We start from the raw sequence: 72,089 nt of genomic DNA on the forward strand, positions 1-72,089 counted from the left end.
AACTTTTGGAGAGCCAAAAATCTAAAATTGTCATGCACCAAGAAATAAATCTGATTTACAAAATGACTTAAACACATACGTAGAGGTATGAGTGGCAGCTACATTACATTTTTTGTTGAAAAAAAATGTGACTCACTGTCGCAAAATGAAACGTGAAGCCAAATAACTGGAGATGGAATAAATAAATAAACTATCAAACTACAACAAATAATATCGATATAGAAACAAACACTCATTTATTTTAGTAAATACATTGCATTTATTTAAATATGTAGCTACAAATATAAATTGAAGTGCTGTTACTTGAATGGACTACAAAAACTTAATGTTATTCAGTTTATTTTTGCCTTTGTGTATTTCACAGAGGAATATATTTGCAAACATGTACAGTGTGCATCTAATTTTACAGCATTTCAAGATACTTTTTGTTAAAAATGTATATTTCTTGTTCTCATATAATCACTTCACATATCTATTTATTTATTGCTATTATTAAATAAATTAGATTAAAATGCATTTCACTTTAAACTGTGTATAAAAAAAAAATATTTATACTAAAATAAGTGTAAAAACTTCAAGTGCTACTGACAACAATTCCTGGCATTCTGAAATTAGAACACACAACTAATTAATAATACAATCATCATCATCATGACATCATTAAAAAAAAAATCCATAGTCTACACCAGTGATGGGTAGCTTTTATTAGAAAAATTAGATTTTGCAATCCGAAGGCTACGTTATCAACATTCATCTAAGTATTTAAAGTAATATGAATAAAGTCACTTTATAATGGTTTTGCTACAGTGATATACATTCCTTTATCTTCATTCAGAGGGACAAAGTTGAAAAAGTTCTGTTATTCCACATTTAGTAAAAAGTCAGCTTTAAACGGGCCAGTCACCTAGCGGAAACTCCTCCTCCTGACAATCATGGCTCCTCCTACTCTATAAGAATGTGAGCTCATCCCTCTCAAACTACCTCACAGGTAAAACAAACAATGTGGTTTAATATAGAATATATATTATACTTTATTGTCATAAATGTAAAGGTACATACACTAAATGTGTTCTCTGCATTTAACCCCTACCTGAGGAGCAGTGGGCAGCCATGGTGTAGCACCCAGGGAGGGGCTAGGGTTAATATAAGGGACTGATCAACATCCCACAGTGATGGACCAGGGAGATTAGAACCAGTGAACCAAGATTACGTGCCTGCTCCCTTAACCACTAGTCCCTTTATCCACAGATTATATTTTTACATTCACTATATAGATTATCAAGTATATAGATAATCCAGTATATAGATAATTCAGTATATAGATAATACAGTATATAGATAATCTGAAGCGCAGGATGATTGTTCACAATCAGTTCCATTTTTAGTAGCCGTTATACCACTTCATATTGCCTTTGACATGATTTGACATGTTTGTGACCCAGTGCAACGCAACCATAGACAGTAGATCACTTTGAATTGACTATTCCTGTGGTCTGAATATGTGAGGATGACAAGAAAGCGACTTAGCATCTCTGGTGAGTGTTTGAAACAGCTGATTTTGCTGCTGATGTGATAAACACACACCGTGGAGCAGCGTTGTTCTCGGACTCACAATCACAATAGCCTATTAAATATGCATGTGTTTTACTGTAAGGTGCAGTTTTTTGGCTGAAAACAATAACAAGTGTGTGTGGATAGCAAAAGAAAATTGCGATGGCGATCACACTCTTTACAAGAGCGAGGCATGAACTCTGCGTCTACAGACACGCCCACTCATGCATATGCATGAAGGCTCAAAAACAGCCTGTTCATGAAAGTGACTTTTCAGAGGCTAAAACTCCAGAAAACAGGTGAGATTGGGAAAATAAACCTCAAATACTATTTTGTTGGGGTTCTTAGAACAAATAGAGAAGGGTGGAAAAATAGCATAATACTGGACCTTTAAGATAAAGACCACTGTGAGCATTAATATAGAAAGGAACAAAGGGTTTGTGTGTTTCTGTCCTAATTTTGTATATTTTTCTGTCATTCTGTGTATTCTTATTGTTGTTGTCAGAATCAGCATGTGAGAATCAGACCTTTTACAGTAAAATTGCAATGACCTATTAATAATCTACCAAATAACGGAGAAGACCTGAATAATATAGTTTTGTCTTAATAGATCAGAGAGCATTATAATGACTCCGCCCCTGTGTGCCCTTGTTTGAAAGGTTCATATTTTACTAGTTTGAAGTTTTTCTAACAATGTGAAGGATTCTCTTCCTTGTTGTGTTTACCATCAGCCTGTTCACAGAAACATGAAGGCTGTGTTTGTTTGAAATCCTGTCTGGCACCGGTGGGCGTTAGGCATCCAAGTGAGAGATACCAGATTTATCTCAGGTGTAAGGAGAAGCAAATATAGTGTTGTTGAGGAATGGCTAAGCATTCAGTGTGGTGTCCAATGTGCACACACTGAACACCGAAAAACTAAATAGTGAGCTGATTAATTTAAAAGCAGTCACTCAGTAAATGATAAATAAATGTCTAACCTCTCATCTATTACATGGGAGAGATTACTTTCCTGTAAGTAATAATCAATTAAGGCAGACTTTTATTTTATTTTTATTTTATGTGGCCCCCAAAATAAATGTACAACATACACAAACCAAGAGCAAGAGCAAGAATACATTAAAAAATACAAAGAATTACAACATTGTAGGAAAATACAGTAAAACACGAGAAAGAAAACATAGAAAATACTGAAAAAACACAAAAATGAACAAAACAACGGTAATACACAACATTTCTGAACAGAAAATGAGAACAAAATTACAACAAAAGACAAGAAAAACATGAAAAATTACCTGGCAAACCCACAACAAACAAGCAAAATACACAAAAATTACTCCAAAAAATGCAAAATGACAGCAAGATACACAATTTGAGTCTAAAAACATATATTTTAAAGGAAAAATAGACAAAAGGAAGACAGAAATATACTGAATGCCTCACAATGAGCAAGACAACAACAAACATACACAAAATGAGAGAAAAAACACACAAAATTACTATAAAAACTCTGTTCTTTCCTGTTTTAATGCTCAGATCGTTCATTATTCTAAATGCTGACATGAATCAAGTGGTCCTCCGATCGAGCAAACACATTTTTGTGGCCCCGCTGTGATAAAAGTGGTCTACCTCTGAATTTCTATCCTAAGCTTTTTATCCAACAGAATGAGTGGATCTCGTTCTCTTTGGCTTTGTGCTTCTCTTTGTATTCACTACAACTCACGCCGTTACACATGAATTAGTCAGTACTGCAATAGATACGCAGCACAGACGGAGGAGGTGGGGATGGACGGACTTCAGATTACGCATCACAAATGCAGCGTAGCAGTTCTCAAGGTGCAACTTCTTATTCTAAGGGTCAGTATTATGAAAAAATCACTTCATTATGGCTTTGCTACAGTGCTATACATCCCTTTAGCCTCATTCAGAGGGCCAAAGTTTAAAAAGTTCTGTTCCCTCCCTCCCTTGTTATTCTACATTTTGTAAAATGTCAACTTCAAATGGGCGAGTTGGATTTTTCTAATGTTGTGATGTCACAACATGGCAAACTCCTCCTCCTGACAATCCTGTCTCCTCCTACCCTATAAGAATGTGAGAATGTGAGCTCCTCCCTCTCAAACTAACTCACAGGTAAAACAAACACTGCAGTTTAATATAGAATATACGTTATACTTTATTGTCATATATGAGTAGCCACGGTGTAGCACCCAGGGAGGGGTTAGGGTTCATATAAGGTACTGATCAACATCCCACAGTGATGGACCGGGGAGATTAGAACCTGTGTCTACGATTACAAGCCTGCTCCCTTAACCACTAGTCCCTTTATCCACAGATTATATATTTATGTTAAGGATATAGCTAATCCAGGCTGCTTGACGTTTAATATTAATATTAACCTAACCATTAGTTTTTTTCTTCCCACTGTCGCTAAATGCTTGTTCATGTGGATCTTGTTGGGTTCTTTCTTTCTTTCTAAGTGCGCTGAGATTAGTTTGTTGTAATTTGCGCTATATAAATAAAATTGAGTTGAGTATATAGATAATCCGAATCACAGTGTAATTGCTTACAATCTGTTCCATTTTTAGTAGCTGTTATACTGCCTCGTATCACCTTTGACATGATCTGATGTATTTATTACCCATTGCAACTCAGCGGTTGAACAAAACAGTGGACAATTGTCTTAAATGCACTATTCCTGTGGTTAGAAGAGGTGAGGATGACAAGAAAGTGACGTAGCAGCTCTGCTGAGTGTTTGAAACAGCTGACTGACTCCGCTGCTGATGTGATAAACACACACTGTTGAGCAGCATTTTTGTCAGACTCACAATAGCCGCTTAAATAACCATGTGTTTTGACTGAAATGTGCAGTTTTTTGCCTGAAAACAATAACAAGAGTGTGTGACTAGCAAAAGACAATTGTTTTGGTGATAACCCTCTCTAAGAGTGAGGTATGAAGTCTGCATCTACAGACACGCCCACTCACGCATGAAGGCCTAAAAACAGCCTGTTTTTAGAAAGTCATTAAAGTGACTTTTCAGAGGCTAAAACTCTAGAAAACAGGTGAGATTGAGAAAATAAACCTCCAATACTATGTTGTTGGGGTTCTTAGAACAAATAGAGATGGGTGTAAATTAGCATAATACTGGACCTTTAAGACAAAATATTAGCACGTTTACACCTTAGTACTAAAACACTTTATTGTCTTAGTGTTGTGTTCAAGACCGCACCATCCGAGACCAAGACCGGTCTTGACCACCACAACACTATATTGTCTGCCTGATACACTTCAGCTGCAGTGGTCACTTTATTTTTGGTCTGTCAGCTAAATGTTGTTATATTTCAGTCTTTATATCAGTTTGTACTGTCCATACTGTCTGATTTTTTTTATTTTTTTTGTTTCAAAATTAAATAAGAAAACATTCTAAATGTACTTTCTGCTGTACACAACATCAACCTGCCGGGGACTACAGATTTGAAAAGTAGCCTGTGGCTACAATCTGACTCTCCTAGGACTGGACTAGGATGAACCCCAGAATGATGGTTGCTGACTTTTAATGCAGCCATTAGACTTTAGTCTCTGTTCTTCTCTCTGCAGTTGGTTTTACAAACTTAGTGAAATCACGTGCAGCATTTTGCGGATTACGTTTTTTCAGGATTTAACAGTGAGTTTCTTTATCATGGTTGACAGAGTTTGAGTCACTGGCCTAACACTACTGTACGATGCTGGGCGATGCTACCAACCAGTGGCTAACTTCAGAGCTACATATTCACCCTTTCACAGGCTCTATTACAAAGGCTGTAGTTTGGGTCATTGTCTGTTTGAAACTTGCTGCTAAGGTAAAGATGTATCTGTTTTACGTTTTTATAAACTGTGAATGTATATTCAGCTGCTTCTTCAATCATGTTTCCTCTTTGAAAAATAAGACTTTTCTCTTTATTTTCCATCTACAAATATGACGCCTCGTCGATCATGTCTCATTATTCCATAATTATTATTCAAACCTCACCCCTAACCCTTAAAATCTGAAAACTTTGCCAATCGATGAACTTGCTTGCTCTTTAATTTATTCATTTTATTTCAACCTATTTCAGACTTCATTCAAGATTTTAAAAACATTTTTTTTTGTTTTTTTTTTTGCCAGGATTTAAAAACAATAGTTCCTGGGCAGGAGATGTAATCCCAAAAACAAACACAGCTATTTACTGATAATACAGCTTATTTAATTTTATTTATTCATACCAACATAGGGTTGTTGGGGTTTTTTTTATCTATCAAACACGTACACACTGACCAATGGAGAGATGAGGTGCCTTCACTTAATAAAGCTTTTAAATTAAATTTAAATCTATGCTGGACTGCGATTCATATCATTTAGCTTGGTGTGTTATTTGTATTAATTTAAAATATCTTTATTAGCAGATCCTGATCAGATCTGCTGGATTTAAATATGCAGACACTACAAAGTGCTGCAGGCAGTGGTCAGTGTGTTTACATGCCCACGGCTATCCAGCTATGCTCACTAGTGGATTAGAGACTTCTAGTAAATATGCAGGAGCAAAACCCAATGCTGGGGTCTCAGACAGGGGGCTCTCTGGGCCCCCTCCCTTCAGGGGGTTGGGTGCGGGGATGTGGGTGGGGCTGGGGGGGTGAATGTTGGCGGGGGGCCTTGGGGTTTGGGGTTGGGGTCGGGTGTGTATTTGGGGGGCGGTGGCTGCCTCTTGGGTGTTCACTCTTTCTGCTAGCCTGGCTGCATCTTCGGTTCCGGGGTTTACAGTAGTGGTTCTTCCACATACACTGGTCTACGATGCAGTGGCATGTCTTGGACTGTGGGATAAAACTCATAGTGGGTTTAACTTTAAACACGTTGATCCCAAATACCTGTTTTAGGTATTACCACTCACTCCTTCCCTCTGTCCACAGCCACCACCATTATAGTTAAGCTTCACACTTATCACCAGACTGGCTTGATTACACAACACAATACTGTATGTACAACTAAAACTTCAGATCTCACTCTCACCTTAAAATATTCAACTCTTACCCACCTTTTCCATTTCCCACCTTGAGTCTCTTATCCCTGTTCCCTTCCCCCCTCCCTTTAATAAAGTTTTTTCTCACCTTTCCTTAGGGAGGGCTGGTGATGTCACAATTATGCAATAAAAAAAACCAACATAAACATACTCTGACTATAATAGCATTATCTGGGTTTGTTAACGGAGCTACAGATTGTCTAAATCCAGCCAAGTTAAACTGTTTACATACATTAAAAAATCCAGTTTCTTTCAGACCAACGCCTGTAAACGCAATGACTGATGAAGTTATATACTGTATACACGCTGTAAAGAGACATGGTTTCTAGGAATGTTCAGACACTAACTGGCACAGACATAAACAGATTATTATGACATTGTGTTAGAGTGAGAGATGTTGCTTGCCTCGACGCACGTGTGACAAGGAAAGATGGCTTTCTGAAAACTAAAATGGTCTCTATTGCAATCAGCCACACAACCAATCACTGTACCCAGCAAGGCTTTAAATTCACTTTTTAGATCACCAGCCAGCATGGCCAGGAGATTCTTAAAGTTACCAGCCAACCAGATTTTCCATTGAAAATAAAGTATACATTATGAGTGCCACAGAATAGATTTAAGCAATGATGTTTCTTTAAATAGTTTTTATTTTAGTTGATTGCAGAAATACATTAAAATGGTAAAAATATGAACATTTAATTTAAAAACAATGTTGTAACAATGCCTAAAAGGCGCAATATGGAACTTTGTGTGTGTTGGAGAAGTGAACATTTCATAAACTACAGTATATTCTCATAACAAAACAAACTTAACTCCAAACTTGGATCCCTGTAACACTGTTTGAAGTTAGAAAGAATAAAAGTAATCAGTACTAAGAATTACATGTACTGTAGAGAAACCATGTTTTACTAACGTGCATGCTCTTCAAATGTAAACAAATCCCACTTCCCACAAACTGTATATAGTGTACATTTTAAAGGTGAACAAATGGTTGAATACCAGCCACTCACGAACCAACATCCATTAAGTAATGAAACTCTTTCATCCTCATTTTCCACTGTGTCGGTTTTTCAACGCCCGAGAAACTAATCCACACACGTGGTTGTTTTTTCTGCAGCCGGTTCAAACAGACAAAATGGCTAGTGACACTATAATGTCATCCGCCAAAGTTACTTTTTACCAACAATTGGCGTGTTGGCGGGTGTTAATTTAAAGCCCTGGTACCCAGGTAGGTCATTTTGGTCTTTCCAATGTAACCAGTACCAGCTCTAGGGGTAGCTGGACCGCTCCATATGATGCACAGAATGCACTCTGTAAATCAAGAAGAGAGATGACACAAAATTAAACATTTCTCTGTCAATCCTTCTTCTCAATTTTAGTCAAAAAAAAAAAAAAAAAATTTTATATATACATACATACAGTATAATATAACGCATACATATAATATAATGCATGAAAATAAATATTTCAATGAAAGACAATTAAACACAAATGTACAAAAAAATTCACAATAATCATAAAAGTGAATCATTGCACATTAAGATTTACAAAAAAATATAAACTGTAATTCACATAGATTAACACAAAAACACATCAAATGTTCAAATATTACTTTATCCAATCTGTTTTCAGTTTTATCTGTTACTGACAAAATGCAACAGCTGGTTAACTCACTTCAGAACACTGGTTAAGTAGTTAAAACCATGTTTGGGAACAGAAACTAACATTCAGTGGAATAAATCATTACTGTGGAATGCATGAACATATATCTATGATATTACATTCCTGCATGGAGCAGACTATTATATGGATCACGTTTGTGACTACATACTGTTTACATACAAACATGAAAAACAGAAAATAAAAAATACAGGGGTCACTGTTTTATGTTAAAACAACAATATATTAAAACTGATTTTCTTATATGCATTGTCCGTTCTATAAATCTATGTATACTATAAAATGTTTATATATAACCGTGTCTTCTCAGTCCCTTACATACTTAGGAAGATCAATTTGGCCTTTCCAAAATCTCACTTGGAGAGATTGAGGGTGAGATCAGCCCTGTTTAAACTTTTAAAAACATCTTTTGGTTGGGCAATATGTTCAGTCTAATCAATACTGTAAATCACCATTCCACTGAGGGTCACTACTCTAACTCCTAAGAACTTAATGAGACATTGAAAGATGGTGGTACATTCCTCAAACCAAACGCCAGAACCTTGTGCTGACAAAATAGATCAGATGTGCCAGAAACTCTTTAGAAAGTTTAAGTTTGTAACACACAGAGAGCTGGTTCTACACAGTCATCAACACGAGGGAGAGGAAAGGAGGTTTGACCTGGTAGTGATTCAGTGAAGCTAACAGGAGGCTAGCACGGGAAACAGCAGCTAAACCCCCTACGGGCTTACCCTGTAAGTCTTTTATTAAGGCTGTGGTTACTCAGAGAAAAACAGGTCAACTGTGCTCATGGGACTGACAGTATGGACAGAGAACAGCGCCAATCTTTAGTTGTTACATAACGTCACAGCTAGCGCCCACACAGCATCCTGAATATTTACACACCCGTGCCATGTATGCACACCAGTCTGCAGGACTCACAGAGGCAGGGGAAAGAGCAGGTAATAAAAGGGTGAAAGCACACAGCAGTGCACAGATCGATAGTGACTGTGGGTAATGGCTGATGTGATCTCTGTGGACCTTCAGGGCTGCCTGAGCACATCCTCACTGACTCACTGTGGCCCAGTTTGGTTGATAGACAGCAAAGTGGCTCCTGTAGTATATACAGTACTACTGTTACTTATGCTACAGCACACAGTCTGAGGAGTGAAACAAACCTAACGATGTTACCTCTGATTACACTCCATGGTAGTGGATGAAAAAAAACAATTCTCAATGAATTCCTATTTGGTAAAATGAATTACTTAATTTTTTAAGTACTTAAATAATTACTTACTTACAATCTTTGTTGTATTTCATCCATCAGACTAGCCTGTTCTCTACATGTGATTGGCAGACATGAAAGTAATTGATTACAAGAACTCACGTTACTGTAATTGAGTTGCTTTTGTTGGAACTTGTACTTTTTTGAGTATATTTCTATATTGGTAATTTTACTTGTACTTAAGTATGTTTTAAAAGAAATGAAGTATACAATGTATAGAGGCACATATGTTCTTAGTCATACCATTTCCAATTATGTTATTACCCACATGTACATTTGGCATGGCACTCTGAGAATTTGTGTTTTTTATTTTGAATGGAATTCTTTGTTGTTATTTAATGTTTTTTTTAAAACGTGGATTTTGAAAAGTTCCAGTTGTGGTAGATTTGGTCTCTTCCTTTTTAAGTTTCTACATGAGATGTTTATGTATGCAAGGGAACCGTACCAAGATTTATTACCAAAAAGAAACGTGAGGGGTGAAAATAAATAGTAACTTTTACTTTGAGTACTATTTATGAGTGTTTTATGTATGACTTACTTGTACTTGTACTTGAGTATAATTTCAATCAACTACTACTACTTCTACTTGAGTAGAATATATCAGTACTCTTTACACTTCTGATGCTTGGCGACATGTTGGGCATTGAACTCCCTCATTGATCAATACAACTGTTATTCCATGTACTGTATATACAAAGCAATAACTTTCTGTTGAACTCTCTGTTGAACCTGTGATACTGTCTGGTGTCAACGTGAATATTTGTGTGGCACTAACACTCATTCGGGGGGGTTAAAATTTTTCATCAATGTTTTCCCAATTTTTCATACAATTTCCATAAACACAGTGACTAGGAAATAAAAAAAAATGGTGATATAAAATTCAAAGGTTCACAAAATAAAACCAAGTAAAAAGGTTTTAAATGACAGCCCATGACTTTTGACCCTCCTGCTTCCCGTAGCAGCTCAGAGCTTTGTTTTTGTTTACCGTGGGTGCTCCGTGGACTCATTAGTCTGTTGTTTATAGTGATGAACTGAGAAAACAAGTGACTGGAACAGAGAACAAGCAAACACCACGATCAGTGCACGCTTGTCTGGATATAAATCTGTGGATTGAGCGAATGTTGTTCCCTGGACACCACGGGAGTGAGCATGCATTCAGTGTTCAGCGAAGGCGGAGTTACCTTGTTAGAAACTTTTAATGACATAATCTACATTGTTGGACTTTTAAATGCTTTTAATCCTTATATATCCATTTATTCTCTCCTACTTGTGCATAACTTAGTGATTTATAACTGCCAGCAAGTCTCTCCCTTCATGGTAAAGCGTATCTCCCATATTAAAGCACATGTATCCAGTCTTGTATGACATCATGTAGAACATCATAAATAATAACAACGCTTAATTTGAGCATCTTTACGCTCTCATTATTTAAGTTACGAGAGGGTGCTGAACATTTAAAGCTGCTTATTGAATTGCAGCAGTTCATCTATGGTACTACAGCAAAAATGAAGCAGAAAGCGGCCGCTGGCCTGATATTATCATGAATTTACAACAAAATAAACAATGCATCGATGCAATTTTTTGTAGTCAACATTATCAATCATGTTTCTAATAGTTTATGCCTTATTTTCTATGTCACACATTGTGGTTGGTGCGAATCTTGAGACAGTCTATATATTTAATTGTTTTTTATTTTTCCCCCCCAACAAGAATCTCTAACTCCGCCTATGCTAACACTATCAATACAGCATTCCAATAGCAGACAGGCAGTACTTCCTCATTCAGTGGACGGCTCACTCTAAGTCTAAGTCACTCTTTTCTCCCTCTCAGACGTGACGGATCACTGGGGTAAGTCCTTTGTGTGTTGAAGTGAGTCAAACCCTCCCTAAAGTTAACTGGGACACAATGACACCAACCTCCTCCTCGGCCTGTGCAGCTCCATCACCTCACAGCTGAAACTGGGACTTCCTCTGGGAGTATGACAGAGATTAGATGACAGAGGTTGATAATGATGTGGAGAAAAGTCGTGACCTTGGGCGATTGGGATCATTGGTGGGAATGCCTCACCTCCTGGGGCGATGCTCAGGAAACACACGACTTGTCAGTGGGTACAAGTTTCAGCAGGCGGAGAGGCCAGCACCATTTCAGTCAGCAAGCATAAGAACTCCGTGATGTCTAGGGCAGCCATTTATCACATGTCTCCACACTTGGTGCAGAGAGTCCACAGGCGACAAAAACTGTACAACAGGTCAGGAAAAGAATTGATTGACACAAAGTTTATCAGGAGCTAATCAACCCTGCTGACCCCCAAGCTGAGGATTTGTGGTCAGTGCAATCAGCTACACTTGAAATGAATAACAATTTTTCTTGAATGATGTCTAGTGTAGAGTTTGGTTCCACTCATGCAATCAAAGAAGCATTTTAACATTCCATTTTTTTTTTTTTTTTTAGTTTAATATTTAAATTTTGTAATATGGAACAAAATATGGAACAAAAATGGCACTGGGATTCTACCATAAAGGCACAAGAATGGATAAAAAGATAAAATATATGGAAAAGTTAGATCGCATGCTCCAGTTTTTGATCACATATTTGATAGTTCAGTGTCTTTTTTGTGCCAATCCCATTTTTTAGCTCCTTTATTCTTTTGAAGCCTGAGTGTAAAAGTAATTTTCTCCATGCTGTGGATACTGTTTATGATGTTTGTATTGGGTCTTAAAGTTGGAGGGTCCAGGTTCCTGACACGCCCATTGTGCGTGAAAATGACAAAGCACATTTTTTGTTTGAAATGCCTTCATTGATAAACAATGTAACAGGTTGATTTAATAACATGATTGATCAGATTATTGATCAGATTATTGCAGTGTGAGGATCGGTCGCATTCTTCTGTCTAAATCACAGTTAAAATATGTGCTTTTTTCCCCTCATATTAATGATAGATTCACGTTTATTTGTGTGGAAAGCCTCATTTTTTTCACTTCTTTCTTTCCTGAATTCAGAAATGATTAGATCATCATCATCTGTCATCAATCCAGTACCTGCTCTAAAGCATGACTGTGATGCGCTAAAGGTTTGAGGTAATAATCCCACAGAGCGTTCTGCTTTAATCCAGAGGAGACAGAGATGTTTCCAGTGAAACAGAACCATTGGATTCCATAATACACAGTTTTAAATATAAATAGTTTAAAGCCTTATGGAGCTGATGTGAGCGAGTCTGAACTAAAGCTGAGCCTCATTTAAATATGTGTGAGAACAGTTTCTGGTGTCCATTTTCTGATGCACATTTCACCGTCTGCATATGACGGGCTTGTTTCACTTATTATTTATTCTGTAGTGGATCAAACTGTGGCTTTACGTGGATATATAGTATGAAATAAGTTGGACATCTCTGGGACCAAAGTGGACAGAAGTCTGACGTCTGTCAGAGTTTCATTTATCAGCAGCAGCAGCAGCAGCTGAGGCTTACAGCTGATCAGCTCCACGATGCTGCTCCCACCGTCTCTGCAGGAAAAGGAGTGGACGGTTAAAATATAATTAAATGTAACACATTTTTACCCGTTCAGAACTGGTAAATGTGAACAAATTGAATTGAATATGAACGCCCACATTTCAGGGGTGCTCCAGCCAGAATGCGTAAATGGGATGAAGGCGCGCAGCGACTGACTTAATTACAGGGGAAAAATAGCACACAGCCAGAAACAGCGCCGCTGCTGTTTTGACTTACTTGCGTAAAAGAATAGACCCCATAGTCATAATTCCTTAAAACTAATTAGGTTTCCATTTTCAATTATCCTACAAAAAGTAGTGATTCTGTGCTTAGGCCATTGTTTGTATTTAATGCTGGAAGGAAGTACAGCTGGAACACAGGCCAAATCAAGTCCAATCTCACCACGGAGCTGAAATCTCTTTACCACCACTGACCACGTTTTCAAAGCCAGATTAACAAACTGATTCTGTAGCTGATACACATCGGTCAGTCCACTGGAGCAATCCAGAACAGGTTAATGCTACATCAAAGTTCTTTCATTTGGTCACGTAGGTCATGTAACACCAACATACCAAAGGCCTTTATTTTCCTTGATGCAAAAAGTGACACAAGAAATGTGTAACGTCACAAAGACAATCCTATTGTGATGTTGGCTTGGCAGCTAAATAGACGTACAATACATCCCAGGTTTGCAAATCGAGAGAATTCTTGTTTTTTTCAGGATGCAGTATGAACAAAAAGCACAAAGCAGGGGTGTGTCTTTGACGACTGGTAACCAATAGCTGGAAATGCCTTTTAGCTTTAGCTTTATTTCAGGGCTTATCTCTGTGACAATAGCGACTCCTTCTTGCCATGGTGATTTGGATCCTCTCAGAAGGATGATTGTGAGTGTTCACAGATCTACAGCCTTCTGGACTCACATTCATTTGATGTAATCATTCTCCCTGTGTGAAGCATTATCAGTGTCACATCCACATGGCTCTTTTTACCACTTGTTAGTTTAGAATATAAATCTGTGCACGATGCGGAGCAGATAAGTCGATTGAACTTTTTTCACCTCTGGTTGCAAATGTTCTCAAATGAAGGAAGATTGTGATGCATGGATGCACGTTCACACAGCTTTGCGATCTCAGGTTCCCTCCATACTTGTTTTGGTATTTTGCAGAGTTGGCAAATCTACCTGTGTGTCTTTTTTTTACTCCACAACTTGAGTTTTCACCCACAGTTTGGTCTACTGAGGGATGTGTCAGTAGTGGTCACGTTTACATGGGAGCTTTATATTCTCTTTAATTAGTTAAATCCTCTCTAAACTGACCTTGTAAACACTTAAGGCCGGATTCCCAAAGATCTGAAATAAAGGGAGGGAATTCAGTTGCTTCTCTAAATCCTTTGGTGACACAGTTTCCTCACCTGTTGTGGGGAATTCACTAAGATTGCAGCAATCATTAGTGCACGAGCAGAACTGGTGCAGACCGCCCCTATTTAAGTGAGCATTTTGCTTGTTTAATGTGGAGACATTTGAGGAAGTTAACATTTATTAATATAAAAAACGAAATAAACAAAAATGTTTTTTTTTTTTTTAAAGCAACAACTTTAAAACCTAATGGTAACTTTGGTCTGATCAGTGCATGAAAAACAGGCAGATTTAGACAGAAACCGTACTATTGATCTATCATTGATCTGAGTTAATACAGCGACACAGTCTGTCAATCAGTGATCAATCAAGATGAACTGACCATCATTCCACGGAGTTCTCAGCAGCGCTGTGTCACGCACACTCTCACATGTCACCATTGTGTCATCAGTGATGATGCGTAAATTACGCATCTGATCTGGTGTTTCTGGCCTGACATCAACACAACACAAGACTTGATGATTAAAATATGGTGAGAAAGCAGATCAGTGGAGCAGTGAGTCCGAAGCGATATCGATCAATGGTCATATCCATACATCCATCTCTGCACTCAGCGAACCTGAAACACACACACAACTGGAGCCTTTTGTTAATCTCAGCTGTGTTTTCTGTCCATATTTACTGTAGCGATGACCTCTGTGTGTGTGTTTGCACCTACTTTTCAGTTGTACTATTTTTCCATACTGAAACAATCACCGCAAACACTTCCAGATTTCATGAATCACATTGCTCTCCGATTTAATACCACTTAACCTTTTTTGAATCCACCCCTTAATTCCTAATGCAAATATTATTCTGAATTAAACTTAAATCTCAATTAGGTAGCTTGTTTATTCCGATATTAATTCTGAATTAAATAATTCATCTGTCTTGTAAACATTTAATTCTGCTTTAAATTAATTCCGGTTGTTCTGCACATGCTCGTCCAGTAATGATGCTCTGTGATGACATAGTACAAGATGTCTGCCCGGACTAGAGCCGAGACTATTTATTTAATCAAAGCCTTAGAAGACATGGATATAATGAAAAGAGTTGATGGACGGAAGCATAAACGGGTGGACATTCACATGGACTTATTACACACACGTAAAGATCAGCAAACAGAACAGCTTCATTGGACGGGTGATACTAAAACCCAGAGTCCGATAAAATGTGTCCCCGTAATGCTGCACAGGCTGTAATATCACCAAGTTTATCATTGTACCTGTTGTTAGAGCTACTATCTTTACAAGGGAGCAAATATTTATTCCTGGTGATTGTTTTCTGGAGTTTTTCTTGGTTTTATTTACTGGTTATTAGTTCACATCTCCTTCTCCTGCTCAGCGCAGCAAAGTGAAACTGTGTGTTATTGTCCTGCTGCTGCTTCAAAACTGCAATTAAAATAAAAGTGAAAACAGTTCTCACGTGGTCTTCTGTGTTGTAGCTGACAATAAAAAGTTTTTTTCCTGATAGACATGATACGTCACATTCGCCCCCTGTCCAATCAGAGCCCTTCTCAACCCCCAGACCTAAAGCAGAATTAAATAAAGCCGAATAAACTTGTTTTTCATATAAACTTCAATTCAGAATGACTATTTCCATTTAGGCACAAAGCAAAACACTTTAATTCAGAATAATTTAATTCGGAATAACAAATTCTGAATTAAAAAAAACATAATGTAACCGTGGCCAGTATCTACAGCTGCTGGATGTAAATATATATTTACAGTATATCCATGAAAACTCCACAAGTCTTAATAATACCTCACTGGCAGAATCATGTGGGTTTGAATCCACTACTCAGTCTATCTGTGTGGACTTTGCATTATCTTCTTTCATATGCAATAGATTACTCTGTTCCTCTCTGTGCGAGCCTGGTAATGACTCTGGTAAAGACTTCCATCCTATCAGAGGCATAGCCTGGAAATATGGAGCTTCAGTCCTGGTTTGGGGAGAGACATAAAGTATGTACTGTACACGCTTGAGTAGACATAAATAAGACAACAACAAACACTCACTTAAAAAACTGTGGCACATGACCTTCAAACTTGTCTGAGGTGATGTAACACTGCCCTTATCTACTGCAGGGTAAATTACTTGATTTATTCATGTCCATCAGGATCTATTCAGATTTTGAGCTCAAGTCTTCCACTCAACAGAAGAGGTCAGTACACTGTGGATTCATGACCGAGTGACAGGTGGTTCCTTTACTCTTGGAAATACGCAAAATCTAAATAGTGCACTACAAACTGGTCATGGAAACACCTGAAATAAAAATTTTAAAAAAAACACTCAAATACTGTGAAATGTTTTTACGCATTCATAAGGAGGAATTTCAGACGTTTCAGACGTACGAGTGGACAGAAGAGGATACAAACACTTTTCTTTGCATTATACTTTATTATAATTATTAGTGCCACATTAGGCGTGAAACAACAAAGGAATTCAGAGCGTTGTAAGGAGGCTTGGCGCTTCCGTCTTCCTGCTCAGAAGTCTCACCAGATGAGATTTCACAGGAGTTGTGAGGCTGCTGTCCAAAACAACCTTTAAGGGAAACACATTCTAAGCGCAATTATACTTGATCAAAACTTTAGAAATATCGCTTTTATTTTGTGAGAAAAACAGCTAGTGATGTCTCTGCCATTCAAACTTCAATGTGCCAAAGTGTACACATGGTGATGCAATGTTTCCTCCAAAAACAAAGCTCAGAATGTGTTTAGGTGCAAACACGCATGCACACACACACAAGCACGCACACACACGCGCACACACACACACACACACACACACACACACACACACACACACACACACACACACACACACACACACACACAAGCACGCACACACACACGCACACACACACACACACACACACGCACACACACACACACACACACACACACACACACACACACATACACACACATACACGCCTCCCTTACCAAAAACAAAGCTCGGAATGTGTTTAGGTGCAAACACGCATGCACACACACACAAGCACGCACACACACACACACACGCGCACACACACACACACACACACACACACACACACACACACACACACACACACACACACACACACACACACACACACACACACATACACGCCTCCCTTACCAAAAACTAGTATACCTAAAGTGCATTTTACTAATTATACTTAAGTCTAGTTTAAGTATTATGTAACCCACTTTCATTTAAATTAGCACTTTATGTTGTAATATACATTGTATGTGATTTCCTTTAACTTTATTTCACGTAGACTTTTTACCTTAATTATCCTATAATAGACCCGTGTTTTTTGTTTTTAATAAAAAGGTAAAAATTCACAAAAAAATCAAATAAAAAAAAATCAGTGTGTTGCACTTTATCGCTATAAAGCCATTATGGATGTGGGGAGAAAGGTATTTATTAGATTGCAATCACTAAAATCTGAACATTCATAAGCTGAATATACTTAAAAGTCATTTAGATACTTGTACTAAGTATATCAAAAGTTTGAATGCAAGTATGAAGTAACTATACATGTACTTTAATGAATACATTTCAGTGTACTGGAAGTGAGCCCAACTATTAGCTTGTGTGCTGTGTCTCCTTTAAACCATGACTTGAGTTGTGGACTGTCCGTGTTGTGCATCAGACGAGGGTGGATTAAACATCTGTGTCACTGTGTCTTATGACTGATTCAGAGGAGAAGGTTAGAGGTCATCTGCTGGCTGAATGGAGATATCACACTGTCAGAGTTAAAAGAGAATATCACATCACAGCTTCAGCCTACGTCCTCCACACTGTTTATCTGCCTTCCTGAGCTAATTCAACTCTTTCTTTCTAATATTAAACATATCCTTATTATCATCATCACTGACTCTTTCAGGTTTATCTGTTAAACAATCTGTAAACTCTTGCTTTATTTGGATTTCATGAACAATGATGACGTGGGAGGTTATAATGTACTGATGCTATGCCTTACTGCTGCTGCTACGAGCAAACATCAAACATGAATGAATGAATGAAAAAATATGTATTGGTCAGTCAAAGAGTATAAACTCTAGCCACAATCAAAGGCAAGGGGCAGACCCCTCAGCTTATGTATTTATATTTATAAATGTAAAGGTTTAAAGACAAGTGCACAGATGGAGTGTGGGGTTTCAGCTAGTCTTCTAAAAAATATCAATAATATATACCGTATTTCCAAAACTTCACATCACTCAGGGCCCAACTTCCATGTGAATTTGCATTGTTTTCCATTGTGTTAGAGGCTTATCTATGCAGCTATTATCTGTGCTTGATTGATTGTTTATTATGGCTTGGGTTTAACAGGTTGGTGACTTGCGTGTACACACGTATGGAGGACCAATGCTGCCATAACTCAAAATAAAATGAATTACCTCTCTTTTTTTGGTTCAATGCAAATGGTCAATATATAATACTATTTCTGTAAATTAAGACTTCATTACAAAGACATTTACTAAAAATCTTCTGTATGTACACAGTAGTGCTTTCTATAAAGACATTTATGAGGTGTCTTGAAGACCCACAGCATGCATCATTTTGGGTTTTACATTTAATTTTATTTCATACTGCTTTGCCATTTTTCTCTGAATGATTGTAACCTTTGGAATTCATCTCTTGTTTGGCATGATACATTTCTTTTCTTTTCTACCTGACTTTTAGGTTCTTGGAATACAAGTCTGGACCATACCTGTCAAGTTTTGGATTTGAAAATAAGGGAGCCGTCCCACCGGCTTAACCAAGCTCCAGTATCCCTTATATTTTAAGATAGGTGTATAATAAATGTAAAATACTCACTTGTCACCCACTTACTAAATATAATTATGTGATTAGAATCTGGTAGGTTGACCTTTATTAACATTGAAATGCTGTGAACATTCCTACTAGGGCTGGTGATAGGGACTAAAACTCATATCTCAATATTTTTTCTCAAAATGGTGAAATATGATATAAATCTAGATAATTTTATCAATATATATATATATATATATATATATATATATATATATATATATATATATATATATATTTATACACATATATATATATATACATACAGTATATCTTCTATATCACCAAAATAGAAAACTCGATACATGAATCTCGATATATCGCCCAGCAAACATAAATGTGTGAAGCACACGTGTTTATTTAATATACTAGTTTATATACAAGTCAACACGTTGAATATTTACTGTTAATTTAACATTGCTTGTCTTTAAGTTAGACATTAAAATTTTATTTTCATTATATATTTTATTATAATTTCTCATGATCACTCATGTGGTTCTCTGGTATTCACTAATGACTTATTAGACACATTTATTACAGACTTTACATCATTTAACACTTTTTTTAAAGCAGTGTATATTTGTAGAGCTTGTGATTGGCTGATTTTTCATGGTGACTTACGTGGTTCTTCCACTGTGGTAAACGTTAAAATCTCAGTTATTAATCTAACAGAACGTGTAACTGTGTCACATCCTGATGGTCTTTATGAAGATAAACTCTCTGTCACATTTTACAACGTATTTACACCAGTTCTTTGTTTTTTTTCAACGGAACGTCTTCATTCATCATCTCTGTTCTGAGTTGTTTCTGGGTTTGTTGCCGCTGTCAGCACTAATCTCGTGAGAACTGCTACCCAGACCATTTTAGGTGGCAGTTCTCGTGAGGCTAGTGACGGCGTTCAGTATAGTAAGGCATCTTTTAATTATTATAACAAAAAAATACAGGAAAATACTAATACGAGAAGATGGCGGGAAAGAGGGGTAAAATACGGAATTTTTCGGGCCAAAACGAGATACTTGAAAGGTATGATCTGGACAACAGACAGATACCAGTCAGTCATCTATAGCATTCTTTTCTCAGAAAGTGCAGCTCTAGGCCATCAGTGATGCAGACACGTCAAATGTATTTAAAAGAAACTAAAACTAAAGAGAGAATGTTATTTAACTGTCAAACCTTGTCATGTTTTAATTTATTTTTTTATTTATTTTTTGGTCTTGGTCTCGGTTTCGGCTCCTGAAAGTCTCGGATAGTGTAGTCTTGAAGACAACACTATTAATCACCCAGAGAGTCCCTCCCTGAATCACCTCTTCCTACTAACATGCACCCATCACAATGGCCTTGGCTAAATCTAAAGAAATGCATAAGAATTGAGAGTATACTTTCAGAAAAGTCTCATCGTGTGCTGCATATCTTTTTAAAAACTGCCTCATCTACAGAACAGGTTGGTGTGAAGGCTCCATTTTAGCGAGGTTGGCACCCTAATTTTCACAAATATCCAGTGTGAAGTATTTCTTTAAAAACATTCACCTAGATTAGAGTTGTGAATGGTTCCTCTTCTGGAATACCTGAGAGAAATAACACATTCTGCTGACGGCTGATACAGATGTTCTTGTACTGTTTTACATTCTCTAGAACTCTGTCCAGATGTTAAACACCCCCAATAATTTGTGCCTTTAAATCCACAGTATTGGTAAAAATGTGCCATAATGTTGTTCTTTGTCTGCATCTCAGAGTACAGAACTAATATGAACATATCCCACAAGAGAGCAGCTTTGATTCATGGAGTTTCCATGGCAACAATGTCTTGATTAATGCGAGGCAGCTTTATGGGACGTAAAGTCCTGTATTTGTCCTGTTTTAGCCTGAACATAGACAGGATTTACACTAATCCAGCTACTTGGAACATAATGCATGTGAAGATGAAGTTCTACAGTGTGGGTGTTAGAGAAGTCTGTGTTTTAGGTCTTCATCTCCACTATTTCTCGTTTTCCCGGATCAGAAAATGAATACTGTGCCTTCTCTGATCAACCTTCAGAATATTTATCAGTGGTGGGCAAAACTGATGAATATTTTAAGACCAAGGACAGAATATGGGCGAAGTTTATAGGTTTGCTCAAACTTTATTATCATGATAAACTTGATAGAACAGTAAGAAAACACACATTGGTTTGTGCAAAAATGTGTCATTGTGAGCAAATAAAAACAAAATCTCTTCTTGAGGTGGAGTTGACAAACTACGATAGAAAAATGCACTGCTCTTAGAGAATCAGATACAGTAAGTGATAAGTGTTGAACTTGTATGTAATCATTAACTATTTATTTTAACACAAAATGGTGATTATGTTGAATCAAGTCAGAGCTATATTATATTTAATGAATTTGTTTTAATTTTAGTAACTCTGTTTTATATATATATTTTATATATTTTCTACCTGTTATGTTAACTGTTTTACCAGGGTTGGGGCCAATAATAATTGTAATTGTGTAATTGATAATTAATTACAATTATGGCGTCATTATAATTGGAAATTTAAAAAAATCTGTGCTGTCATAATCATAATTCAATCATAATTGAGTTTAAATAATTGAATTTGTAATTGTAATTGCCATGAAAATTCTATTAAAATGATCATTGATAATTTACCACAAAACTGGGGAACTGTTACATTTCTACACGTACTGTATGTAGTTAAAACTTATTAAAATATGTTTCAGATCAAGCTTTCCCACATTTTATCATTAAAAACAAATAAATAAATAATCTAGGGCTATACTGACAAAAAAAAAAGACTCAACAAAAATATTGAAATCTGTATTTTCATTGATTAGGAAGCCTAACAAGGTAACCAATAAATATTTTCATTAGAATTAGATGATAGATATTTGTTTTTAGTGTATTTTACAGCTGATTTAGGACCCGTTAGCATTAGAGATGCTAACAGAAAGCTAACACAAGAGGAAGATTAACTTTTATTAGGTTATTTATTTCAGGCTCAGTAATTATGATTAATTGTAATTAAACTTTAGTGACTGAGAAAGTAGAGTTAGAGTTAGAGTTGAGTTTATTTGTCATTGCACATGTTACAGAGCAACAAAATTACATTTCACTTTCATTCCGTCCAAGAAAACATGAAAAGACAATCATAACATGGGAGCACAGGAGCGGGAGAACTGCGGTTCGCCACAAGGGCGGCGCCCCTTATTCAGATGAGAAATGGGATAACAACGATGGGGAGGAAGAAGAGATAAAAAAGGCAAAAACCAAACTAGGCCCTTGTAGAGAGGGGCAGAGTTTGGGATCATGAAAAAAAACTCTTCAGCAACATTGCGACAGAAACCCACAAACACAACATTCAATTCAATACACCAGCACGTTAGCACAGAGGATGGGTCTTTATGATGGGTAGTTCGCAGGTCAGCCACAGTGTGGCACTGCCCTTATGGCGCGCCTGCTATTGCCCAACCGCTAGGAGGGAGGAGGGTTGGAGCCAGAGGAGACGATGACAAATATAGGATATGTAGTGATGTAGGGGGAGTGAAAGTGTTCGTTTGAGATAAGCCTGTTTACTCAGACTCTGCTGCTGACTCTCATATAGAGATGACCTCGAGAGTTCGTTGGCAGAGCCGGGACCAGGTGTACATGAAAAGTGAGGGGAAGGTCAGAGCGTCTTATCAACATTCCATCCTTGAAGTTTGGAGAGAAGAAAACAGACCACAGGCTGTTCATTCGGGGGGGGGGGGGGGGGGGGGGGCAAATGAGAATAGAGAAGGTGTTTTGAGACTGGCTAGCCATAACATGGCTGCCAGCCCTACTGTTCCTGTTCAGTTCGATAAGTAATCCAATAGTGTGGCCATATCCTGTGAGACAAACTATCCTCCTCTAAAAGTTCCACGGTGGAATCCATCTGAGAGAGTTCGGAGAGTTTGGCTCCTTTCTTTGTTAACTGCGGCTTCCAATTGTGCTGCCAACGTAATCCAATTTTTGCGATAATTCAGGAAAATGCCAGATCAATCAGCATAAGACCCGATATCATACATTCCAATCTGGTGGTGGACGTCTTCCACATCCTCAGGACTTGTGAACTCTCCCATTGCCCGTACTTCTAGTAGAGAAATTTGACCAAAAGCGAAGAAAGACCAGATAATCAATTCCATGATTAGATTCAGGATTGGGATGCTGATAGAGGCTCCTGTTAGATTTGAACAAGACAAAAGAGCAGCAAGCAGGGAAAATGAGGGAGAGGGAAAAATAGTGTCCGTCTCCTCTGAGAGCAAGCAGGAAAAAAAAAAAAAGTAATGGTAATTGACTTTCTGAGGATAAAGAATAATTGTAATTTCATTGTAATTGAAAAATGGTAGTCACAGTAACCATAATTGAATTGTAATTGAACACGGGTAATGAAATTGTAACTGAATAAATGTAATTGATCCCAACATGTCATACTTGTATGGTTATGCATTTCTTGTTTTGTACAAAATATTTTTCTATTTGCATGCAGCTAGAAAAAAAACAAAATAAAACTAGAGTATTGATCTATTTATACCGGTATTATCCAATGCAACACTGGTGTTGATATTGATATTTTTTAAGCCTCAACATGTATGTGTTGCTTTGCCCTGTGGCTTCATACACCAACATGCTCAATAAACAGAATTATGTGTTGAGCTCATTTTTGCTTATTTTTACCCTTTTCCTGCAACTGAACCAAACTTGCCATATTTTTACCTATTTTCATTACTTTTTCTTGCCATATTTTTGCTCCTTTTAATGCATTTTTGTTACATTATTTCCATTTCTGACACTTCACCATGAAATTTCATTGCTTTTTCTGCAATTTTTTTCCACTTTCAAGACATTTTCAACACTTAGATATAAACACTTTCCACTGCTTTTTCACCTAATGTCACATATGTTGACCCATTATTGTCACTTTTAACCTCTTTTCACCATATTTCATGCTCAATTTAACCACAATCATGATTTTTTATGCCCATTATTTGCCCATTTAAACTAACTGTTCCTACTTTTAAAATTACAGCATGATGGGTAATTTTGAGTCTTGTTTAGGGATGGACAGTCAACATGTGTATCAAATATGAAGCAGTGTAAACTTTGTATATTACAGTTATATGCATTTTTCTATAATGGCGTGCGCCATGATCCCTACCTATGGTTTTACTGGTAGGTCGTACAGCTTCGGTCCAATGAAATTAAATACTCAACTTGACATGAGCTTTTCAGAAATGTAAGCATCAAACTTGTACGATAAACATTTGCATATTACACTCTAAAAAAAAATACAAAGGCTCCACTTAATTAAATTAAGGTAACAATTTGCATCAATCTTTTTAATAAATTTCAACTAAAATTTTTCAGTAAATCCAACAAGACTTTTAATGTTAGAAACTCAGTTAATTAAGCTGAACCAACTTAATTTTAATAAAATGGTTCATGTTAAATTAAGGTGAACCAACTTAATTTTAATAAAATGGTTCATGTTAAATTAAGGTATCATTTTACTTAATTTAAGCTATTCCAGCTCATTTGTTTTGCATTTCTCATCACAAATATCATTTCAAATTGTTTCCTCAATTTCTTATCAATAACATTCATTTTATTAACATTAATACAGTTCAGTCAGTTTAATGGTCAAACGGGTTTATTGTATATAAATGCCAACCATCAAATAAACATGGAGGAGCTCCAAATGAAGACACAAAGGTCAAATATTTGCAGGAGTTTGCTGTTAAACACACACACACACACAAAAAAACTTAAATTCAAATTAATATTTGAATTTTGGAAGATTGATCCCCTAAACTAAATTCAATGTGTCACTCTCTGCATGTTAAATAACAAAAATAAGGAAACACAACACTGTCATGATAAAAGGAATGCATAAAACAATGTTGCTGGTGTTTGGAAAAAAAATACATCAAATGGCTATACGCGTCCTTCCTGAATAATAGTAAAATACAGTTTCTATATATATCGAACACATTAATAGTTCAAAAAATGTGTAAATCAACATATGCAAATGCAAATATACCTAGCTAAAATTGATGCAGTTTTTTTTTTTTGTTTTTTTTTAAGTGTTGTTGATTCAGCTTTATCATTTTTTATGCTGCCTAGATTTTGGTTTGTGCTTGTTTTAAAACTATAATGCATTATAGCTACAGTATATGTTGTTTAGTTTTTTCTATGTATTTCTGTTAAAGTCTAAATATTGATAAAACCTCAAAAGTACAAAAAATTACAATCTACTTTTCAAATGTATAATTAAATGAAGTGACTGTTGTATGTAACTGCATTTATTTTAGCTGGGTGTATCTAATCAATAACCAACTGGGAACAATAGAGGTGCTGTATGTTGCACCAAAAACCAACACAAATATAACAGTGCAACATTTGTGGAATTAGAACGCAGCTTACATTTTAGAACAACAGTTTACTTTTTAAAGACATTACCTTGGGACTAGCTCGCAGAGCATCCAGCTCAACGAAGATCTTTTGAAATGCCTCAAAAGTGCTCTTTAGTTCTTTTGGGTAGCTCAGGTTGAATGCATATATTAGTCCCATGAGCAAGGCACATGCTCTCGGGACAGTCAGGCCATCCAGGACTTCTGCTCCCTCAATCACCACCGTTGCGTTGGCTGGTTCAGATGCCCCTCTGCTCACAACAATCTTCATAACTTCATCACCATCCTGGTATAAGTAGGTCAGAATCAATGTCAGTGTTTTTTTTCATATATAAAAACAACAAAAATGCAGTGTATCTGAACTTAAGGGATAACTTCAGGATTAAACCTGGGTTTAGGGAATGCCATTTAGTAGCAAAACAAACAATATTAATGGCATACTTTAAACACAAACACTGCCCACAAAGCCCAGTTCAAACTTACTTTTGCTTTCAGACAAAAACAAAACTTACTGAATATATCACAAATTGTCCTGATTATAGTTGTTATTATTCAGTTGCACTGTCTACCATCCCTAAATACAGCCCAGGTTAAATCCTGAAGTTATCAGTAGAACTGTTGGATATACCTACCAACTGTTCTTTGAAGAGATCCTCCTCCTGTTCTCTCAGGTACACCATTAGGCTACGGATCGCAGCTTCTCTCCTCCTTTCTACAGACTGTTCCTGTATATAATACAAGAAAATGGAATTTAAAAAACAAATCTTTAACATTTATTTATTATTGTATATTCTTTCGTTTTGGAAGTGTTGAATAATGACAATTTTAAATACAAATCTATTATGTATTCCTTTATGATTTATTTAACTAACTTTTTTATATTTTAAATTAACTGTTACATGTATTTATACCTCCAGCAGCATGTTCTTTATGTGCTGAATCTTCCTTTTTGCAGCTCCTCCTCTTGAGGACACCAAGGCCATTATTTTTGGGGTATACTGGTCCAGTTTTGCCATAAATGTTGTCTCAAGACCAACAGTGGTGATCCTTCTGAATTCTTCATTTATCTGTATAAAACACAAATAAAAGGGCGCGATTTGTTAATGCAGAAAATTGACTGACATTGCACATACCGCAAACAATTTTCTGAAACAATATTAACCTGCGTTGTATCGAAAAGAGCAGGCCATCGGTCTCTTAAGTCACTGATTGGTGGTGCTTCATTGACAACTTCCTGCCTGCGAATGGAGAATGTCTTTGCCATTTTCTCACTGATGACCAGGCTGTTGTTCCTCTTCTTTACTTCATCAAGGAGCTCTAATCTTACATGTTCCAAAGTTCCTTCCGTTTCTCCTTGTGGGTGAGGAGGTAAATAGTTCACCTCTGCTCTTTTTGGCTTTTTGATATTCTTTGCAGGTGCTTTCTCATGTGCTTGCTTCTTTTTAAGAGAGTTCACATCAAGCTCAGGGCATCCAAGCCCTCTCAATTTAGATCTATAGCCAGCCATTTTATATTTCAATCTTTGCTGCCATCCATAGCACCCGTTATATGAACCTGGTTCTTTAAGGCAAGGATGCTTCTGAATCAGTGCCTCAGCAACATCGTTCAACTGCACACTTGTGGGGTAGGCAACATACAGAAAGATGCTTTCAGCCAGCTTCTCAAGGATGTCTGAAAGGATTGTGGCAAAGCTGAGCTGAATTCCATCCTTTTTGAAAGCTTCATTTCCTGAGGCCAGCACAAGCTCTGTGTTATAGGCAAAAGTAGGTACTGGAAATTTAGTGGGCCAACGCTGTGTACGCTGAGTAACACGTTCAGGTGATGAAAGAATCAGTGTGTCCTGCGATCCAGAAGAGCAGCTGCTGCTAGCAGGATGGACAGAGTTCTCTGAATTAGGGAGCGAGGTTACTAATACACTTTCAATAGAACTGTCCACATCAGTAAAGGTCAGAGTAACTGCAGGAGGTTCAACAATGTGAACCACCTTAATGGTGTCTTTGTCTTTGATGTCACTTGTTGATGTAAGAGAAAAATATTCCTCTCCAAAGTCAGCATCCTTATAATGCAAGGTAAACTTTCCATCAAGCCCAAATTTCTCTCTCACAATAGACTCAAGTTCATCCACAGTATCAGGGATTCCATGAGGTAAATCCAGTTTGCGAATTTCGTGGTCCTGAAGAATGATCCGAAGTTTGACTTGAGAAGACATCAGGGTATCTATAAGAGAAAACATTACATCAGTTTGGGTTATAGAATGTGTGCAGACACATCACATACTGTAAGCATTTAGTATGGGAGAAGAATATGACCACTAAAAAGTCCTCTAGATAAATACAAGCTTTGGACTTAGACTTTTCATCACATTTATCATAAAAACTAGTATGCTGAGAGGTTTTTACATTACACTGTGACATTTCCTTATCATCAAACTTCGCAGCAAGTGTTATGTTTGTGTCCATAAGAATACTTCTACAGACTCTACTGCAAAAGATCCTATATGTCTGCTTATACTATGACTACATGTTGAATATATTTATGTCTAAATGACAAGAATAGGAAGAAAGCTTTGTTCACATTAACATTTACCTCTGAAGAATAATGTAATAAAAATAAAGCTACAAAGTTTACCATCTTGATGTAAATATGAGTTCCATAATACTGAGATCGACAACTACAACTCAGATTACGTTTTTACATCTCCATATTAGCAGAGTCATGAAGAGCCAAACATCCTCTTCTCCTCAGCGAGAATCAATGTGGTCTGGGTTTAAAAGTCATACCATGCTTCTGGCAAATCGAGACACTCGTATTGCCCCAATGTTTGATGGTATGCTGACCCCTTTGCCATCTATGGTACATAAATGTAGCACTTCTGGGTCACCATGCGCTTCCCTGCAACACTGTATGCTGCCATAGGGAAGATGTCAAACAATTCACTAGGCTCAATGAGTTTAACACTTCTTGTGTTTTCAAGCTCATAGCTTCGAAGATGCTCAATATACCATGAATTTAAACATTTCACAATGAAGTCAACCTTCCCATTTACAACAACAAGCTGTATCAATTCTACAAAATCTGGCAGACCACCTGTTGAGCCATGTGCCAAGATCATGCCAGTTGTGTAACTGGTGCCATTGTAGCACCCTGTGTTTGCCATGTGGACAAATGATTCACCAGGGAATTTTGATTCCACTGCTTTCTTAATGTCTTCCCTCAGCACAGTCAAATCCACTGTTGACAGTTTTGCTACCTGTAGAGGTTTAACAATTTTACTGCCATGTAGTTGGTATGTGATCATTAACTGATGCTTCACTGCAAGAGACAACAGAATGTTTCGGAAGCTATGCGTATGCCTGACCACACGCTTAAAAAAGCTGTGCTTAGCTTCAAAGCGCATAGTCCACAAAGACACAAGTGGACCAAAAGCCTTTATCAGGTGTGGGTAGTGTTCGAGAAAATGATGCTTCGGAATAAGTCTTTCCTGAGGGAAAACTTCCAGGAATCTTTGCCGATGCTCAGAAATCTTGCTGTCAAGGAAACAAATAGTGAGGTCTGTATGAACAGGAGAAAGGACAAGCTCAACTATGTCCTTAAGGTTCAGAAGGATCAGCCATGCTGGTTCATTCTCCGGGATTCTTTCTCCAACTATCAAAGGAAGGAGGCGAAGCAAAGCCCAGTTTTCATGGGCATTCCCACCAACAGTTTTCCTTGCAGCAAAAGTCAGTGGAACTGGTTGTGGTGCATCCGTTCTATCTACCCATCTGTATGGGAACTCTTTGATTAAGTTATTTAATTCATTGAGTGTGAAATATTTCTCTTTGATTAAGGCATTTAGGCATAGTGCTAACTCTAAAGGCACAATACCTTCAAATAGATCATGTAGCAAATCAGGTGGGTAGCCAGATAAAACATTGAAGTATTTTAGTTTGTCAGTCAGTGGGCACTGTCTCTTTACTCCATAACAATGAGATGCACTTGTATCTCTCTGCGCTGTCTGAACATGCACCTTGTGCTCTTGTGTTGTCCGAGGACAAAATGCTCCTGTTTTAACTTCACTCACCTGGAATTGGGATCTTTCACCAAGACAGAACCTGCAGACGTGTGTACTTGAGAAGCTCTCCACAAACCCTCCGATAGAGTGGGCACCTAGGTTATCTGCAACGACACAATACACAGTACCTTTGACTCGAAGACCTAGTGAAGGAATGTAAAGTCCCTCTTCTTCTAGGCTGGCAAGGTCTTTTAGCAGTGGTTCTAACACAGCACTATAGCCAAATTTTTTAACATCAGCAGCCTTGCAGAGAATGGCAAGGTAGATTGATGTCAGCGAGGATCTGAGCAATGGTGGCACATTAGCTAAAACCCAATACACAGCAGTAATTTTGTGTTTTTTTCTTGATGTGCCAAGTGGATTACACACTTCAAAATCATCCACATACAGAATGAGAGAAATGGCTGGATTGTTTTCTGATAGCAATGTATTGTTTTTAAAATGTATGCCATCATGAAATGATTTGTAGAAGTGAGTATCAGACCTGCTGTCTGCTTCAGAGCTATGTCTGAGCAAATCCTGGATCTCTTTCTTCTTCAAAACCTCATGTAAGGACTTTAAAATAGGTACATATTGGAAACTTCTTTTCTCCCTAGCACTGAGAATGTACTCTATAGGTTCCACCATGGAAAAATGCTCCTTGAAATACTCTCTTCTTTTGTAGGAGGTGGACAGAGGAGCATTATGTCCTAGAGCTAATGTAATTGGGTTAGATTTACATAGGTCTGTCGCCATCTCTGAGATGATAAAATCATCAACCTCACAATTATGCTTCTTTAAGCATGACCATAAAATATCTTTTAAAAGAGGACCTGAAGCTGATGAAGAAATGAAGTGAAGTTCTTCCACTAACTCATCAATACACCTTTGTGGTACATTGAATATGCTCTCCATCTTCAGCAGCAGGTGGGCAACATTTTTTTCAATTAAGTATGGCAGTTCTCTCATTTCTTCATCTTCAGGATCTTCACTCACTGTACCCTCCATATCCTCCTCAATAGGATCGTCTCCTGTATTTGAAGGATTAACATACCTCTGCAAGAGCTCAGGCCTGAAGTCATCCAGGGAATGAGGAGTGTGTTTCCGGCTCCTATGAGAGGCAAATGTTCCATAAATGTTTGTTTTAAAAGAGCAATTTTCAAAAACACAAGACACGGTTTCCTGCTTTTTTAAATGACGGCCAATGTGTTCAAAGTATTCTCTTTCTGTGGAGATTGTGTTTAAAGAACAACATGAACATTTAAAGGACAGAACTTCTGTCCGTGTCCCTGTCTCACGTGTTGAATGGCTTCTTGACAGATGGGTTCTCAGGCTGCCCCATGTTTTAAACGAACAATAACACTCCCAATAGAGGCAAGGGAGAAATTCTCCACCATGACCATGTCTAAGTCTATAATGCTTTAAAAGATCAGTTCTTCTTGACACTTCAAATTTGCAAATTTTACAGGTCCAATTCATTTTTAAAACTAAGCAAAGCTCTGTCTAAACTGCTTGATTTTTTTTATTTATTTTTTTTCCAATTGTTTAGTATTTCAAAGCTATAGTGCTTTAAACCTGTGCAGTATCACATTTAGAAAAACTTGTAGCCTATGATGTGTTTCTAAATTGAATTTGGAAAAACTAGAAATTTGCTAGCAACCAACTGCAAGTGAATTTAACAAGAAAAAAATAATGAAAATGAAACAACAGAAGTTGTGTTGACTACACACACATTTCAATCATTCCTAACTTCAGAAAATGCTACGTGTTTCAATAGCAAAACAGAAAAATACCCAGGCCTCCTGCAGCCTTACCAAAAGGAAACCTTTTCTATGGCGTCTCTACAAGTAATGTCGGTGTTTTAACGCATTGCACATAAACACAGACCAACACATATAGACTTAAAACTTAAATTTATCTCATAAAATAATTTGTTACAGGTTTAGTTGAGACCGTCAAGTGATTAGCTATCACCATGCAGAGTGGAGCTAACCTGTAGGTTAGCTTCTTCAATGTAGTGCAAACTTTAAAAAAAAAAAAAAAAAAAAAAAAAAAAATTTGGACCAAACAAAACACCAATCCCTCGTACCTTTGCAGCGACACAATTAACGTTTAATTAATTAAAATAATTCGGCTGCCTGCCACAGTAAACAACAACATGAACCATGCAACAGAAGACGTCTGTGTTTGGCGGTCACCTCGGCAGGAATAAACGGTTGAGGGGCGGTTGTTTCGCGGAGGGAAGTCACTGCTGAAGCAGCCAAGGGTCTACCATTTACAATCACGAAATTAGCTTAATATCAATTTTGTCTGTGTTTAAAAAAAACGAATTCTTGTACCGTTTGCTGATACAGTTAGTAGCGGTTATGAACAAAATAAATCAAAACAGGTACTTACCTAGTGATAATCCATAGGAACTCTTGTTTTCTTCTGATTTTTTAAATTTTCCAACAGGTGTTAACGGTCGCAGCCTCGCGCCTCTCTTCTTCTTCTTCTGTAGTTTATTGGCGGGTGGCGCTCATCAGAGAAATGTGCATTTTCCGCCACCTACTGTATCGGAGTATGAACCAGAGTTTTGTCCTTTTCCCTAAGTCATAATAATTTTAACTTCATTCAAAACATTACCCACATTAATCTCCATCCCCTGACGGTGTAAATCCTGAAGCATTGGCTCCTCTATGTATGTGATTGCACGATAAAAATCAGCTCAATCTGCCACTAGGAAAGAACATCCTGTTTTTTTTCCTTCAAAATAAAAGCTCATATTACTATGCACATGACCTGTGCTTTTGTTTTGAAATAAAGGATGTTTAATGTGGTCGGTCGGTTGCTCAAAGGTCCTCAAAAGAAACCTCAGAATAGAACCTCACCTCTTTAAGACTTATGAAAGAGAACATCTCTACTTAAAGCATGATTGGAAAGTCTTACATAAATTCAGCCCTTAGACATTTACAAAAACATTTTGTCTTACTTATTTTACGTTTATTTATTTAATTTTTTTTTTTTATTTATTTTTTTTTTTTGTCTGCACATGCTGTCGAAGGTTAACACTACAAGAAGTGCAATCTTTAACAGCAATGCATATTTTCTTATTGCAATTAAATAAATGTATTTATTTCATTGCATAATTGTGACCATCACCAGCCATCCCTAGGGAAGGGTAAGAAATACTTTATTAAAGGGAGGATGTAAAAAAGAGAGGGCAGTGTTACACCAAGGTGAGGGGGTGGAGGGGGGTGGGGAAGTATTTATTTAAATTTATATTTTTCAGTTATTTATCATCTGCCAGTTGTCGGTTGTGATTCAGCTCAGACAATGAAGAAGGTGGAACTGATTTTGGGTTTGCCCTTTGGTCATGCAAACGTTTTGTTGAAAATGTATACATATTTAAGTTGACAGTTTTTCTATATTTTCAGCTGGATCAACTTATTAAAATAAGTCATCAACTTGTTATAATAAGTCCATGTAACACATTTATGTTGAAAAAACTCCTGATTTTAAGCTCAACTAACTAACCCCATATTTTCAGCTGGACCAACTTATTAAAATAAGTTATCAACTTGTTATAATAAGTCCATGTAACAAATGTATTCTTTTATGTTGAAAAATCTCTTGATTTTAAGCTCAACTAACTAACCCCATGAATCATTTCTTAGAGTGTATATATATATAGAACATTTTGGATTTTGACACTTGACGTGACCTTGACTTTGACATTTTGTTGACTACACATCCTTGGCATAGCCCCTATGAGATGACATATGTGTCATTAGTGCTACATTAATAGCCTAGGAGGAGTTCCACGACAAAGAAGTTTTATAAAAATAATCATGGACCTGGCTCGTGAATGGTGGACCTCGTAAATGTACCGTTTCAAAGTAAAAACTCATCAGTGCTTTTTACACTCAGACATCTCGTTTTACCATCAATAATGATACATCTTATTTCGAAGCGCTTTTCAAAAACTCTAAAACACTTTACAGTTGTTAAGTTAAAAGCTTGGGAGAGGAGTGTGGAAGCAGAGGTCTGTCGCTTCAGTTTTACAAAAGTGCTCGGATACATACATCATTCCCGGGTAGAGTCCGAATTCCGCCTGCTGTAGTCTTTTCATTCACCAGGGGTGGAAGCGAGGAGACTGCCTTGCTTCTATACTGCTGCTGAGCTTCTTCCATCGGTTTTTAAAGGTGCTCAGATCGGCCGAAAGTGGCATCAACACAAAAACCCTGGACACCTCCTCAAGTCCAAATATGTGTAATATTAATAATATAAACACTAACAATCTCTGGAATAACATTACAAACGCTGTTGAAAATATCAACAGAGTGGACAAGCTTGTTAGGGCCCGAGCACCAACCAACAATAGTACCCTATTGTAATGCTTTTTTCTTTTTAATATTAGGGGGCCAAGCCCACAGGGCCTAAGGACCGCGTCCCAGGACCATGAGATCCTTGGTTGGTATGTGACTTTTGGGGTATGAGCCAAATTTGAATGATTTAGGCCACTAGGGGGCGCTGCAAATATGGGAAATGTATATCTCTTAAATGACAAGACCCATTTTTACCAAATTTGGTGGGTATGACCTTGGGTCGCTCCTGAGGTCGTATCTTGAAGTTAATCACGATTGGTCAAAGTGGGCGTGGCTTATTACAACATAAACAAGAAACATTTATTTCAGCTCAAGTATTATGTTGAGGGCTGTGACATTTACAGGTTACATATATATGAGCACACTGACTACCCATACCAAAAAGTGTGCCACTAGGTGGCGCTATAATGGGTGGAAATGCATTTTGGCCTGTAACTTTCACATGTTTAATCACATCTTCATAAACTCTATATCCATGCGTTCTCTGCAAATGGCACGTTGGCCTGTGTCCTGACGCTCGCCACAGGCCTGTCATCCTTCGTGACGTACTTCCATGGGCTCTGCAAAACGAGGGGGCCAAGTCGGGAAGGCTTGGTCCCCTTTCATAAATGCTTGCAATTAGGGTCAAAAGATCATAAATGGCCGTAGGAACCAATTGTTCTTGTATTTATTATTATTCCACACCAGTTTAGGATACCCAAAGTCTCACCAAAATTTGCACGCACCTCAGGCCTGCTGAAAAACTAGATAATTTGGCAGAATGAAAAAATTGCTAAGAAAATGTGTGCACAGCGAGCATTATAGACGCCAAAAATGCAATGGAACCGCACGACCGACAGGTTTGCCTGATTCAAATGAAATTTGCCACATGTATTCTTGACCCTACGATGAGCAAAAAGTTCCTGCCCAAAACCACACAGCAAGTCGGCCATCTTGGGTTAATGGCGTTTCACTCTTGCTCAAACTAGTCTGAGTTGCTTCACTCGATTCGCTTCAAACTCGGCCAGAACACTTAGGAACCACTGAAGATTAAAAATCATCGATTTTTCTTTAACGGTTTGGTCGTGGCGCGACTGGCACCATTTTGCATGCCATAATAGGAAAAATGCATGGTATGTCAACGATATATGTTTTAGCTAAGTATGAGGAGCTCCTTCAGTCTTACACCCACCTACCGCAGATCATTCATCCCCACTTATGTACGACCGTACGATAAAACGGTTTAGGGCATTGTGCTGTCTCCTGTCTCCTTGCCCCCAACTGTTAATATGTATGTATCTGTATCTTTTATTCTTTTTGGATTATGTTTTCTATTTATTTTTTCTATTCCTATTTATGTATCGCTTCTATTATTGCATTGTAATTTTTATTTTATCTTCATTGCACTATTTTTTGTGTGTCTTTCTGGTTTTCTGTGTGTTGCCTTCTGCTGCCCTTTTTATTCTGCTTTATATTGAGCTGCCATGTCAGTATATTTCACCACTGCAGGATAAATAAAAAATACTTTACATACAATATACATTACATGCAGTGAAATGTTCCCTTTCTGTTGTTTGGATAGGTGCTCCTGTGGAAAATGTAATACCATACCCATCGAAGCTGAGAACATATGCTGCTGTGAGATACCACAGGTACTAATTTTACTGGTTACACTAACACATTTCTATAAAAATGTCAATTATAATCTTAATAGATAATTAATGAATAATAAATTGTATTCACTGTAGGTTACCAGACGGCTACAGGAGGTTGATGATGTGTCATGTATGGTGGACCACCCTGTGCGCCTCAATGTTTATTCACTGCAGAAAGCATCCATGATATACAGAGCTGACTATGGCCTTGTACAGCTGAGAGGAATACACCAGTAAGTTGTGCTTTATAAAATAGTATAGTCAGAATAAATGTTATTAAATCATAGCAGTACAGTAACATTTGGCAAACCAATTCTCCTTTATAGTCTAGTTTATTAAATGTGGAAAATTTATGAAACTAGATGAGTCATTTCTGTGGACAGACAAGCCTTTATTGTGTGTATAAATTCAGGTAAAAGTGGTCACAAGTTAACATGGAAACAGTGCGACCTCTGGTAAAAAAGGTATGTAGAGATTAGAATCGGGATGTGACAGCTGATTTCTGACCGAGCGGTTAATGCGGCGGACGCAAGGATTAACTTTTTCTCATTGACGCAGGATCGATTCTCAGTGAAAGTGACACAAATCTGTATTTATTTTTATGACACAGATCATATACGTGTCATCACATTATACAGACTGTAGATTTTGTAAAAACACAATAAAAACACATTGGGTTGAAGAAGTGCGAGACACGTACACAGCCGTGGTGAGTCGACTTTGCACCAACAAGTCCAGTGTTATACATGTGACGCGTCCACACACAGAGCTAAACACAATCACATATGAACACTTTACAGTTTTTTTCCAATTGCTAACACATGAAAATGACATCCATAGCACAAATGTTTTAACTGACACACAGAGAGCAAAACCTCCTCTCAAGTCTCCAAAAGTCTAAACACATTTTCATTTTGCAATTTAAAATGGCACTTTTTAAATGAACTCAACACCATTCTCTGCATAAGACACAACAATCTTAAAGTCACATGTTTGCAAAACACTGCCATTCAAAATGACACTACATGAGCTAATTGGCCAATATATGTCCCACCAGGCCAAACACCTGAATGCTTAATTTTTAACACTTCAATCAGGAAACAGGCACTATAAAAAGACCCCAGGTGAACACCTCTTTCTTTTACAACAACAATGGAAGACGTTGCTGAGAGAGGAAGAGGGAGGATGAGAATGAGAGGGGGAGGAAGAGTGAGAGGTAGGGTATAGCTGGTAGAGGAGTTCATGGCCAAAGAAGACAACAACTCTCAAATGAAATCAGAGCAACCTTAGTTGTTCATGTCATCAACCATGTGCTGACTGCCAGAAGCTGGACAGAGATAGCAGCCGTTTTACTGTCGCCTCTGTCATCCGGACATTTAGACTGGAGCACAGGTATGTAACCAAAAGTTCTGTCACTCTTTGTAGTACACATAGTGTTTCAGTTTACTTCATGAATGGCTGATGTCATACACTAACTGTACAAGTTTCCTGTACAATTTACTCTACTGCGGGGGAAATATCTTTAGGCTACATTGTCCAAAACCTATATATATATGTATTTATTTATTTTTTCCTAAAGGACTGAGAGACGCAACCACGGTGGAGGAAGAGGCCAAATGTTCACCAGTACAAATGGTTAAATATTGAAAATGGTAAAATATTGGAATTATTATTCAAATGACTTTAAAAGTATATTATGTATGGTTTAAAAGTAGAATCTTTGTAAATTACAGTTAAAAAGGACATATATTTCATAATTATTATTTTTCTATAATTGCTAAAATATCACTAATGTAGAGTAAATACTATGTGTAATTTGCAATTTATGAGTGTTTGATGGTTTGTCGATCGATTGATTCTGACGTGCATAGAGTTGTGGTTTTTGTGCCTGCGCGAAAAGTGTGTGCGTTCCTTTTGTATAAAGCAACAAGGAAGCTGGATGTCGACTGCTTCTCTGTCCCTTTATTTGTCCAAAAGCATCCACTGTACCTCTCCACACTGTTGGAGCGGAGGGCGCAACAACTGCAGTACACTACACGCAACATGTTTTCCAGTGTACTGGATAACACCATACTGACTTTGTGTTCTTTGTTTTCAGGGAGTACTGGGAATGGAAGCTCATGCAATCCCACATGAGTTCATCTTCATAGATGAGGCTGATTTCAACCTAGCAAAGACCAGAAGAAAGGGAAGAAACATCATTGGCCACAGAGCTATTATAGATGTTCCTGGCCAACGTGGTGGGAACATCACAATGTGAGCTGCCATCTCCAATATGCATGGTGTCCTCCACCGTCATGCCAACCTTGGACCATACAACACAGCCCATATTCTCACATTTCTGGACAGACTCCACAACATTCTCATACCACCAGAGTGTATGAATGATGCAGACCATCAAAGAACCTGGTACGTTGTAGTATGGGACAACGTGAGCTTTCATCATGCAGCCCCAGTCTAAAATTGGTTTGCTGACCACCCACTGTCTCTTGTGCAATACCTCTCACCGTTTCTGAACCCTATAGAAGAGTTATTTTCGGCATGGCGGTGGAAGGTATATAACCGGCAGCCTTATGTGTGCATTCCTTTAGTGCAGACTATATGATGAAACTGATGTGGGTGAGATTCAGGGATGGATAAGGAACTCAAGGCGTTTCTTCCCTCAATGTCTGGCTTGGGAAGATATTGCCTGTGATGTGGACGAGGCGTTGTGGCTAGACCCAGCTGTGCAGCAAGATGCTGCCTAATTATTTTTGTTGCCTATATTTTTTTCTGCAATTTTCTTTTTCATTTTACTGTTTTATTTTTTTTTTGAGCATATTTTTGTTCATTCCAATGTCAATATATCTGCTGTGCATATGTTGCACTGTCCTGTTTGGGGAAAAATGTTTCAACAGCATGTGTGTATCTGCAAATATTTCTGTGCATGTGAAATCTTCTACAAGTTGAAGTATTTTTATTTTTATGAGTGTTTTACATTATGCCCAACAGTGTGTAGTTGGTTAGATAAACAGTAATACTGTATGCATGATGTGTGTGCTATATGCAGTTTTGGTTGCAGTGCTTGACTTTGCAGGCTATAGGAGGTAATTTGCAGTTTGGGTGCGTGGTTTTGTGAATTGTGTTAGGTATACTGACAAAACCACACGAATTTGCAAAATTGTGTTTTAGCAATTGTAAAAAACTGCAAAACCTTGTCATCCAGGGTTGTGAACTCTTGTCTACTCTCCAAAACAAACCATGTTATATTGTATTATTAATCACAGACAAATTCTGAAAGTATAAACATTTATTAATCAAACGAGTTAAAAACCTACATTAAAACATAATAAAACTAAAAGAGAGCTACACTCACTAAACTAAGGATACATTTACTGTATATACAACTTAAAGGTAAAAAGCTTAGGAAAGAAGGAAATAAAAGTAGCATGATTTCAGTGTGTGTGTGTGTGTGTGTGTGTGTGTGTAATAGCTATGATAAGATCAGTGTGGAGATGGAACCATGTGGCTGTAGCTACATCAGGTCCAATTAGAATTTGAAATCCAGAGAGTACCTTGGTTCTGAAGTCTGTGGTCCATCTCTTGGGGCAGAGCGGACTGGCAAGAGGAGTGTGAAGCAGCAAAGCGTGGTTCTGGACCGCTGGAGTGTGTCCGAAAGGATCAGTTCCTGGACCTGGTTCTGGGCTTCGCCAGCCTTTAGCCTTTGGTTTTCTCACAGCTTGTTCAGTCAGCAGGTTTCCACTGGTTCTGACTTGTGTTCGGCCTGACTGGCCTGTTCTTTGTTCAGCATGTGCAGGCTTTGTCCTTGTGGTTCAGTGTTCATCTCCTTCAGCCATTAGAACAGGAGGTTTTTCTTCTCTGGACGCACAAGTTTATTTAAAGTCTAATGTGATAAAAACACTTTGAGGTTACAAAGAAAATAAAAAGATACACCACAGTGGGTATCTCAGCGCCAGCACCAAAATCCAATGATTTGAATTTTACGCTTCGGTTTTATCGTTTCTATTGGTTGACGTGTTTGGGTGAGTCATGGGTTGTGGTTTGTCAGTGGGTGTGTTCATATACTGTAAGTTTGAGAGGAAATTTCTTTGACAAGAGAAATATGTAAATAGTTCATAACCCAGTTATATTATAACCTTCAAAACTAGATGAAAGCAGAGATCATATTTTTACAGTTATTCTGACACCAAACGTGATATCCTTTATGCAATATTAATGAGAGATATTCATTGAAACAATTAAAGAGCAAAATGCTGTATTCTAAAGATTTTCCTGGTTTCCTGTGCATAAGACAGTATTGACAGTATAGAAAAACACATTTCAACATTGTATCAATACTTTTGAGTTCACGTTTGAGAGCGTTTTTGTTACTTCTGAATTAAAACAGAACACAAAGGGATTTTCTTTGGGGGGGGGGGGGGGGGGGGGGGGGTCCTTTGTCTCTGTTTGAAAGGAGGAAGGAGGAAACTGGTCCTGACCAAAAGTGGTCAAAAAGTGTGCCGTGGTATCTGTTATAGACAAGGCCTCCTACACCGGCATTCACGCACAGCTTAGTACCCAGGTTCTTTTTGAACACATCTGCTGTTGCTGCGGCAACTAGCCACGCTACCGAAAGTCGGTCACCAGTTAAAATGGTCACCACTTAAACTATATCACCAGCACATGGTGCAGCCTTAGCCCGCTAACACGTGAGACAGCCCAGTTACTTCACAAACACAAACACACACACACACACACACACACACACACACACACACACACACACACACACACACACACACACACACACACACACACACACACACACACGCACACACATTTACAAAGCTAGTACAGTGCCCGTCGGAAGTGGGAGCATAAGTAAAGTTGCCAATTATGGCCAAATGAGAATATGTGGTGTACATACTCTGTACTCTGTTGTGCTATAAAGGGGTTTATTTGCGGGTGCAAAATGTGAGTGTAATTTTCCTGGTTTAATTCTATGGGACATGTGCATGATGAATGTGATTGTTGTTTTTTTAACTCACTTTTATATTTTTTTATTCGGTGTATTCTGTAATGTATGTTTTTTGGAGTCATTATGTGTATTTGTGTATCTTTCTGTTGTGTTTATGTGCGTTTTTTTATATGAATGTGGTTGTTTTTGTGTACTTCCTGTATAAATATTGTTTAATTTTTTGTTTTATGTCATTTGTGCATTTTTTGTATAATTATTGGTTTTTGTTGCATTTGTAGTCTGATTCTGGAGTCATTTTGTATCTTTTTTTAGTGTAGTTTTTTGCATTTCTGTTGTCTTTTGTATAAATATTTAGTTTTGTGTATTTTGAGTAATTTTTATATTTTTCTTGTCGTTTATGCACACCAGTCCATCCACGTGTGCCTGTCTAACTTTCACTAAACTTATCTATTTTCAGTAGTTAGATGTAGTGGCAGGTGTGACATTAGTGAAGCTGTAGTAATCAGGTGACCGTCACTATGTAGCACCGTGTACGTAACATGTAAACACTTAGATCTGACTCAGAGCGTAACACTACAGTCATTACCACCCTATGAACGGGTGTCATGGCACAGACTGTAACCGGACTAAATGGTGGTCCGTTATACACTCAACACTCACATACCCGTTCACGTGTACACGCCTACACGCATGTCACGTAGACGGTGATCAATAGTGAAGCTCACCTGATCGATGTGTGTGTGTGTGTGTGTGTGTGTGACTCTCTACCTAGGACTCTAATCTCCTCTGTTGGTTCTCACACATGCTGCTGAGAAATGTGCAACTTTCAACACAGGAGCAATTGCCGTCAATAATTTCCGGGTGTGGTCTGTCTGGTCGAAATAGCGAACAGTCAAACTAACATGAAATTACCAAATAAGGAACAGTAAAAGTATTATTCCTCAAAAGAGAAAAGAGAAGTCCACAGGAGCTCTGGCACACACCGGAGGTGAGCTGTGTAGTGAAATAAATATAGATGGTGCGCTAGCGCCCCCTCTCACTCTGAGGTCAAAAGTTGAATAGGTTTCACTTCTGTGCCGTCCAGAAGTGAAATAAAATTAAAATAGACATTTGGAAATGACCAAATTACTCCAAAATAACAGATGCACAAACTTGGGGTATTTGGAAGCCGTTGACAAAGTTTCAGGTCGAACAGGCACCACGTCGGGGAGATATTTGCTCCACATACAGGCACCCATGCACGCACGCAAACACACACACACAGACCTTATAGATAGATGACGGACCGGTATTACAGACGGACACGTTTCTGGCGGATGTTTTTAACCCGCCAGAACAGAGAAGAACAAGAAGAAGACATCAAAACACGTATATAAGTAAATGAAAGTTGACTAGGATACTCTTATGTTTTTCATATCAGGCTATCATATCACCGTCGGAAACACTTCCGTTGCGGAAACACTTCCGTTGTGGCCATTTTGTATTCGTGTTGTGACCTTTTTGCATTCGTGTTCGTTTCTGTAAATGCATTTAGCTGACACTTCCCAGCCACCTTAATTATTGGCTCCCGGGCCTTGAGTTTGACAGATGTGGTCTAAATCAACCATGTTCCCTATTAGTGGGTGAACAATCCATCTCTCAGTGTATTTTGCTTCACAATGATAGAAAAAGCCAACATGGAAGGATCAAAAAGATGTGAAACCTCATGTTTAAAACCCAATAAGTCAGAATGATGATGAGGCCCTCCTTACACAGTCCGTATTCAGATGAAAATAAAGATCAAACCAGCTTTTGCCCTTCTGCTTCTCATCAGAAGGGCAAAAGCTCTCAACCTCTCTTGAACCCATGTCCGACAACAGATTTAGGTTAGACAACCTTATCTGCTGTTCAAACACTTCATGACTCACAGCACTTCCTGCAAGCACATAGTAAAAAAGGATGTTACATTTTCAGCTCTCAGTAAATGACAGGCCAAAGTGAGCAAGCGCTTGGATCAATAAAAAGCCTGATCTACAGCTCAATGCTCTGATGACAAGAGTGATGAGTATCACCTTTAAACCAAAGTTGCTGTCTTCATCGACCCACAACATGAAAAGTGATAAGGCCCTCAGGTTTTTCTCCTTAAAAAGATAGTTGATGAAATAGACAACATGCTCTTAAAGGATTTATCCTCAGTCTTCATTTTCACACTGTGTGAAGTAAACCTGGGTTTTCTCCTGTCCTGCACTGCCCCGCGTCTGCATTTAGGACGGACAACAGTCACCGTGAAATAAGAACTAAAGGGAACAACAATTATGGCCCCTTTAAAGGGACACGTTATTGAAAGACTGATCTAATTTAAAGGATGCTCATCAACACTCAGGTGCCTCAAAACTTACATTTTACTGGTCAAATGCAATGGTTCTCATCCTCGCCAGATCCCCTCAAGGAACAAAATATTTTGTTGAGTCCATTTTTGCTTATTTTTACCATTTTCCTGCAACTGCACCAAACATCTTTTTACCTATTTTCATCACTTTTTCTTGCCATGTTTTAGCTAATTGTACTGCATTTTTGCTACATTACTCCCATTTCTGCAACTTCTCCATCAAAATGTAATGCCTTTTCTGCAATTTTTTTTTTCCACTTTCAAGACATTTTGGCACTTATGAACCCTTTCCACCACCTTTCCACCTAATGTCATATACGGCTGTCACTTTAATTAATTAATTAACGCCGTTAATCTTTTTTTTTTATTATTTAATTTTATTTATTTTTTCTATTTTAGCACTCCAAACTGTGAGGAACCTTTCTCATTTCAATAGTTCCTGGTGTACCCATAGTACTAATGCACAGGCTACAATACAAAAAGGGAAACTGTTTCTTAGCTTCGATTGAGTTCATTTTGGAAAACAAAAGCCTAATTGTGTGCAAATTGTGCAAGAAAGAGTTTGTGGATCAGCAGAGCTTTGCAGCCTCCGCTACCACCTCAATGCTAAACATGTAGCAGCCAGCATGGACAGCTAGCGCAGACGCTCAGACAGTGCTACTGCTACATGCTGAGAGTACGCCGTGTTCAACTGGACAATATGACAGAGTTCAGAGCCAAAATGAATGAGTCCATGAGTGACAAATGAACAAAGTCAGTGGATAAATATTATCTGAAGGAGAGAAAAAGCAACAAGTTAGGTGTTCAATAATTGCATTGCTCAGAAAAGTTTTCTTACACGGGATGTAATGATTCACTCAACTCCCGATACAATTCGATTCACGATTCATTTTACAAAATGGGACTGTAGACAATTGATTACTGAAAAATATTCCTTTAGTTTTGGGGGGAAAAAAATAGAAAATACTGTACTATTTTCCTTTTATTTTTCATTGTCAAAAGAATCCCTTGATAAACTATTCAAAACAATGCAATTTAACTAAAAATAAATCTTGAATGAAATAAATAAAGGAATAATACAAATGAAGAAGAAGCCTATTAATTTAAATTCCGGTTCTATAGTAAACAATAAAAAACTGTATAATAGTAATTTTTCTTTTTAAAAGTGCCTTAACAATTGGCCTTTCAAAAAAAAAAAAAAAACAGTCATTGCCCTGTATTTATGTCAGATATTTGTTTGGACCAGCAGAGGGTGCTGGTAACCCAATGGTTGGTTGGCATGCAGTTATTCTAGCAGTGAAGAAGAGATGCTATGCTAGAGATGCTATGCTAGCTACTAGAAAAACGTGACTTTTACAGATATTCACGAAATACTACAGATATTCTTTCGGTTCTAAAGGGGTAAGGAATCATTTAAGAACATGTTTAAGGGTAGAAGGCGGCCAGAAAGAAAATAGTAGCAGATTGAGCCTGCCGCCAACACTTCTGGATAGCGCCCTCTGCTGTTAAAAAAAGCACTGCGATTCAATTTTCACAGTATCGATGTGAACCGTGAACTTATAGCACGACATATGGATCTGATGTTTTATTTAATTTTTATTTTATAGAAATTGGAGGTGGACAAAGGTCTACATCAATATTTCCCTGATGGTCTAAAGGTGGCAGCCAGTGCCGGCCCAAGCCTCTTTGGCGCCATAGGCGAGATTATCTTATGGTGCCCCCTTATTTTTAAGGCACCCCTTAAAATACAAGCAATTGATATGGAGTCATTAGGTTATTGTGTAGAAAGCTTATATAATAATGCAAAAATACTAGTATAGTTTCTGGGTGAAAAAAAAAAAAAGGTGTACATAAATTACAGTAGGGGCCCAACAAGGTGGTTTGTACCCGGGACTCAAATGATGGTGCTACGCCCCTGATTATCTGAGAAACATTCTTGTGCAAAGCTTTGCCTTGAGAGCAACTGATCAAAAAGTAGTGTTATCTTTGAGCTTTTCTAATCAAAGAGTGTATATACTCAGTAGCAGGAGGAAAATCCTCCTAATTAGCATTAAGAAAGGGAAATGTCTCCATGGAACTGTGGGTGTCGTGTGTTTAAATCACATTACAGACAGGACTTAGAAAAAGCTAAGAAATGCACTTTGATGGCAGCTTGTGACATGTACAATCTCTGTTGGTCTTCACAGCCGAGACTCCTTTGAATTGACTTTACATTGAATTGTCAATCAAATAGAATTCTACTGCAAGACAACCAGATGAAGGCTTCATTTAGCAGCTTGTTTTACTAATCAAAGTTGTTTTAAAGTTCAGGTGTGTTATAACCTCACAATGAAATCAAACCAGGTTTCCTGTACAAATTGTAAAAGATATTGATTGATACTTTTTTCTATATTGAGAGGTTGATTGGGCAAGGGAAGCATGAGTTCCGTCACAAATAATTTATTAACGTGACTTTCTCTTTCGACTCAGACAAATCTTACAAAAGTTATATTTTTCAGCTGTGGAATTGAGAAAGTTTTTTTATGTGAAAAAATACAAAAATGTGATAAAAGACTGAGGAAGTAGAAAAGTTGGAACGCTGTGTCTTTGCTGAAAGTGCTGTTGCGAGGCAGTGGAAACAGCATCAGTTAAGTGTCTAGGAAGAGGTCACATGTCAAACCCAGTCACCCAGATGACACGCGACACATGGCTGTGTCGAATTCGCCTCAACTTCACACATTAATTGCCTGCTATTCCCTCTGCTAAGCAAGTGCGGGAATCTGAGAGGATGTACTTGATTAAAGTGGAAGGATCTGGTTCTGCAAAGGCAAGGACATTTTATTTGTATAGAGCATTTTACACACGAGGCATTTCAATGCATTCTACGTCAATAAAGGGGCGACATTTAGAAATCATTTACCGGGTAACTGAGTTTAAAAATTAACAATAAAATCATTTTAAACAGAATTTAAATTCAACAATACAATGATTAAAAAAAAGTGTCCCACCCAGTCATAGGCAGTAGAGAAAAGAGCTTTGAACTTAGATTTATTTCATTTCAAAATGCTGACATTGGATGCTAACCTCGCTCCCCCACCTCATGGTCACGACTCCACTATACCTCAGTCAGAATCAACAGGGTGGATGAAAACCAATAACTCTGAGCAGGCTTGTCTTTGTCTTTTCACGTCCTGTGCAACTCTTTTTCGTTCGGATCTTACATCGACTCAATCAGAGGCTGAGAGCAGTGATGAGACACCAAGACCTCGAACAGAAAGTGGATAAACAGTAGGTTCTTTCAACTAATCACTGTCTGAAATTGAATAAAAACACTAAAGAGGAGCTGAGAACTGAATACTGATTTTTAAAAATCATTTTAGATTTCCATTTTATTTAATCATACAGATTTTGACCGGCACTTATGTTAAAACTGATCGCCCCCACGCTACGTCTAAAGTGTGATTTTGCGCAAAAATAGTTTCTCTGTCAGCTTGGAAGATGGTGGAAAATGGCTAAAAAAGGCAGTTGGATTTAAAGAGCTTTTTTAAGTGAGGCTAACCCTGAGGTAAAGAAGTCCAAGGTTGTTTCTGTGGAAATCACAGAAAAGAGCAGCAGCAGTTAGCGTAGCTAGTAGCAGCAGTTAGCATAGCTAGTAGCAGCACCTGTAGCGATGATGCTAATGCAGGAGAACCTGCCTCCAACAGACAGGACACAGGAGGAGAACTATCCAGGGGACATGAGGAGGACTCAGGGACAGAGAGAAGAGAAGGAGACCACGGTTAAAGTTCTGATATAGACATTAAGACAGATGGTCAGTTAAAGCTAAGATGAGCTGCTGCTCTAGGTTTATGAAAGACAAGGCTGGCCTCGGCTAGAAATATAGAAAACAGTTGCGAAGATACAAAGTTCTCCATGGTTGTAAAAGTTTGTAAATATTATATATTATTATATGAGTCATCGTGATGAGGTGTTGCTACATCCACCAGTCATGCTCCTTTTTCTTTTTTGTACAGAAATCAACTTTTCCGTGCTTGTATGAATGTGACAAACTCAGTGTCACTCCAGCTTTTCTGTCGGCCTCGACATTTCTGAGACAATTTGTGACAAAAATCCTTGATTTATGGTAACAGTGCACAAAAACATCTTTTTACTGTTAAATTGGTTATTATACATGATGTACTTACCAGTGGCGGATGCTTTAAGACTACAAGGGAACCTCAGCTTCCCCTAAAATCAGTGGTCAAACATGTAGTGTTGTGTGTACATTTCATTGACTAAATATATGACAGAACACATGTATGTTTAGTTCAGAATCAGCTTCTTATAACAGGAAACTGACAGTGACAGCGTGACGTTCTTCATTCATTACCGCAGCGTCACAGTGTTAATAAACAGTGGTGAAGTTCAGCTTCAATTGACTTCAATGGGAGAGGATTTAGGGGTTGATCCACTGCAGTCAAACTAGACGCTCATTGGATAAATGCTCGGTTATGACGCACTTAGTCCCGCCCATCGGACGCCGGGCTTCACAGGAGGTCTATGGAGCAGTGGGCTGGATCTGTCTGTTCCGGACGCTGGAATAATGGATGATGATTGGATGATCTGTCTCAGGCTAATTCAATTTTGATTGACAGCGAAATGAGCCAATCAGAGAGTATGACGTTGTAAGCACACAGGCGGGTTTTTCAAATATTTCAGTCCGTTGCTCTGTGTTGACACGGAGACTTTGCTGATCCTCTCATAGCGAATTAACTTCTGACAAACCTAGTGTCTGTTTTTGGTGTTTGTGGAGACTGTTACTGCTTGTGTTGTGAGACTTTTGACCAAACACTCACACTCCAGCGCGCAGCAGCTACGCACGTGCATGCGTGTGTGATAATCTACAAATAGTTGTTGACAACAAAATGTGAATTCTACTAGAATTCACATTTAAATAAACAGATACATTTTCTGAAGTAGGCAGAAAATGAGCTTCCCCTGCATGAAAGACCAGCAGCCGCCACTGGTACTTACCCTATGAAACATATAAGTTGTGTTGGTGATGGCGCAGACACTTTAACTCAGTCCCTCATCAATATCTAAGCTGTAGTGTGATGTAGTGACCAACTATGCCCTGATGGTGGCATCAGCGCACTTTTCGATGATAGATTAGCCACTGATGCTACCATTATCTAAAGGTGAAGAAGCTGGGACGAGGGAGATTATGGTGCAATGAAGTGATATTATAAAGAATCCAGCAGCTCACAGCTCCACATACTAACACAGAACATGTGTGGACCTGAGTGGATTATTGATAATGTTGTGATCGTGAGATAAAACCATCAACTTACCGGGCTAAACGGGTCATCACTGCGTGTCAAGAGGAAAAGGAAGTAAAACAATGAACTGTGAGCCATCCAAAGCCTTGTCTCAGTGTTGTTGTTTTTTTCAGAAGGAAACCAATGTTCAGATGTTATAGTTTTCAATAAAGCAAAAAAAAAGAAAAACGCTTCAAAGTCGCTGACAGATTGTTTTTTTTAGAAAAAGCCTGTTTTCTCAGCTTTTTGCTCTGAAACTGGTGATTTGTGTAAAACTTGCTCTATTCAACTGCTGATTACAGAAGAACTAAACAAGCCAGAAACATTATTGGCTTTACTCTTTCAGAGTCTGGTGTCAGATTTGATGTTAAGGCAACTCAGAAAGAAATCATGACATTTTGAAACATTACATTTACTGTAATAAGAGTCAACTTCATGTGCAATTTAGCTTAAGCTTTTAAACATCCATCTCCCTGTTGCTCATGTATTACTACTTTTATGTATATTCAAATGACAAACGATTTGATATATTGTGATGTAGAGAAGCATATTGAATTTTAAGAAAAAGAAGCAGAAACTTTTTTTTGACAAAATAAGACTTTTTTCAGAACAAATGTCTTGCTTGGATAAAAAATAGAAACATCTTAAATGAGAAACTCAAGCTGAGGTGAGACAAAGAAAGTGTGTTTATTCATTGTTTGCTGCTCTAGCTTTGACAAACATGTTGTGTGCACAGCGGCCGTGCTTTTCTCCGTGTTTGGCCACACAGGGTTGCGTCTGCGACCCGATCGTGCTTCCACCTCTTCCCTCTTTATTTACTTTGAGTGGGCAAAGCTACAGCTCTGCCACGAGGCCCCTCGCAGAGTCCAGCATCAGCGTCCAACTGTGTGGCTGTGTGTGTGTGTGTGTGTGTGTGTGTGTGTGCTCACTGTCAGCCTTGTTTTCACTAAGCTTGAGTTGAACATGGCAGCTCAATCCAACATTGTGTAGCGGGACAATAATGAGGCTCAGGTGCTGTTTGTGTTCACTGAACAAAGACCTCCATGACACAAGATCATTTTTGCAGTTGACAGGACACAAAGTGGGGTGAAATCCATGACTTTACTGTGATTTTACACACACGTACGCTTGGTTTCCACACAGTGGTTAAGATGTGTTAGTGGATTTTTCACTGCAGAGCTCTGTGACAGTCCTGTTCGCTCTGCTGTCACTCCTCTACCTCTTAGCACCCATGGGCGAAAGGGAAAATAAAATGGCTGGCAGCTGATGAACACAGTCTTTACTGCCAGTTGAGCTCTACAGGTGAAAACAATGGTTCCTCATACAGCAATATTCTCTTAAATGTATCTCATAGTTTCTCTTATTATGGTAAAAAGAAATAATGACATAAATCAACTCCACATGCATCAAACGTTCTTAACCTCCAAATCTGTTCTTACTAAGTTTAGACTTTTGGTTGGGCTCGGGCTCAGGCTTCATTTTTAACTTTTTTTTTAAAATCTCTATTACATTAATATAATTTTTTAATGAACACAAAAACACTTCTATATTGTTGTGGTATCATTTCTAAATTGATTTCTACTAGTAGTGGGACGCTCACACATACTGATCATATTGATCTTGTGCAATAAAACATTTTGTTGTTATTTGTAGATCTGTACATTCAAGCTGCTATCTGTGTATTTATTTGTACATATTATTGTGTCATATTTAAATTTTCTATTGTTTTTGCTGTGTTTTTATATTTATTTTCTTCTCTCACTGGCACCTTGGAGTTGTACTCAAATTTCGTTGTACCCTGTACAAGGACAATAAAAGAATATTCTATTCTATTCTATATTGACGGCGTTATCGCGTTTCGTTGTTCAGCGTTCACATTCACTGAATATTATTTGCTGGTTTTGCTCATTCCTCACTTGCTGCTGGAGCACAGGGAACAAATATGATTGGGTGCTTCACTCAGGTCTGTGCTCCACGCACGGGCCGCCCGGTCTGGTCTGCTATGCTGTAACAGACTGGGTTCTATGTTCTGGTTTTGTGTATTCAGTGGATAACTGATGTGAGATTTCCCATGGTCGTGAAGGCATCATGGTTATGTGCAGCTTTCTCTGCCAATGTGTACCTTTGTTTATGTGTCCTGAGTATTGATTGGCTGGGAGACTGGAGAAAGGGCGGGCGTAAGCGGGGAAAAGAGTGAACAATTCTGTTCCCACGGGAGTGTGTGTGTATGATGGTGTAAGACGGTTCTTTGTGTGTTTGATTGTTCATTTTTGGCGTGTTACTACGACCTCCATTAAAGCCTGTAAAACTGTAATAATGGCTCGTCACGTCAAGTCACCCCCCGCCCCCCCACTCGTTGTGTGAGGCACTACGCTAATAATCTACTGGCTGCAATACGTTCAATAAAATAATAATCCCTCATCCTTTATATTTATCATTATTATTATTATTATTATTATTATTATTATTATTATTATTATTATTATTATTATTATTATTGTTGTTGCTTGGTTGTTTCTTTGTTTTGCTGGCTTGTTTCTTTGTTCTTTGTTTTTTGTTTCGTGCACCGCCATTCAAACAAAAGAAGAAGAACCAGGAAGTGGAGAGATACTTGCGAATCTCAGCAAAAAGAGCTTCAAAAAAGAAAAGACTGATGCGTGGGCAGTACAGTCCGTCATATTTACATTGGTCCTACATTCGGAGTGTGAGTGTTTGAGGTAAGCGGCCGGTTAGTGGCACTTCTTCAACTGTGACCCTCAGAAGGAACAACCAGGATTTCAAAGATGTTGGATTTTCTTACGACCATATGATTGCTGATTGGGAGCTGGTTGTGAGGTGTTAATCACTTCTCGTGACCCCATGCATACTACACGACTCACGATTTAGCCGAGACTCGGCCCGATCCCAAAAATAGACACACGAGTGAAAAATCGTCTCAAAATGGGCCAAAAATTGTACAATGTATGCCCGTTTTTAGTCACAAGTAAAATTTAGCAGCAGGCCTGCTGTTTCTGCAAACAGCTGACATGTAAGTGAGTTCCAGGAGCAAGAGTGAGTCCAGAGACTTGGGAGTTGACATTGTATCTGCTTGGGGTCGGTGTAGCCCATACAATAGGTTGGTGCAAGACATTAGTCACACCACAGACCAACCCCTTCAACTGGGATTTCTGAGCCTTAATGTGGTATCAACAAAATGTGGGTGTTGAGTCATATTGACATGCAGCAAACATGCAACAGGTCTACAGATATAACAACTGGCAGTATAGAGAAGAAACCGAAGTAATACATTTCAAGTTGCACTGAAATATAAGGACTTTTGAATCAAATCCAAAATGTGATACTTCAGTACTGGTGTTACAGGCACAGCAAACACAGAGAATTGGCTAAACATGTGATGCTGTTAATGCCTGTTTTTAATCACATGTTTAATTAAAAATATCAATTGTTAAAATATACGATATTGTAAGTTGGACTATAACTTTTTCTGTTGTGCCCCCCTTTGAAGAATAAAAAACTCTCCGCTGTGTGACCTTTTTTTGAAAAAAATAAATAAAAATTACCTTATTCTTCTTCAAATATCATAAAAATAACATAACATTTACAATCACATATAGAAGAGTAATAAAGCTCTTTATTAATACAGTGCAATTATGGTTCAGCAATGCCACTCTCGCAGCATGTCCCAAAAATGAACGGGTGCTATCTATAGATATAAACAATTGTTCTCTTATTTCTGTCTTTATAGGGCTTCTAGCATTAGGCCCAGTGTCTATTATATATAAATATACTGTATATATATGAGGACAGCCTTGAATACTGTCTGTAACATACATGTTTTTATTTGTGCCTGACACCAGCATCAGGAGAACATGTAAACTCCACACATAAAGGTCCCAGTTACACCTCTGGAGCAACACTAACCACTAAAATCCTTATTTGCATGGGTGCACGGTGCCCACCCTGATGACATTTAGAGCAATATTGGCCAGTTTGGAACAACTATTACTGTGGAAATGAGGCAAGAAACATCACCCCAGCATCACCCCAGCACCTCATTAGCTAGCGACAGCAACAGCTGGCTTTGTAACGCTGTGGAAAGATCTAAACTGTCCCCAGGGTTCTGTCAGGTCTAAACGCTTCCTTCTCTGGCAGCACAGCTGGATAGGACCACGTCATCATACAAATATACATCCAATATTTTAATCACATAGCATCAGTATCCATTGATACTGCTGACAAGAAAGATCACATAAAGCTTAAGGATAATGATGTTATCTTATCAATGTTTAATAGTGTCTGACAATTTACATAAAATGAATTAATGCAAATACCAGGGTTTTTAAAAACTTCTAAATAACCATCACTTTGTGGGAAATACTGTAGTGTTACATTGTTTCAGACACACTAGAGAATGACTTTAGAGATTCAATCTCAACTAACTACGTCACATATGACCTTCACAATCATTTTAATTTAGACACATTTAAAGATGGTAAAGTTTTCTCTCAAAAAGATATACAGTAATTACATACAATATAATTAAACTGTATGACACTAGTGATGTGACGTTCCGTTTCAAGGCTATGGAGCGTGTGTCGAGTAATCCAATCACCCAACAAGGTCGGTACTTATTCATTTCAGCAGATTTTTTTTCATAATAATATGGAATTTGCAATGCAACTTATATTTGCTCTCTTTAATGATATTACACAATTCATATACTTATTATTATGTTAATGTGTATATAGGTAGCTTATATTATAATAATATAGGTAGTATATAATATTACTGTATTTACATTGTTTATCAGTGGGGCAAAAAATCATTTAGTCAGCCACCAATTGTGTAAGTACTCCCACTTAAAAAGATGAGAGAGGCCTGTAATTTTTATCATAGGTAAACCTCAACTATGAGAGACAAAATGAGAAAAAAAAAATCCAAAAAAATCACATTGTAGGATTTTTAATGAATTTATTAGTAAATCCCTCAGTAAAATAAACATTTGGTCATCTACAAACAAGCCAGATTTGTGGCTCTCACAGACCTGTAACTTCTCCTTTAAGAGGCTCCTCTGTTCTCCACTCATTACCTGTATTATTGGAACCTGTTTGAACTGATTATCAGTATAAAAGACACCTGTCCACAACCTCAAACAGTCACACTCCAAACTCCACTATGGCCAAGACCAAAGAGCTGTCAAAGGTCACCAGAAACTAAACTGTAGACCTGCACCAGGCTGGGAAGACTGAATCTACAATAGGTAAGCAGCTTGGTGTGAAGAAATCAACTGTGGAAGCAACTATTAGACATAAAAGACCACTGATAATCTCCCTCAATCTGGGGCTCCACGCAAGCTCTCACCCCGTGGGGTCAAAATGATCACAAGAACGATGAACAAAAATCCCAGAACCACACGGGGGGACATGGTGAATGACCTGCAGAGAGCTGGGACCAAAGTAACAAAGGTTACCATCAGTAACACACTACGCCACCAGGGACTCAAATCCTGCAGTGCCAGACGTGTCCCCCTGCTTAAGCCACTACATGTCCAGGCCTGTCTGAAGTTTGATAGAGAACATTTGGATGATCCAGAAGAGGATTGGGTGAATGTCATATGGTCAGATGAAACCAAAAAAGAACTTTTTGGGAGTAGAAAGAACACCATATCTACTGTAAAGCATGGAGGTGGTAACATCATGCTTTGGGGCTGTTTCTCTGCAAAGGGACCAGGACAACTGATCCATGTAAAGGAAAGAATGAATGGGGTCATGTATCATGAGATTTTGAGTGAAAACCTCCTTCTATCAGCAAGGGCATTGAAGATGAAACGTGGCTGGTCTTTCAGCACAACAATGATCCCAAACACATCGCCCGGGCAACGAAGGAGTGGCTTCGTAAGAAGCATTTCAAGGTCCTGGAGTGGCCTAGCCAGTCTCCAGATCTCAACCCCATAGAAAATCTTTGGAGGGAGTTGAAAGTCCATGTTGCCCAGCAACAGCCCCAAAACATCACTGCTCTAGAGGAGATCTGCATGGAGGAATGGACCAAAATACCAGCAACAAACCAGTGTGTGAAAACTTACAGAAAACGTTTGATCTCTGTCATTGCCAACAAAGGGTACATTACAAAGTATTGAGATTACCAACATCACCAAATACTTATTTTTCACCATAATTTGCAAATAAATTCATTAAAAATCCTACAATGTGATTTTCTGGATTTCTTTTTCTCATTTTGTCTCTCATAGTTGAGGTATATCTATGATGAAAATTACAGGCCTCTCTCATCTTTTTAGGTGGGAGAACTTACACACTTGGTGACTGACTAAATACTTTTTTGCCCCACTGTATGTAGCTCATAGATAAATTGGTTACATTGGTTTTAAGAGGGTTAGGATTTAATAAGTCAGACTTCATCCTACTCCTTTTTTGAACGTGTTAATATTTTATTGAAATCTTACTCAGTGTTTTTGACTTGTTTTGGAAACTTACTTGTTTTGTGACATTCCTTTTATTTTATATGTATTGTTTTTGTTTTACATGTTTAAAAATAAACAAATCAAATCAAGTGTCTGTTGTGTGCCAGGAGAGTTGGGGTACTTATAACAAAAAGTTAGACACTCGTTTTCATTTTTCATTCAAATAATACTACTCATGAACATAGACAAAATAACACATGCATTGCATAGTTCTTTGTTTTACTTTTTCTGTTTATTTCACAGACCCCACATTTCAAAATTGATGTCAACTGATATATTGTCCATTGTTTGTCCAGTAGATGATAATAGAGCACATGCAGCGTTACGGAGCTTTCTGAACCAATTTGAGAAAAGGCTGCAAGGCTTGAGGAAGCTTCTTCTGCCCATCACTGCATGACTATATTATTACTCATTTATAACGGTTGCTTTATCTGTTGAATTTCCAACACTGAAGAAGTGTTTTTCTGTTATAAAATAATAAGTTGTAATATTAAGTTCAGTTATTGTTCCCAAAAAGTTCCACATTCACACGGCAACATTTTCCAAACGATCTCTAGCTGGGTTTCCATTCCAGATTTTTGCAAAATATAAGCAATATTTCTAAATGTCGATCAAGCATAAATGCGCTTTGAACGTGTTTCCATTGAACGTTGTTTTGGGAAGGAGCCGCGCAACTCCTGTGAAATCTTGCTGCAGGAAGACTGACGCTCCAAACTTCCTTATAACACTCTATTCCTTTGTTGTTTTACATCTAATGTGGTCCTAATAATTTTAAAGTCTCATGCTAACAAATGTCTGGGTCTCCTCTTCTGTCTAAAAGTACCGTGTCATGTTTACGCTGAGATAACTGGTCATGTGACCAGGTACATCCCGGAATTTGCGGAAAAAAGGAAAGTTTCTATGGTGCTTTTGCAACACATTTCAATATCAAAACGTCTGAAATTCCTCATCATGAAAAATAGAAATTAAGCCCGACCAAATATCAAATATCTCTAAGTAGGATCAGAATCTGGTGCTGACATGACATACAGTACGTCTCCACTGATCCAAGTGATGGTGAAATAAATCAACACTTGAGAAGTTTAGTTAAATTCCAAAGAGTGAGACACACTAACAGTGTAGTAGGTAAGTCATGTCTATTTCTATAGAACCTTTCACAGACTGAGGTCACAAAGTGCTTTACATATCAACTCATTCACATTCACACACCAATGGGACAGAGCTGCCATGCAAGGCACTAGTCAACCACTGGGAGCAACTTGGGGTTCAGTGTCTCGCCCAAGGACACAGAGTTTTGATTGGTGGTAGGTGAGAGTTCTAGTGAGATGTGTTCTAGGAATTCTTTTTTCCAGTGTGTGATCTTTGTATTTTTCTTTGATTTCCAGTGAACAAGTATGTTTTCTTGGCGATATGGGCTGTGAGGAGCAGTTTGTTGTTTGATTTGTTCAAGATTGTTGTTGATGTGTCGCCAAGTAAACAGAGCGAGGGGGTCATGGGGATGTGGCAGCCCATTAGAGAGGAGAGAGATTTGATGACCTCATTCCAGAACTATTGAACCGGTGGGCAGTGCCAAAAGGCGTGAATAGAGGTATCTGGTGTTATTACAGATTTCTGAGGTGAATCCCATTTTAAACATTTTCTGCCCAGTGAGGTGTGTTCAGTGAAGAAGCTTGTACTGTATTTGTTGAATGTTTGCATTTTTTGACATGGAGTCGATGTTTTGGATGATGTGGTTCTAGAAGTCAGCATCAGGAGCAATCGATTAAATCTGTTTCCCATTTTGTTGTTGGTAATGTTATGGTACTGTATAATTTAGATGTTATTTTGTACATTTTTGACAGAAGTTTGATGTGAGATGTGAGAGATGGAGGTCAAAGTCAGCAGTGTTATATTTGGCATTAATGGATGATTTGATTTGGAGGAATTCCAGATATTGATTGCTCCTGATGCGACACTCAGGTGGGAAAATGAAACTAGTTTATTACTTTAAAAGATGTGTTCCAAATGTGTGATGCCTTTATTTGACCATGTGCGAAAGTGAAGTGTTTTTTTCTTGCTTAGAAAATCAAGGTTGTTCCAAGAGGCTGTTTTTTGCATGGTGCTGTAGTGGTCAGTGTCAGTGATTTTGTGGAATTCCCACTAGTCTGTTAGAGCTGTTAATGTTGGTGTTTAATTGATGGGCTGATAAATGGTAACTCTGTGATTGGACTATTGTCATATGTTATTTGTTCAAAGTCTAACCATATCTGACTGTTCAGAATGTATGTACTGTAATTGATTTGCAATGTGTGTCTTGGGTTTCTGGAGGCTTGTTAGTTTGATTCTCTGTGTTTCATTTTTTCAGTAGTATTTATTGATAATGGGATTTAGAGATTTGAAGCAGGAGAGAGTGAGTTTGGATGGAATCATATTAAAGAGATTATCATTTTTATTGTCACTATCCTGCTGGGTAAAGAGAGTGGTAAATTCATCCAACAACAAAGACTATCTGTTATTGTTTTGAGTGATGGGGTGTAGTTTAGGATGAACAACTCTGACAGGCTGGAGGAAACATGAATACCTAATAATGTGATATAACCAGTGCATAAAGGAATGGGTGGAATGTGGGTTGCCACATTCCAGCTGTTTTTGTGGAGTGGGAGGATAGGGGATCTGTGCCAGTTTATGAAGTAGTTTGAGATTTTTGAACCTTGAATGTTCCTATTGTTTTAATTGTTTCTTGTAGTTAAAAGTGTGGTTTCTGTAAAAAAAAAATAAGTTTGTCGTCGGCATATAAACTGATTTTATGCTGGTGGTTTGGTGTTTTTATTCCATGGATATTTGTGTTTTGTCGGATGGCTGCAGCTAACGGTTCTATATGAAGATGGTAAATTAAAAAAAAAAAAAAAAAAAAAATCAGTTTTCAAGCACCAAAATGCCGTTGCCGTCTAAATGGACTGCCAAAACACAACTAAATGTTTGCATTTTTGAGAAAAGGTGTAAATGGGGCCTGTGTTTTTTCCTCTCTCCGGTTCTCTGGATGTATTCTTAGTTGAGCTGACAGTTACTGTGGTTTGTGGTCCTCTACTTTCTGTCCACAAGCCCCAACTGGTGTAGACTGATGAGGGGTATTCCATGAAGCAGGTTATGTTCATGCTCTGAGTATGTTCAGGCTCAACTGAGGGAAACTCTGAGTATCCCATTCATAAACGCAAGGTATGTTTTTCTCTGAGTATATTACCATGGTAACATTGTCCGTGAACTAAACCAGCTCGCTGGCAGGTTTTGTTGAAGAAACCCTGGGTTTCTACCTGGCTCCGCCCACCTGAACACCACTTCGTAAGGAACACTTTAATTTACCTTGACACTGTTCTCTGACACATTTAACATCACACCCCACAGACGTGCTCACTTCATTACAAATGTTGTGCAGCTTTACGGTTTTTTTTTTTTTTTGCTATCGGTGGTTTTCTTTATAATATTGTGGATACAGAACATTTAGGGAAAGACACTGAGAGGTTGATCTGCATTAAAACACATACTGTCTGTAGTAAAGTTCCCTGGATACAAACATGTGGCAAATGTAACCTAGAAAATGTCCATTTAAATGAATACACATTTATGGCTCAACACAGACATTACGTTGTTTAATACTGTAATATAGGTGGATGTATGGAGATCATAACGTAAAAGTTACTGTGGCGTAACGCGTTAAGGCTCCGTCCTTGTGAGCGTAAGTTCGGGGGTTTGATCCTCGGCTCAGTTTTTTTTTATGCCGTATTTTTTGGACGTCAACATGACTCTGGTGACTACATTACATTATACGTAATATGTAATGACGCAATGTCAAGCTGCATTCACTGTCGTTATAGCCACTGTAGCGGAAGAGCTCTCTATACAGCATCCCTCTGCTACGGCCACGGCTCCTCAGACACATTTTATTAATATTATTAAATGTTCGTCACGTCACTGGTGCGATGAAATAACGAAACGACCAAAAAGCGCGACTAATCACGGGCGATTATAAAGACTAGTCGTTAAAGCGGGCGTTCTTAGTGAACGCACCTTTAAAACAGGTTCATATTCCACAAACGCCAGCTTATTTCACCCATTGGGGTGAACAAATCACTCACTTCCGGGTGGTTGCCATGGCAGCTCAAGTAATCTTTGTGCCATTGATGATGGCTTTTTATCGTGCATGTTGATTGACCCACTTCATACCAGCTGTAATGGAATCAGATATCCAGAGTTTCCCATCGCGGGGTTTGTTGACCCAAAGTTTATGGATAAACTCAGAGTTTGTTAACCCTCGACTAGCGCCTTGCATGGCAGTCCTGTCCCACTGGTGTGTGAATGTGAGAGTGATTGGGTGAATGAGCTGATATGTAAAGCGCTTTGAGACTGTTTCAGTGTGGTGATAAAGCGCTATATAAAATCAAGTCCATTTACCATTTACCATTACCATGGTGTCCACCTCTGAGTCTGACGTTCCTTCCATTTTTAAAGGGATTTTTTTTCTCTCCTTTGTTGCCAATATAAAAAGGCTGCTTTTACTTTGTGCTGAAGGACTTTCTGAAAATTCAAAGTGAGCAGGACAAACTGTCCTCAATTTGAAAATAAAAACATAGTAATCGAAGATGGAACACATTTTTTATGTCTTCAAATTAAAATTCAAATGAAAGATTGAAACTTCCTTGTGAAGCGTAAGCTGAATCATCAACATCTGTTACACGGCACATTTGTAATATTCACAGTGATCTTCCTTTCTGTCTGCTACAGCCTTTTTCCCTCTCTGTCTAACAAGAATACCTGTAAGACATGTGAGATGAATACTAAACCGACAAAGAAAAGATGCACTGCTCACCTTCCTTTGATAAATGAAACTATCTTTACGAGTTGGAGAGAAACTACCATGAAGAACACAAGCTGTGGTGTCACACCTTTGTTCAGTGACACATCAGTTTGCATTCTGAGATGATTTGTGTATTGCTATTATGACAGCGATTGTTCAAACAAATTAGTTACAAATTTAGTAACAACTTATATTCCGTGCAATTATTATATACAGAATATATTAGGGCTGGGACTTTAACGCGTTAACTGAGATTAATTAATTATGAAGTTCACTTCCGGTGTGTGCCAGAGCTCCTGTGGACTTCTCTTTTGAGGAAAAATACTTTTTTACTGTTCCTTATTTCCTGATGATGTTTCAAAATTTTTATTTTCATGTTAGTTTGACCGTTCGCTATTTAGACCGGCTTCAAAAGTCCTGTCGCCCATTGTTTTGAGCCGTGTCCTGGGCGTGACCAGACAGTGTTGTTGGCCTGACCGGGTCCTGGTTGACCTGTGAGGTGTGAACAGTTCTGTGAGGTACGTGGGGGATTACCTCTTTACATGTTACGTAGACGGTGCAACATAGTGAAGGTCACCTGATTACTGCAGCTTCACTCACAACACACCTGTCACTGCATCTAACTACTGACAATAGATACGTTTAGTGAAAGTTAGACAGGCACACGTGGATGGACTGGTGTGCATAAATTTAGAATGGATTCACCCCCCCCCCCCACCAAATGACAACAAGGATATGAAAATGACTCAAAATACACAAAATTAAATATTTATACAAAAAATACACAAAAGACAACAGAAATGCAAAACACTACACTAAAAAAAGACACAAAATGACTCCAGAATCACACCACAATGGCAACAAAAAACAAAAATAATATAAAAAATGCACAAAAAGACAACAGAAAGATATTCTAACTATTTTACACTGTTCAGTTTATACTTCTCTGGAATGTTCTGGACTAAGTGCAGATTTTTATTTTAATACACAAACACATTTGTTTTAGAAAGTTTACAAAAAATCCTGAAAAGTACGAGTATAGCGCAGTTCACTTTAAGGTACGCTTGTCAACAATACAATCATAATATTATTTATTCATATTACACATTATGTTAGCATTCAGTGATGGAAATAATAAATATAATTTAGTTGTTTAACCTCATTTATTGATTTTATTGATTTAGTCAAATACCAAAATACATTTAAATTTGAAAAAATTGCTTAAATTGCTGCTCGTGTCAAATATTAATTTGCAATTAATTATTTATGTCTCCAATTATTGTTAATTAATGATTTTTTTTTGTATACTATGTTCTATTGGACAGCAAGGTTGCAGGTGTTCGTTTAAATTTCTGCCTGGCCGCAGGTTGGTTCAGATACTGTCGTAATTTAATTAATTTAATTTAATTTAATTTAAGTGTCAGCATCTTCCACCAAGCAATGGGTCTTGAGTACTGTATCATACAGTATGTATATGCTTATGAGGATGCTATGGTTTGTTGTTTTAGTTTTGCAGAATCATACTGTAAGTCATACCCTGGCAACTCCACAGCCATTTTCACAATCTCTACCCCCTCAGTGCCAGCCGTTTTTGAGCATTTTGACTGATTTCTAAAGACCCAGAGAATATTTTGTACAATGACAATCTGAAATTTGACACCAAATTCTGAAAGAGTAAAGCTAATAATATTTCTGGCTTATTTAGTTTTTTTGTAATCAGCAGTTGAATAGAAGTAAGTTTCACACAAATCGCCAGTTTGTGTCAAAAAGCTGAGAAAAACGGCTTTTTCTGAAAAAATCTACTCGTGACTTTGAAGCAATATTTTTTGCTTTAGTAACACCTCAACATTAGTTTCCTTCTATAAAACTACAAAAACAACACTGAAACCAGGCTTTTGATGACAAAATATTTTACTATCTACAGTATGTCAGAGTTGAATGGATTTCTGTATTTTGGCGTTCCTCCAAGTCTCTCCTCCCGCGTCAATCACACAGACGTAACTTCCTCTTCCTCCCGACACGCAGAGATGACCCGTTTAGCCCGGTTAGTTGATGGTTTTATCTCCCGATCACAACAATATCAATAATCCACTCAGGTCCACAGATGTTCTGTGCTAGTATGTGGAGCTGTGAGCTGCTCTGTAGCGCAATAATCTCACTCGTCCTGCTTCTTCCTCCTTAGCTAATGGTAGCATCAGTGGCTAATCTCTCATCTAAAGGTGCGGGGCTGCCACCTTCAGGGCACCAGTTAGTCACTACAACACATTACAGCTTAGATATTGATGAGGGACCTCCACCAGGGTGTATTCTAGTAATCCCCGTGAAAAAACGTAAATGACGTAAAAGTATGTCAATGGCACTGAATGAGTTAAAGGGGTAGTATTTTGAAACTAACACTTTATAATGATTTTGCTGATATACACTCCTCCTCCTGACAATCCTGGCTCCTCCTACCCTATGTAAGAATGTGAGCTCCTCCCTCTCAAACTACCTCACAGGTAGAACAAACATAGTGAAGGCAGGTTGATATTACAGTTAATATATTTACAATCAGTATATAGATAATCCAGTATACAGATAAACCGAAGAGCGCCCACATCAGTTTCACTTTTAGTAGCCGTTATATAGCCTTGTATCGCCTTTATGGGATGATCTGACTTGTTTGTGACCCAATGCGACGCAGCGGTTGGAGAAAAACAAATAATTATTTTCTTAAATGGATTAGTTCCGTGGTCAGACGAGTAAGGAGGAGAAGGAAGTGAATGTTAATGATTTACTGCTGCTGTGATAAGTTCACGCCCACTCATGCATATGAATAAAGGCCCAAAAACAGCCTGTTTTTCGGAGAGCTCCGAAAGTGACTTTTCAGAGGCTAAAATTCCAGAAAACAGGCGAGTTTGGGAAAATAAAACTGAAATACTATGTTGTTGGGGTTCTTAGAACAAATGGAGATGGGTGGAAAATAGCATCATACTGGACCTTTGAAAGTAATAAAACAAAGGAAATGTGGAAGAAGAAGAACACAGACACTTAGTGTGTAACCATCAGGTCGCTAAGCTAACTAGCAGCTGCTGCATGCGTGCTGTTGAGTTTATAGCTGTTGGGACTGTGCAATTCTCCAGCACGCAACAACTAGGTAATCAATAGCCATGAGGATGCCACGCCTAGTATCTGCACGTACATTCACTCTCCAACCTCCCTCACACGCAGCAATATTCTCATTGATCTCACAAGCTTTCAGGCAGTATTTATCAGGGAAACTGGCACCAAACTGGCTTTGTGTTTAATGTGGGGGACCTATTTCCAGCAAGTCTCACATTAGAGTGACATGAGCTCCCCGAGGTAATGCTAACACTTCTGCTGACAGTCTGATACCATGTGACTTCCAGCTCTGTTACTGAAGCTATTACACTCAGACTTGGCACCAGCCTCTATTTTTACACCTTTCATCTCTAACGGTAAAAACTTAAGTAGAAAATTGATATCCTCCCTGTTGCTTGCAGAATTCTCAGATGTCTTAGTGGGCTTTTTATTGAACATCATATGGTGGTACAGGATCAAAGCTAAAGCAGCGATATGATGTTACCACAGGCTGCTTATGATACTACCTGCAAGTGCATTAGAGGCAGTTGTAAATTAGAGACTGTACCGGTATGTAGAAACAGAGAGGACTCAAAGGACAATCCAAGTTTATTTTTATCACAGGTTTAATATTGCTTTTATGCAAAAGGTCAAAGTATAGATCGGCTAATGTATTACAAGTATGACTACAATCTGACTCTGATGGTTTTGGAAAAATGGTTTAACCAGTCAAAGAACAGAAACAGGAATTACTTTAGCACTCCTAACAGATTTGTGCCTCACATTGTTTATTATCCCATATAAGAACTTAAAGCTGCAGTATGTACGTTTATTTTTATCTTTATTTGGTCAAAAATCCATACTAACCTTTCTGCATATTTTAAATCAGATGTAGGTGACTGTATTTGTACCCGTAGATATATTTGTTTTGCAGTAAAAACAGAGGATGGCATCTGCATTGACATTGAACCTAACAACAGACCACAAAGCATCAACAAAAACAAACAAACCACAATGCAACAGAGTACTCACAGGCTGTCCAGGACCAGTACAAAGTTCCAGTAACGGAAGGAAGGCCAACTGAGTAATTAAAACATCATTTCAGCATCAGAGCAAGAAACAATAAAATGATAAAACCATAAATAAATAAATATCTGATTCTGCAGGTTATTTAATAAAAGAGCTGCGGCTGGAACAAAGCTGTTCCTATAGCTTGGAGATTTCTGCTGTAATGGAGCAGGCGATCCACTGTAACTGTCTGGAGTACAGGGCTTCCATGCTCAGCTGAGGCTCACCAATGAGTCGACTAGACCACTTCACTATCTGGCTCAGTCTGTTTCTGTCCTTCAGAGGCAAACGTCCAAACCCTGACACCAAACAAAATGATAAAACAGAGTCAAAGTGTTGTGAGAGGACACTGGACCCCTGCTCCTTCCCCTGGCTCTGTATTCAGACTTTAGGGAACACGCTTTTTCAGCCAATCAGAGATCTTTCTACAAGGCAAGTGCTCCATGAACTCTTTTGGGCGTTACTATTGGCTGCTCGACAAAAGTTGATATGTATTCACGTCCTGAATGCACTGATGGTGCAATGGCAGGAAAAGTCTAACACGGCAAAGCAAGCCAAAAAAAGAAGAACAACGTGAAGAAGTGAAAGTCTTAAGGCCCAAACATACTCTGAATGGACTCCATGGAGGTCTGCACGGAGTCAAGGTGAGCGTCCGCGACTGTACTTGTAAACCTTGGACAAGCATATCCAAGGTGGAGAGACATGGGTCTGCTCTGACCTGCAGCTGGGATCACTGCGGTCTCCTGTGAGTTCTGTGGTGGGGGAGGGGCTCACAGCAGCACCTGCTCCTCATTGAGGAAAGTAACGTTCATGTCAGAGTCTCTAAAACATCAGAAAACTACAATAACAGGAAAAAGTTGCTAAGCGGAGTTGGAAAGTTGCCAGATTTAGTGACAAAGTCATTGCAAACATGGTTGAATCTATTTCAGTCTCACAATTCTACATACTGCAGCCTTAACTTTTACTTGAATTCATTGTGTTGCTAAAATAGCTTTTTACCTTACCAGTCACCACAAACAGGGTGTTCTTTAGGATTAACTTTGGTTCTCAGGGCCTTGTAAGAGGAACTAAAGAACACAGAAAATGCTGAATATTCCTGAGTTAACGTTCACAAAGAGATGGGCAAGGTCTTTAATGTGAATGTTTGAGCAACATCTTGTGTATTGCTAGAATATGAAGAACTCTGTTTCAGGGTTTATCAATTTCTGGGTGACCTTCGAGTCATTTCACTCATTTCCATTTTGTTTCCATTTCTTCACTGGCAATAAAACTTCTCAAAATTGTACCAAACATATTAAATAGAATAGGGCTATTAGAGTTAACTACTGTTATTAATTTCATATTTATTTCAGATGGGCTTTCTGAATCCGGGAGTGTTCACAGAAGATTATGTCATGATAGCTTTGCAATGTCTATATGTGACACATTTGACCCTCAGCCACACATTTTGCAGGAAAGATCCCACTGAAATGTCTGACCACCAAACAACGAAAAACCCTGAGGTTTTGCCCAAGATCTCATGCAGTCGTGTGATTGGAGGAGCTTTTGCCGTGACGTGTCACCAGGTAAAATGATCACCAGTTCAGCTAATACACCATCAACTGAACCCGTCTTTAGAGCCTTTTCCCATTTGGATAATAATCTGAACCACCTTGTTAGTCACAACACATTCAAATCATGCTTTATATGAAGCTCTGCATTCATTTTCGGTCATAGGGTAACATGATCACTAGGGGCCTATACTACAAAGCTAGATGATTACAGTATATCCTGGATTTATCTCCGTTAGCGCTTCACCATCAGACTAAAGCTGTCTTACAAATATTGATTACAACTCGCTAAGTTAAGCGTGTTGATTTTAGTCCAGCTACGTGTGCACTCTAGTGACAGAGGAGGAGATTACAGCGTTAGACCAATCACAATCACAGAGAAACTTGAGAGCAATTTATGGAATAATTCTTTAAAAATATGAAGAATTAACTCATTCACTGCAATTCACTTTCATCAGAAGTTTTTGTTTTGTTTTTAGCTTGTTTCGTTCTTCTGTAATCAGACAAGTTTCTAACAGTTTCTGACAAAAAAGCTGAGAAAATAGGCTTTTTCTGAAAAGTCTTTTTTTTTTTTTTGCTTTAGTGACACCTCATTATTGGTTTCCTTCTATAAAACAACAAAAACAACACTGAAACCATTTCTCTCCCCCCCTCCGTTCCCCCACACGCTATTTCCTCCTCCGCCCAGACATGCAGAGTCGACCCGTTTGCTCCGATTTGTTGATCGTTTTGTCTCAGGATCGCAACTCTCAATAGTCCAGTTAGTTCCACACATGCTCTACTCGAGTATGAAGCTGGGAGCTGTGTGTGCTTCCCCATCAGTGGTGATAATTACGGCTAATCTCTCATCCAAAGGTGTGCTGCTGCCACCTACATGCCTCCAGTTGGTCACTACATTATAGTACAAAGCTGATAATGACAGGAGAACTCCGTCACACTGTCTCCTAGCAACCCCAGCCGAAAAGCACAACTGACACATATATGGCAGTGAATGAGTTAAAATCCATAATTCAGACCAAAAACAAAACTGTTGCTGCAGAGAAAGCAGCAAGTAATTAATGCAGGAAGTGATGAGTGTTAAAGCTTACATTAGTGAGATTATAAACGTAGAATAAACAGACACACTGATCAGTTTCACTTTCACTTTTACCTTGTCCGTGGCTCTGATACTGCTTTCATACAACTCAGCATACGTCATAAAGTGGACAATATTTATATTTTATATTATCTTACAGGACTGAGGCTATCAGCGTCACCACAGAATACATGAATGAATTAATTAGTTAATTATTTCATTCATTTATTAATTTATTTTTCTGAAAGCGCTCGATGCACAAAGGTTTCATCAGCTGACTAATGAAGGTCAGTCCATCAGATAAAAATCTATGTTTCCTATAGGATGTCATCAGTAAATAAAGGATAAATATATTCTCTCCTGTCAGCGTCACATCAGATCCACGCAGCAATGTGTTCACAATGATCATCCTTTTATTGGACAGGTTATTTTCGAAGAGAACTGATTGGTCAGGAGGACTTTAGTACTCGCTCAGATCTTATCCAGAACAAAACCTGGTCCTGACCAGGTAAGGTGTTCAGCCTAAGTTACCATGGTGATTTAGCTTTTTTTTTGAACATGAAGGGTTTAAAACTAACTTAATCTTTGTTTCTCCAGCTTTTTTCCAGGAATAAGTGCACATGCTTGTGTCAAACCTCAATTAAAGCAGTGTTTAGTGAATAGCATAGCAAAAAGCAAAAAGATAAGTTTTAGACAATTGTTGCATTATGGTGCAAAATCAGGAATGCAGAACTCTTTAAATCTTCTGTTGCAAACTGGCAAGGAATGAAAGTGGACAACTTGTTAGAGGATTGAGAAGGACCTACAGGGCCTGTCTTTATTCTTTATAACTGCTTTATTTTCTCAAACTCTTTGGAGGAATGAGCTCCTGTGCTAGAACTGAGCTACAGCAGGTAGGGGAAGTAAAAATACTGATCTAGGCTAAAACAGGAAATGAACCTTTTAAACACAAAGGAAAAGGATGACAGCATTAATAAGGGTTATTTGAGTGTTCTTAGGTATGTATTTACATTTACAGATACAGATATCTATGCATGCTCTGCAATGCTTTAGCAGCTACATTTTTTTAGCTTTTGTTCTGAGTGACAGGGGATCTGGTGTGGATGGGGGAACCTGATCGCTGTGTGTGCGTGGGGTTGTGATACTGTGTATATCCCTTCTGTATGTCTGCTTGTTAGTCCCAGTATGTCTCCTTCCCTGTCTTTGTTGCTGCGTGTTTCCTGATCTGTCAGTTCTGTCTCATGTCCGTCCCCTGCGTGTGCGGCTCTGTGTAGTCTCAGTAGAGGTGTTTGTGTGGATGCTGCCTGAGTATGACTGAGTGGGTTTATTTTAGAGCCGTGCAGGTGGTGCAGTCTGTGTGTACCAGTGGAGGATAAATAATCAGGAGCCTTTATAAGTCCACGACTTACATGCAGAGGTTGTTGGTTTGTGTGACCAGTCCTTAGTTTAAAGCCACATCAGTTGGTCAGCCCTTTGTTTTTCCTGTGCTGTGTGGAGGAGCGTGCTGTCTGCTTCCATGCACCCATGTATTTAGGTAATAGAATCAGAATCAAAAAAGATTGTATTCACCAGGAATTTAACTTGGTAGTTGCAGCGGAAACATCAACTCACTACGGCTGCAGTTTTCTGTGCCATCATGTTTGGATAAGAAGAAGAAGAGGTAAAAAAAAAAAAGAAGCAAAAACCAAACAGACTGTCAAGTGTGCAATGGTATCTTTCTCCCATAATAATGCAATCAAAAATGTGCAATAAGTATTAATTTGCAACTCAATTTATACAAAACAAAAAAAGTGCAAATATCAAAGATCATAAACTCAAAAACCAAACAGAAAATAAGTTAAAAACCAAAATAAATCGGAATTCACTCAAAACATAAATTTCTAATTATTTATAAATAGCAGGGTTTCAACCTTTTAAATAGCACACAAACGCATTTCGTGCATGCGTTGAAAGGCTCCGCTTTGTGAAAATATTAGGTAGTGACAAGTGGAGCCAATGAGAGCCAAACAGGAAAGAAAACGTCATATCCACTGTGCAAAACAGTATCCAAATAAAAAATGGCGGCCGACACGAACCAGACCATTGAAGCTGCGTTCTGTTTTAAAAGACTTGGAAATATTGTTGAAACTACAACAAGAAGAGGCTTTAAAACCATAAGTCTGTACCGTACTACACGCTGTTTCTGTCTGTTGGCTCCGTTTATGGAAAAAGAACTACGCTCGTCAGAGCCACTCATTGCTTGATTGGTTACTCTGCACGTGTTTGTCCCGCCTCCGCTGAGCCACCAGAACTCAAAAGCCATGAGCGCTTCCAGACTAACCACTTGTATGAATAATACAAGTAGATTAAAATGGATTCCAGGCTACATCTCTCCCTGATTTTCATCTGTTTTTGTCTTGTCCTTAATTCATTGACGATAATGTCAATAAATGACTTCTTTTTTTATTTATTATTTTTTTTTATTATTATTTATGTTTATATATATTCATGACAAAAATAATGACAACAATATTTTGTCAACAAAATTAACACTGGTTTAGTTACTTTTTAAGGAAGTCACAGGAGAGGAGTGACGTCAGTGAGACAGCTGCTGGTTTCCGAGCCTGTCTGCTAAACATTAAACCTGAACCTGAGCCTGAGTTCCTGCATCTGGGTCCGACTGCATGTCTCTGCCTGGTCGTGACACTCAGGTTTAATTAAGTGTGTGGGCGTTCTCAGGAAGACTCATGAACACGTTATGAACAGAGAAGTCAAGTCAAGGAAAAGAAGGAACATATTTTGAGTGCAAATAACTTTCTATAGCTCATATTTTAAATATGTCATATACAGTACCTTATCGAAGGGCAGCAAGATGGTTCAAGCGGTTCATGCTTCTGTATCATCCATATTCATATTTTCATATGAATCTGAGATTATAAAGTTAGGTAAAATACCTTAAACTGGATAATGATATTGAAACAATCCCCATTAATGAATTCTATTCCCTATCAAGGGGAGGACAATTTCTGGCCAAAGATAAGGTGTTTACTACGGGTGGGAGAATACATCGCACTGTTAAAAAGTCAAAAGATGTATCGTCAAGGTTACAAGTAGTATCTCGAGAGGGTCAGGTTTAAAAAGATAATCCACACAATTTACTACACACCAGAGTGTTACGGTTTGATTAGTTCTTTTTCACCTCCACCATGAAGCTAATATTTTCATCAGTGTTTATTTATTTCAGTCAGGAAGACGTTAGTGAAATAGCTTTATTCAGCTTGCATTTTTATTTGGTAAGGCTCTGTTCTGGAACTTCTCTGCCCTTTCTAGCAGCTGCGTAGAAAGCCCAAAGCGAAGGGAGCTCCCATTCGCTTTTGCATGAGCTACATGGAGAGGCATAAGCAGAGAGAGCGGTCAGCATGACCCCCTGGAACAGAAGCACAGATGTTTAGATGGAAACAAAAGGCAGTGTTTAATTAGACAGAAGAGGAGGAGCTGGGGTGGGGGTGGGTTGCGAGGCATTTGCAGATGAAGCATGCGGAAGTAGGCGTGCTGCCATGCTTTAAATGTAGCGCTAAATGTACAGATTTTGGATGCGTTTGAATAATTGAAAAATCAGTGTTTCTCATCATGTGCAAAATTTCAAAAATGCATATCCCAATTCGTAATAAACCAATCTTTATGAAACATAACTGAGTTATGTTAGGTTGGTTTGTCAATTACCACACCAAGTTTTATTCAGATTGGATCTGGATTGCGCATTTCTTTGCATTTTTTCAACAAAAAATGTGTCTGTGAAACAAAAATGTGTCAATTTGCCAATGATTTTTGGAACTAACACAAGAAAGGTCGGTCTCTGATTCTCTCATCTATTATGAAAACTCAAGCAGCTGAAGGTGAGACTATATTTTGATTGGAACACTGTGCTGCCAATGACTCTAGACATATATTTACTGTTCAGTGGAAGTAAAGAGGTTCCAATCTGCAAATGTACAGCTAAAGCACAAGCAAAATACAGCAACAATAACAATTAATTTGGATCTGTCTGCATGTCAATCATAGCAGAATTGTCAAAATGAATTCTTTTTTTTTTTTTTTTAAAGACAAGTGCCTTCAAACGAGCCCCTGAATGAGAGGCCGAGGCTTCAATTTACTCTGCTTGCTTCACATAATGAAAGAATGCATAGTTGCAGCACACTTAGGAAATCAAAATGAGGACAAATAATTAGAAGGGCAAAATAGAATTAGCCCTTTAAAGCTGAGGTACCTGACGTCTCCTGTTTGCTGCTGAATTATTGCTAAATTAGATACAAATTGAAGTGACAATGATACTAATGAAGAGCCACTTGGTATCAAAAGAAGAAGCTCATCTAAAGTCTTTCAATCCATACAAGCTGAATTCCAGAATGGGACCTTGATTTAGTCCCAATCATAAATGCTGTATTACAAAAATAGACCTTTTATGTTCCCCAAAAGAAAACACACAAAATGACTCCAAAAACACTAAAAATTACAAAAACACACGATGACTAAAAGAAATACATAATAATATCAAAACAACATAACACCTATAAAATGAAGCAAAAATGCACAAAATTATAGAATAACAATAACACACAAAATGAGAAAAAAAAATACTAAATAAGACTAAACACATAAGAACAATATTAAAAACACTCAAAATAACACCAAAAAGACACTAAACTACAACGAAAACACATAAAATGAGAGAAAAGGTTACAAAAATGACAGCAAAAATCATTTTCACAAAAATGACAGTTATTTCTTCTATTTGTATCCCATTTATTAGTTGAATTTGGTATACAATATCTCCTTGAAAAGAAAGCATTATATACTACTGTACCCTTGTTTTACCCCATTTCACGTACTGTGTTGAGTTGTGGGGAAACACGTATAAAAGTAACACTGAATTATTATGTAAAATACAAAAAAAGCAGCAATTAGATTTGTTAACTTCGTCGGATATCGAGAACATACAAATGTACTTTTTCTTCATTCAAAAATACAAAAATTTTGGGAACGAGTAAAATTTTGCACAAATCTATTTATTTTTTAAAGCGAAACAAAATCAGCTTCCAGCAAATATTCAAAAATTGTTTTGTTCCAGAGAAGAAAAGTACCTGAGAGGCAATAAGAATCTGAAAATATAGCCGCAAGCGGTGATAAATGTTCTCTTTCTAACGTTCAATTCCCTACAAATCCTACTTGTCTACTTGAAATAAATAGTTTTTGTTTGGGAGTTTTTCTGTATTTAACTTTATACATACTGTAATTTCAGATGTTTTAACTTAATCAAATCCATAAACTGAATTTCTTTAGACTTTAGAAAAAGCAATTTCGTATGATCCAGATATCCTGCATGATTTATAATCCATATTATTCTTTTTTTGCAAAATAACTTTTTTACGTTGGTTTTGAATGTGTTTCCCCAGATTTTAACGTAATGAGACGGTTATTTTCAAATTAATGCACAGTATATTTTCAGTATGTATCTGTTTTTGTTCACTATTTCAACGCTTCTTGAGATCTTCAAACACAAACATTTTATGTGTGGTTTCCAGCAGAGCTTGTCATCTATTAAAATACCCAGAAATTTTGTCTCATAAACTGTTTTAATCTCAACATTATCAATTTCCAGCTTCAAAACTCCTGTTTTACAATTTCTAAACAGCATAACTTTAGTCTTCTCTAAATTTATTGCCAGTTTATTCCTGTCAAACCAACATTTAAGTCTTCATTGACCTG

At 38.0% G+C, this 72,089-nt stretch overlaps 1 long non-coding RNA gene across 2 annotated transcripts; it reads right to left on the minus strand.

The window, feature by feature from the left end:
* Window positions 1-27,256: 27,256 nt before the first annotated feature.
* On the minus strand, window positions 27,257-30,929 carry LOC114481678 (uncharacterized). 2 transcript variants are annotated; one of them, XR_003676262.1, is made up of 4 exons: window positions 30,714-30,929; window positions 29,690-29,784; window positions 27,614-27,846; window positions 27,257-27,491 (listed from the first exon to the last, which is right to left on the minus strand). It is a non-coding gene; the product is annotated as an uncharacterized LOC114481678 (long non-coding RNA). The 2 variants fall into 2 exon arrangements; XR_003676263.1 differs by having other exon boundaries at window positions 27,257-27,516.
* Between the last annotated feature and the right edge of the window lie 41,160 nt (window positions 30,930-72,089).

This window comes from Gouania willdenowi, chromosome 19 (genome assembly GCF_900634775.1).
Source record: "Gouania willdenowi chromosome 19, fGouWil2.1, whole genome shotgun sequence".
NCBI lineage: Eukaryota > Metazoa > Chordata > Actinopteri > Blenniiformes > Gobiesocidae > Gouania > Gouania willdenowi.